The following is a 62,416-nucleotide window of genomic DNA, read 5'->3' as shown; positions in this document are numbered from 1 at the left end:
TTTGCGTGATTAGGAAGTAGTGCTCTGTATTAGTGCCTTTAGAGAACTGTGATACTTGGAATTTTATGACAGGTAGACAGTATTCTTTGAAAATCAGTTAGCAAGCTGGTATTTAATGCCTATTAGGTCCTGTGGAAGATACAAAAAGGCAGGAGCCTATTCTGAAAAAGCTTAAGTGGGGTTAGGAGAGAGGAGTGACCTGGCATTGTTAAATAATGTAACGTTTAATACAGTGAATCCTGGCTGAGTAGGACTAGGAGCCGGGAGATGAACTGGGGGAAGTGGTAGAAGGTGGGCCTTGAAAGAAAATAACTCGATTTAAATACATGGGTATAGAAAGTATCTGCCAGCACTTCTTTTCTGCAACAATTTATCAAGACCTAGAGGAAAAGTCAGTTTTGGATTTGACTCTCATAAACCTGTTTGCAAGAGGAAAGTAAGCATTATTGGTCCAGAGGAACATGCAGTTCATATGGTCCTTGCTTGTTGGGAGTGACCTGGAGGAAACAAGTCCCTACCTGCTGGCGAAGCCTGGAGGGCAGGCACATGTCTTTTATGGTTCTCCTGACAGGTGGTTGAGGGGCATCTCGGTACCCTCTGTTTTTTTGTTTTTGTTTTTGGCTACGGGACCTTAGTTCCCCGACAAGGGATTGAACCCAGGCCATGGCAGTGAAAGCGCAGCGTCCTGACCACTGGACCGCCGGGGAAGTCCCGGTACCCTCTGTTCTTTACCCTTCTTCCCAGTCTCTTCTCCTTACTCCCGCCTTCCCGATAAAAAATTGGCTGCCTCGTTTCACTCTAGTAACTAAGGTCTGTGTTTGGCCACCTCCAAGGTTATATCCTTCCTAATCTAGCAGTTGTCTCTGCCTCTGGAAAAGGCCAGAGAGCTAAAAAGAAAGTCTCTTAAGGCCATCTCAAGGCCAGGCCACAAACGCTGTTTGTTAGGCGCCTTCTGGATACCTTGTCCTCACTGGCTTTCCAATGCTAAGGATGATAGAAACGGCCCAAATTCTGTTGCTGACGGAGAGAAAAGAAAAGCAGGGCAGGCTAGGAGGACAAATACTTTTGTGAAGTATATCTCAAAGTAAGGCCAGCCCTTTGAGTATTTTCAAGCCTAAGAGTTAGCCGGGGGTGCGGGATGTGGGGTATGAGAAGCAGGTGGGCAGTGTGGGCAGTGAGCGAACAGCGGGCCCTCCCTGGCAGGAGCGGGAAGTGGAGAAGGGGACTGAGCATTTATTAGTGTCACTGTCCCCCTTCTGCACGTGACCCAGATGTTGGCCTCCCCCATCCCCGCGAGTGTTACCCCTGAGGCATCGGGAGCGGAGATTTGTGTAAGGAGCCTTGTGGAATCAGTCCTCAGCCCAGCTCCTGAGCGCACCCAGAACCCCCAGACCCCTCAGCCTCTGCCAGGCAGTACCTCCCCTTACCATCCTAGCTCTGCAGTCTTCTCACCGTGCAGAGCTGTCAGGCTTGAAGGTCTGGAGGGTTGAGAAGTGTTTAAAGTAACAACTGGGAATGGAGTGTCCCGCCCCCAGGGATTCCTCACTAGCCCTCTTTCCTGCAAAGCTCTCTCCCTAAATGCACCCCTTCTCTTAACCAGCACCCCAATAAGCCCTTTTCATTTTTTATGGATATTCTCCCTATAAGTCTCACCTATGGGTATCTTCTGTCTTTTTAGCCACCTCATTTTGTATTTTGCATGTATGGGAAAAAGTATGGAGGCTGACAGAGAAGAAGGCAGCTCATAAGGGTGTAACTTTGAAAGAAGGCTCGCCTCCATGGTTTGTGTTTAAACCTCAATTAACTGAATAATGGCTTCCATTCTGTTTTACTTTGTGTAGAATATGGACCATAGACTGTGCTGAGGCAAAATTTAAAAACACCTACAGCGTGCAACGCAAACTCAGGACGGTGATCATCATTTTCACTGCCTTGTGCCTGGGACATGGGTGGTGTTTAATACGTGTTTGTTGAATGCAAGAATGAATGAGGAAAAGGTGCATCTGAAAAAAACACAGAGAACCTGGGGAGTATTTGGGAAAGTCGAGTCCTCCAGTTGGGTGGGATCTTGAACATGCAGAGGGTAGTAAGTGGACAACCACATTGGGGTCATGCATTGACCCCAATATAATGTTATAGATGAAAATTGATGGCTGCCTTAAATTCAAATTTCAAGTCCTTAAATACAATTTTACAAAATCTATCATGCCATAAATTCCTTTCATTTTTCTGCTTCTCTTGAATATCAGTTTTTATCAGTGCATGAAAAAGTACACTTGGTCCTCATTTGCAGATTCCATATTTGCAAATTAGACTCCTCTCTAAAATTTATTTCTAACCCCTGTGTGTTCATTCCTGGACATGAACAGAGCAATGAAAAATTTACCTGACACGTGCCTTCCCAGCTGAGGTCAAAGTAGTCCATGACCTGCCTTCATGTTTCCGCTCTGCTCCCACTCTGAAAACGGGGCCTTTCGTGACCTATGCAGTGCCATGTTTTTCGCCTTTTGTTGGTGATTTCATTGTTTAAAATGGCCCCAAAGCGTAGTGATGACGTGATGTCCAGGGTTTCTAAGTGCTGGAAGGCTGTGCTGTGCCTTATGGAGGAGATATGTGTGTTAGATGAGCTTCCTTCAGGCGTGAGTGCTGTTGGCCATGAGTTTAATGTTAATGGATCAACCATTTATATTAAATATGTGGCTTTAAACACAAACACACGTAAAACAAGGTTATGTATTGGTTGGTTGACAAAAATATGACCAGAAGCTCAAAGGAACCTAACTTGTATTTCCCTTAGGAGCAGTGAACCAGTATTTGCTAATTCAGTGCTCCTGCTAACACTATAGGACATGACTACCACAAATAATGAGAATCTACTGTTTTATAATTGTTAATGTACAGTGTGTGTATTAATGTTACCTATGTCTCATAAGACATTTTGTAGAATATAATTTTTCTGTATTCTATTCATTTTTAATTCTTGTAGCCCTTTACTAGAGCATCTTTAAACATTTTATTGTAGTTCAGTTTCCCTATTTCTTGCAATTTCTTGCAAATATCGATGAGCCAGATATTACTGAGTGACACTCTGTGGTCTCACATGTGCCTGGATGCTGTGGCAGATCCAAAAGCACGATGGGGTCTCTGCTCTCAGGGATTTTCTCTTGCTTTATTTGGGATGTAAAACACAGACTAAAGTCAATACCTGAGACCATATGACTTAAGTACCAAACCACATGATATATAATCTAAAGTGAGTGCTTCCTAAGCTTTCTCTAGCTAAAAGCCTATTTTAGTAATCCAAATACGATGTGATAAAGGTGTGGATTAGAGGGACGGCAGTGAAAGTGAGGAATGTGTTACATTTTGAAGAATGACAGGACATAATTCAGACACTGAAGAAAAATGTTAATCAACAAGAATGCTGAGCTGTAATGTTTGAGAAAAAATGACACTACCCTGATGGCAACAGAAGTTAGGAGACAGCACTTGGGAAAGTCAGTGACTTCAGTTTTGGATATAAGGATTCTGAAGTAACTGAAAACATCTAAAAGGGATCCTAAAAGTAAAGAACTATGTAAAAGTAAAGGAAAGAAGACTAGATAGAAATTTGGAAACTATCTTAAATGTAGCATTTTTTGTAAACAGTCCTTAAGAATCAATAAAATGAGTAAGTATAAAAACAACAGAGGGACTTCCCTGGTGGCGTGGTGGTTAAGAATCTGCCTACCAATGCAGGGGCCACGGGTTCAAGCCCTGGTCCGGGAATATCCCACATGCCTCAGAGCAACTAAGCCTGTGTGCCACAAATACTGAGCCTGTGCTCTAGAGCCCGTGAGCCACAACTACTGAGCCCGCATGCTGCAACTACTGAAGTCTGCGCGCCTAGAGCTCGTGCTCCGCAACAAGAGAAACCACAGCAATAAGAAGACCACGCACCTCAACAAAGAGTGGCCCCCACTCGCCGCAACTAGAGAAAGCCTGCACGCAGCAAGACCCAACACAGCCAAAAATCAATCAATCAATAAAATTTAAAAAAAAAAACAAAAAACAACAACAGAGAAGATGACCGAGATGGCCTTGAAGAAGAGTCACCACCATTAGGAGTTAGAGAGACAGGTGCTAGTCCCAGTCATCAGGCAAAACCCAGAGAAAGAATTGAGGTAACCCATGTGGCATCAAAGTAAAGTAGAGGATTATTTCAAAGAGGGTCAATAATAGCAAATGCCCCAGAGAGGTTAGAAAAGAAGGAGGTAGAGAGAAAGGTCTTGGGATTTGGCAAGGAGAGAGCCATCAGTGACCTGAACAGATTCAGTGTGGTGCTGATGAGGTAAGGCTGCATTTTTAAGAGGTTATGGAGGGAGTGGGGAGTGGGGCAGAAGGGGGACAACACGTATTCACCCCACACACGGCTGAGCACACGGCAAAGCAGCGCGTCAGGCACTGGAGCCAAAGGTAACGCCAGACTGAGCCCGTCCCTGTCACTGAGGAGGAGTCTTAACAGAGGAAAGAAGAATGTAAATAAGTAACTGCAGGAACTTAGAGACTACCAGTGCCACAACAGAGGGTTGGTAAGAGAGAAATACCAAGTGATGGGTTACTGGGTGAATGTGGCAGGCCTGCAGCGAGATGTCAGAGCAGAGTACACACCCTTGGGCTTCTGGAATCCAGTGGACCAGGGGAGACAGGTGGCAGCCAAGGTGGAAGGACCCGTGTGTACAAAGAATTCTCACACAGCATTCTCAATTTAGTACAAAGAAATAAAGAAAGAAAAACAGGATAGTAGCCAGAGGGTCGGTTAGACAAAGGGAATTTTTGCCCCCAGATTTGGAAGATGGGCTCATTTGAAGCCCCATGACTAAGAGGACAGAGAAAGGTAAGAATAAAGGGAATGGTAAGCATGGACACAATTGTTTTAGCTTATCCATCAGTCCTTTCATACCATCATGTGAATACCTACACTGTGCTAGACCCAGAGAACATACAATTCCAGTAAAACATGATGTCTGCCCTTAGGGAATTTATAGTCTGGGGGGAGGCTGAGCTTAAGGAAGGCTGAAAAGGGTCTGTGGGTGTGATGAGAAGTGAGGCTAAATAATGAAGCGCTTAGTGGGCTCTTCTGAAGGACTTCCATTTTTCTACAACAGTCTCTCGAGAGCCGTTGAACTTTTACAGCAAGGAAGTGACGTGATCAAGTTTCCGCTTCAGCACTTTGGCAGCAGCGTGGAGAAGGGATTGGGGGCAAGGAGACAGCAATGGAGGTGAGAATCGATTACCTGGAATCAAAGCGGTAACAGCAGGACGCCGTGAGGACCTGCAGTGGGTTTAAAAGGGGTAGAGAGTGAGCACGGGGGAAGAGGCTGGGGTTATTCCCGGGACTCAGTCACTGGTGGGAACCAGACGAACGGGGATCATGGCCACCACCACCCTCAACCCTGGGGGGCTGAGGGGGGGATGAGAAAACGGGGCTGCTTCATCTGACAGCTGCCCAGACCCCTCCAGGCTCAAGACTAACAGAACTCATTTGGCAGTTTCACTGTAACATCGAAGAATCCTCTCTCAAAGCAGAGTGTATTTATGAGTCATAAAGGATTTCCATACTGGCAGACCAGGTAGTGCCAACCAATGGTCTCTCTGAAAACGACTAGAAAAAGGGTTCAAACTATTTAAAATAAAAATTTGCTTGAAGGCAGCGGGGAGCTAACAGGGCATGGGAAATTGGGGCCAAGATTTGGGGGAAGACATCCTGAGAAGAGTCTGGTGTTTGGGGTCCATTTCCCCAGGAGGTGGGAGGTGTCTGAAAGTCGTGGAAATGTGGCTGGAAGGCTGAGAACTAGAAAGCGATTCTGAGAGCCTCTCAGGGAGGGAAGCGGGGCCCGCCCAGGGAGGGAAGCCCTGGGAGCCCTCCTGCAGCAGGAAGAGGGAACCGGAGACCGGCTGGCCCCTGCAGTCACTGACGCCAGCCTTCAGACCATCTCGTCCCTTTAGCTGAATTAGGGCGAGTTGAGATTGTGAGCACCTCTGCTGCCTGCCAGAAGCAAAAGTAAATCTCGTCTGCAAGAAAATATCATCCAGAGCAAGGGTCAACAGACTTTTTCTCTGAAGGACAAGGTAGTAAATATTTCAGGCTGTGTCGGTCAGATGGTCTTTGACACAGCACAGTTCTGCCCTATTGCAAAAGCAGCCCTGGATAAGACAAATGAACCCAGCGTGGCTGGTCCATAAAACTTCATGTACAGACACTGAAATGTGAATTCCGTATAATATTCACACGTCACAAAATATTCTTTTGACTTAAAAAAACATTTAAGAAGGTAAAAGCCATGAAAATGGGCTCTGGGCTGCTGAATTTGGCTAATGTGCTGTAACTCGCTGAACCCTGATCTAGAGCTTCAAGTTTTTCCTACAATTTTTCATATAAACTAAACCAAAACCACAAATATAACTTTAAAACACCCTATAAAAATATATTCTAAAGGGCCATGGTGTAAAAAGTGGAAATCAGAAGGGCAACTCAAAAATATTTTGAACTTGAAAATAAAAATACCATGTTATCAAAACTTGTGGGAAACAGCTAAAGCTATGCTAAGAAGAAATCTATAGCCTTTGATGCATCTATTGGAAAAGAAGGGCTGAAAATCAGTGAACTATACATCCATTCCAAGAAGTTTAAAAAATAACAGCAAATTAAACCCAAAGAATAAAGCTGGAAGTAAATAACTAAAGTAACAATTAATGAAAAAAGACAATCAACAGTGCCAGGTGAACTGCATATCTAAGTGTGAAAGGCAAAACTTTTAGAAGATAACTGAGCAGCATTTTTCCATGTCCTCGGGTAAATGAAAATGTATAAAACCCAACATTTTAAAAAGTACTAATCATGCAAGAAGAGACTGACAAACTGGACTAAACTAAAATTAAGAATTTCTGTTCAGAGACACCATTTATAGTGAAAAGGCAAGCCAGACTGGGAGAAAATTTTTGTAACATGACTCCACTGGGATTGATCATATCCAGAACACATAACTGCTCCTATAACAAGAAAAAGACATCCAACCAACAGAAAAACAGGCCAAAAGCTTGAAAAGGTACCTTACAAAAGATATCCCAGTGGCCAATGTTCAATCTTATTAGCCAGAGTAATGCAGTTTAAAAAAAAAAAAAAAAAATCACAAGATGGTGACTTCCCCAGCAGTCCAGTGGTTGACTCTGCCTTCCAATGCAGGGGGTGCGGGTTTGATCCCTGGTCGGGGAACTAAGATCCCACATGCTGAGGGGTGCGGCCAAAAATTGGAAAAAAAAAGAAAAATCACGAGATACCATTACATACCCACCCAAATGGTTAAACCTTAAAAACGACTGACACTAAATATGAGTAAGGATATGGAGCAACAGGAACTAACACACTTCTGCCAGAGAGTAAACTGGTACATTCACTCTGGGAAACTCTGGCACTGTCTATCGAATATGTAGACTCTGTTCAGCAACTCCACTCCTAAGCATAGGCCCAACCAAAATGCACGCGCAGGTCAAGGCACATCTACAGAAATCTTCGTATTGGCATTATTTATAATAGTCAAAACCTGGAAACCACTTGAAATGTCCATCAGCCACAGACTCGATAAATGGATCGTGGTATAGTCATACATTAGAATACTACACAGAAATGAGCACCAACGAATTACAGCCACAGGCGACGACGTGGAAGAATCTCACAATCTTAAGTACATTCAGCAAAAGCATTGAGACACGAAAGAATATAATTCCATTCGTATGACATTCAACAACAGGCAAAACCGCACAATGGTGTTAAAAGTTAAGCCGGTGGTTAAAAGTTAAGCCGGTGGTTAACCTTCTGGCAGGCAGAGAGGATGGTAACAGGGAGGGATCCCCATGGGATCTCATGAGTTCGCCCCACAGGCCCACTGAATTCAGGTGGTGGAAATCACAGCCCAAGAGGTGCAGACAAATGACTCAAGAGAAGTGGTCAATAAATGGATTCCAGACAGCACTGGACAAGACACAGAGAGGCTTGCCAGCCTATTTATCTGCTCCATGAAGACTTGTTAGAAAAGTAAAAATGCTAAAGAAGCCCAAGTTTGAACTGGGAAAACTCATGAAGCTTCAAGGTGAAGGGAGCAATTCTGGACAAGCCTGGGGATGAGGGAGGTGAAAGAGCTGGTGGAGATGAACCACCAGTCCAAGAATCTGTTTAAAACTCAGACTGAATGGTGACAAATAAAAAATCTCATTTGTGAAAAAAAAAGTCGGGGGGGTGGGTGCAGATCTTGTGAGTTCTTGGCAATATTCTAACTCTTGATCTGGTTAGTGGTGACCCAGGGGTTTGCTCTGTGACAACATGAGTTGTACATTTGTTTTGTGCCCCTTTCTGTATTTCTGTAATACTTAAACAGCTATCAACAAAATCTATGGAATGTCATTTTCTTGTGGATATTCACCTAAAAGACCACATTCCTCTCACATTCCCCGAAATATAATTTAAAATGAAATCTTCTCAAATTAAACAGTAGAATTAGGTTTTTCTAGTTTGTATACCTAACTACATGGGAAGCAGATATATTTGCTTAATTTTGGATATTTTCTTCATGAAACATAAAGATTCTCCTAATGAAATAAAGAAACCAAAGCATACTCAAAACTTGGAGATCAGCTATAATCCCCAAATATATGAAATAAATGTAACATGATTTTTGGTGAAGACTATCTTTGTAATATACATACTCTAAGAATTTCAAACCTTAGTTTTTAATCATTTTTTTGGTGACTAGCCAAATTCTTTTACTATAATAATGGATACAAAATTAGGTTCATAGGAAAAAAACCCCGTGTCTCATTAAATTTTAGTAAAATAATGACATGTTACCTTGTAAATTTTACTTTGTAAAGCAGTAAAACCTTAAAAATATCTAGAACAAACAGTGGAATTTACCTGAACTTACAAACTGGATTCTGAAATAGAGACACAGAACATTAAGATTGTATTATGGTGGCTCCAGAAATATCTCTAAGTGGACTAAAAAACAGTCACCAGAATTTTAGAACCAAACAAAATTTTCTGCTATAATGTAATCTTATTTGCTATAAGCATCCTTTAACTTCCTAGTTGAGAGCTCAAATATACAGCAGAACTACTCAGTGATTTACTCCAAAGGTATTGTTATTTAACCCTCATCAACAAAATTCCGAAACTAATGTTTTAGCAGCAAGTTTTAAAAAGAGTATTTCTTATCATTCATAATACATATATTACATATGAAATGTTGATGTGAACTTTTTAAAAAACACTGCTTCAAGCTATAAAAGAGTGTCTGTTGTAGCATCATAACAATTTTACAGGACAAATTAGATGATGTGGTTTGAAGAGATGAGGATCAAGAATGTAATTTCTTTTTTTAAATTTATTTTATTTATTTTTGGCTGCGTTGGGTCTTCGTTGCTGTGCGTAGGCTTTCTCTAGTTGATGTAAGCAGGGGCTACTCTTCGTTGTGGTGCGCGGGCTTCTCATTGCGGTGGCTTCTCTCGTTGCGGAGCACGGGCTCTAGGCACGTAGGCTTCAGAAGTTGTGGCACGTGGGCTCAGTAGTTGTGGCACACGGGCTTAGTTGCTCCGCAGCAGGTGGGATATTCCTGGACCAGGGCTCGAACCCATGTCTCGTGCACTGGCAGGTGGATTCGTAACCACTGCACCACCAGGAAAGCCCAAGAATGTAATTTTTTTTTAAAATTAATTAATTAATTTATTTTTGGCTGTGTTGGGTCTTCGTTTCTGTGCAAGGGCTTTCTCCAGTTGTGGTGAGCGGGGGCCACTCTTCATCGCGGTGCGCTGGCCTCTCACTGTCGCGACCTCTCCCGTTGCGGAGCACAGGCTCCAGATGCGCAGGCTCAGTAGTTGTGGCTCACGGGCCTAGCCGCTCCGCGGCATGTGGGATCTTCCCGGACCGGGACACGAACCCGTGTTCCCTGCATTGGCAGGTGGATTCCTAACCACTGCGCCACCAGGGAAGCCCAAGAATGTAATTTTAAGCAAACACTTTGCCACATAAACGTCATACTTTCAAAGATATAAATATTAATATCCTCTTTCCAATTTCATTCTCGCTAATTCTTAGTCATGTAAGGCACATAAAAGTTATTATTCTAATTTTTAAAATGGGAATAAGAGAGTGCATTTGAGAGACAGACATAGGATCAAAACTCAGTTATGTTTCATTCTTTTCTTTCTTTCTTCACTGTGCCAAGCTAGTTCTTCATGCCTAAAACACATTACAGTGGACTGGAAAATTAAAAAAGGATGTTGATTTTTAAGTTTCTTACTATCTTTATTCATAGAAATAAAGTATTCATGAGCATTAAGCACATTTTCTAGGATGGTTTACAATCATTTATAGGTTTAGACTTTGGCATTTAAAATATTAAACATTTTATGAATTTAGTTATTAAAATAGAATAACTTAAACTTGTGTCCCCAGCTTTGTATTGGTCATAATCCTTTTCACACTGTGCAGTACTTGAATTTGAAGATGAGAAGTACACAATCATATCCATCCCAATGACCTCTTTTTAAAGTTATCTAGGACATTTTGGACATTTGGGTTAACAAGCTGAAAACCACTGCATTACACTACATTTATAAGCAAACAAGAAAAATTTTATTCGGAGTAGTATCTAAGAAAGCAGCTTTTTATGGAGATTGAAAAAAGGAAGTATGAGATAATTGCTATCCCTTAGGAAATAACTTTAATAGTTCAAAATCTTTCATAGAATCTTATTAAAAAGGATGTAACATCAGTTTAACATTTGACAGATATGAAAATAACTCTCAATAAGAACCTTGCCTAGTAATTGTAGACCTTGGATTAGTATAACTTCTAGTTGCACGTGTAAATCTTCAAAATATATATCTTAGGTACAAGTGAACCAAATGTAAAGTAGTGCTAGAGGATCCTTCACTTTTTTTATGTTCTTGAAAATGAAAATAGTATACTTACAATTCCTTCATATAAATACCCCTTAAATCATGACATCTTAAAAGTACCTTGACTTATATCAGAGAATATCACATTTTTCAACTCCTATCCCTCTATTTATACTTATCATATAAACAAATCATGACAACAGAATTGTAAATTCCACTTTGAAAAGATGAATATTGTTGCTCTTCCTGACTTTTTCTTCAAGTTGAACCCCTGTTATCAGAAATACTTAGATGAACCTCCCCTGTTAATGCAGTAAAAACTAAAGGCATTATATTAGTATCTAAAATCAAAATACAAAGAAAAAAAATTTTTTAATGATCAAAAATAAAATAAAAGTACAGCTTTACCTATAAAATTATAATTGTATCCTGACACATGGTAGCAAAGACCATACAAAATGTATTCAGAAACTAATGCTATTACATAAAAGGTTTCATACTTTTTTTTCTCTAACAGCTTAAAAATCAATTTAAAAAAATTGGCTAACTCACTATTGAGCAGATATTCAAATGCTGAATTTTAAATTCAACATTATCATATCGCTCCTTAAAGATAGGTTGTTATACAAACATTAAAAGTGCAATAAGTTAAAAAACAAAACAAAAACCTTGGTTTAGTATAGCTAAAATTTATATATAAAGCAGAGCACTAAGTAATGTAAAAATCTGTTCACCAGGGCTTCCCAGGTGGCGCAGTGGTTGAGAGTCTGCCTGCCAATGCAGGGAACACGGGTTCGAGCCCTGGTCTGGGAAGATCCCACATGCCGCGGAGCGGCTGGGCCCGTGAGCCACAATTACTGAGCCTGCGCGCCTGGAGCCTGTGCTCCACAACAAGAGAGGCCGTGATAGTGAGAGGCCCGCGCACCGCGATGAAGAGTGGCCCCCGCTTGCCACAACTAGAGAAAGCCCTCGCACAGAAACGAAGACCCAACACAGCCATAAATAAATAAAAAAATTAAAAAAAAAAAAAAATCTGTTCACCAGAACAGAATATCAGATAGCAGCGAATGAACACTGTAAGCTCAAAGAAAGCAGCAGAAAAATCTCACAGTCAGCTTGTGTTCACATAAATTTTTTAACCCTATTCTTCCCACGTTTCACATGCCCTATCGTAAACAAAATCTATCAATACAAACTAAGACCAAGAAATTCTGAACTGACGTTCAGTAAAATGCAGTTTGGCTTACTGCCAAAGGTATTAAGAAAAGTAAGTTCGGCGTGCATGCTACAGAGCTTGAGTTAACCCAGAAAAACAAAGAACAAATCTTACTGTGGTTACAGATCAAAAATTCACACTAAGAAAAAGAAAGATTTGGCATTTAATATAGAAACTTTCCAATACATTTTAAGGTATACAGAAAAGGCCAGTAATGAAAACAGTGACAATTAGGACAGCAGAAGCAACATGACCTAGATATACTTTGTTGTATAAGAGCCTATAGATTGACAGAAAAATATTCTAATTTTAAAAGTCAACTATATTACACCCTACTCGCCATTACTAATTCCATTTAAGATTATTAGGACTTTAAAAGTGGGACAGATAAAAATGATACTTCCAGGGTTCAACACAAATGCCCAAACCAAAACAAAGCAAGAAAGTTAGCTGACATTTAAAGTAGCCTCAACAAACGTGATTTTTTTCCCCTTTATCATTCATATTTTTAGTTTTCTTTTTCAGCCCTTAAAAACACTAGCTGGAATTTCTAAAGCTGTGAGACAATGCATTTCTTTCTTTTCTTCTCACTTAAAACAATAAACTCTAAGTATAACACAACTCATTAACAGCATCCCTTAAAACACTGTCCTGACACAACTCAGGATCTGCTTCTTGGCCCTTCAAACTGGTGGTGCTATTTTGCTGATTCAACAGATACTTGTTTTTGCTTATGATGATCTGGTCCTTGGACAAACTATTTACAATGCAGTAGCTCTAAAGAAACCTAATTTCTCAGAATCATTAACTACTTTCCCTAAATATATAAAAACATGAAAGAGGAGCTTCTAAGTTGAGCTTTCTAATACTCACAGTTTGAAATGGTTCAGAATGGTTGATAAAGTGTTTGAGATCTAACTCAGTTCCCTTATACAGAAGTAGTAGGTACCTCTGGTGAATCACAAGGATGGCCCCAGTTCAAGCTTCACTCAATCTGCTCATCAAATCTAAATCAGCTCCACCAATGAAAACAAATTTCAAGATTTGTTTCATAGTAACTGTCTTACAATTAAGTTATAAGTCACACTGCCCAAGTTCTGAAGCAAAGAGAAAACAAAGTCAGTCAGGAGCTATGCTCATGGTATAAAGCTTACAAGAAACGAAAACAACAACACATCAAACAAGAACTGTATAGCTAACATCTTGGGTCCAACGTTCAGCGATGCTATCACAACTGTTTTGTCAGTCTGACAGCTGAATCAATTTCTATGTTGAGAAAATACACCGGCATACTACCATTTCTCTGTAAAATACATACAAGTCTCATATAAACTCCTCCTCACAGGAAACACTGATTTTATATTAAATTGTCTTTTTCAAAACAATTTTGCATCGAATTACAATAAATTACAAGTCACTGTTGTACACCTTAAATTGCTTAAAGCAGTATTTAGATGTTTATACAGAGAATGATAGTAATATACAAGAGCACTTCAGTAAGAATTTGATGATCAATGTTTAAAGTAAAAAGAGTTTTTATAACCAAGCTGTACGGACATTAGGGGGCTTAGGTCTTAGCAACAGGCTACTGGATGTGTCAAAAGCTGATCGCTCACTCTTACAACTGAGACCACTGGTAGCACTGGATGTCCTGGAAGCTCCTCCTGAAAATATATAAAGAATAAGAAAGGATTTGAATTATTTAAACTAAATATATAAATCATCATCTAATAAACTTCCTCTCCTATCTTGAAGCCCAGAATAAAATTTTCTTCCCTATCTCACAGGTGTTTTTAATAGTCTAATTTGATTCTCAACCAGGAATGTACTTCTGAATTCCCCGTGGAACTTAAAAATAGAATAACAAACATGCCCAGACTCTATATTAGGGCATTTTGATTCAATAGATTTGGGGTGGGAATAAATGTTTTTAAAAGCTTCTCAAAGGATTCAAGTGGGAAAAAATCTCTATGTATAACCATTTATACATTTATTCAACAAATAATTTACTGCTTTCAAGGCATAACACTAAGTGTGAGTAACTGGAATAAGACCCTTTCTTAGTCATGAACTGTGCCAAGGAAATGATGCTTGAGGGATGAGTGAATGGAATTACTAGTCATTTGAGTGTCTAAGATTACAAGCGGTTCCAACTTTCTCTTAGGATTAGCTTCTACAGACTTTATAGTTTTGAACACATACATGAACCAACAGCATAGACTTCTATAGGGAAAAAGGTCTGGCCTTTCCATGCGTCACACACCCTAGCACTCAGTGGTCACTCCCACCTGCGTTCTCCGGGACACACTACCGGCCAGGCATGTAACGGATCGTATATTAAGCATTAAGAGGGATTAACCTGATGACTACAGATTGCTAATTCTTCTTTTAGTTACCAATGAGGAAGAAAAAGCACATATTAGGGCTGGAAGATACTACTAAAAATTCTTAACTGGCTAAAGAGAATGTTTGTTTCAGCAACTTTTAAAGAGCATATCTGTTCATTTCTTCCTTAAATAAACATATTGAAAGTAAAAGTCTCTCCTCCATGATCTAAGAGATAACTGATATTTTCAATTGTTTTATCTCCTGGTTTCCTTCCTATGTTGCCATTAAACACTGTAAATGAAACCTGAAATTAACGAAGTAACACAAATAAAACAAAGCATGCCAGTGAAAAACAACAGATTGCATTCCAGAAGTCAGCATTTTAAAACTCTATCATAAGAACCGAAGTTATATGTTTTTAAAAGGACAAAAGACACGAACAAGTACAAAATAATTTCGAGTATGCTTACGTAACGGGCTGTACTGGCCAAGAGTGGACCTCGCTCGCCTGGAGGTCGGGGATGAGCTGAGATGACCCATGTTGCGGTGATAATCCATCAGCTGTTCTGAGCGTTTCATACCAACTGTTGGTTTCACAGCTTCAAGCCTTTTCAATAAAGCCTTCATTGAAAGACAACCAATTTAAAAGCCAACGTTAGATAAATAGCAATAGTTTTTTAAAAAGGCGAATACTTTCTAGAACCTGAAATTCACAAAATAAAGTAGAAAAGACTTAAAGTCACTGTGAAAAAATATTTCAAATAATGTACTTTCAGGAAAATCTAAGGGTTTTCACCTATCCTATGGCTAACCAAAACCGCTATGATTTTAACAACCGACTGTAGGCACATCTCTCTCTCTTCTTTGTCGGGTTACAATCTTAGAAAAGGTGCTGTAAGTTGAAATACATGAAACCTGATTTTCTCATAGAAATGACATAACGGGAGCAATAATGCTAAGAGCCCAGTGTTCAACCGTAGAAATGACTGTGAACATCGCTAAGCTACTATAAGTTCTATCTATATATGCGCACAGAGCAGTGACTGCCAACCTGTTTACTTTCCAGTGGTGCCTCAGGGCTCCTAGGACGTTGAGGAAAGGCCAAGTGGGCCGCCCTCTCAGGTCTCCCACTCCTAACTTCTACCAGCCCAACTATGCTTTCTGTATTGTCTGTTTTATATATTGAAGATTCTGCATAAAATTGTTTGGAAAAAAAAAGTTTTTGCTCTTAAGAAGTTTGAAATCAACTATATAGAACATAAAGCTTTTTAAAGATTGTATAAACCAACTAGCCAAGGCAAGATAGTATCCAGTAGCGTGGTATGTGCATTAATAACGATTCTGTAACAGAGGCTAATGTGTAATGTCCCTAATTTTATTCATAATCCTTCCTTCACAAATCAGAAGGTGAAAGAGTTTCTTTTGTTTGATTTTCACAGGCTTCGGTGAGAAAGGAATGTTTCAGGAGACCAAATGGATTGGGGAACTGATCCATGGTTGTGTTTCATTATTTTCTTTATTGACTTAAACTTTCTCTGTAGCAAGCTGATCTTTATTTGAGAAGAGAATCCTGTCCTGCACTAAGATTCACATTATAAAGTTAGCCTCAGGAGTTCAGTCATAGGACAAGTTTTCTCTGGACAATCTTTTTTCCTTCTCCCTCAACTTAGTTTTTTCTTTGTATTGTGGTATAATCCACATAAGATTTACCATTCTAACCATTTTTAAGCCTACAGTTCACCACCACCAACCGTCTCCAGAACTTGTTCTCAACTGTTATCAGCCCCCTCCTGCCCTGCTATTCTGAGGCTCCATTATCAGTGTTCCTGTGCGATTCCAGAGGAGCCAAAATGTTCAGGGAAGAGCTGTCGAGGAAAGGAGAGCAAGGGCTGTAGGATGAAAGGAGCCTGCAGACGAACGGCAGAGGCGCGGGACACAGGAAGAAGCAGCTGGACCCACCCAGAGGACTCAGCCTGCCCGCTCACCTTCCTGCATGAAATGCCCTTCTTCAGTTCTGAGCCTTCAAAAGCTAGAAAAGAGTCAACTCCTCAGTGAAGTCTTACACAATTAGAGTAACGGTTCTCTTTGCTGAGTTCAGAGTCAGGATTTATCTGTGGTTCCACCTGACTATAAAGTCTACGGTCTTTCCATCATAACATGCTGCCCTTCTCTCTTTGAAGACCGAGAACCTGTACAATTTAGGTGCCAAGACCTACCAACTAATATATCTCCTCCACCTGCAGTTTATAACTGAGTGAGAAACTTGCTGGGTATCACATCATCAATGTGTTTTACTGGGTAGAGAACCATTCGCTGTTTTATCTGATTATCCTATTAACTACCCATTGAGCTGTGCACGGTGGAATGGACAGCACAGAAAACTTGGTATTTTCAGTTACCTACTAATTTTGTTTTTTTGCTGGTAGAAGTCTCAGTGTTTTTAGATAAACTGCTAATTCCCTAAATTTATTCATTTGGTTGTATGTATATTTTTCTTTTACAAACTTTAAGAGAATTGCAATGCTTATTTATCAGATATAAAACATATAAAGTAATGTGATCAATTTTGAAATAAGTTAACAATAAGGCAAAAAGTAAACCCATTCTGTAATGCTGATATGTCACTTATCAAGTTTACATGCAGAAACCTGGGGAAATAAGAGAGCAATGATTTGGTTCAGCTATCCAGATCACACGGAACCGTGCCAGGTATCTGTGTGCGACATGAACACAACAAGCTCAGCAAAAGCTAAAGGGATGATTTCAGATACAAACAGCTCTTACTTGTAGAAACAATATACTGATAAAAAGATGAAGGATTACAGTAGAAACCCTAAAGTCAAAAGTATATACATTTCAATCTAGTCATCAACTTACAACTCCTGAGTAAGACTTAAAAATGATAGCTCAAAATACTGTAACACTTGTAATTGAGTGATAAAAAAATGTAAGTTTTCTAGCCAGAAAGACCTGGATTTAAACCTTTGCTCTGCCATTGATTGTGTGACCTTGGTCAAACGACTTAATAGTGATATTAACAATGAAATAAAACTCAAAGAGTCAGTTTAGGGTACTAAGTGAGATAATGCATATAAAATGCTCAGAACAGTGCCTGGCATATAGTAAGGACTTATTAAATATTAATTGCTATCCTTAACACTGCTTTGATTATTTTCTAGTTGTTTGACACACTCTATTATTATCTTCATAGCTAAGTTATATATTAAATGACAGGGCAGTATTTTATATTTTTTCTTATATCCATTCCAGTTTCTTACATAGCTCATAGCAGACATTAAACAAATATCTGTTTAATGGATTGAAAAATGTAAGAATGGTTACTTATATTCCCATTTATGGTTTACAAAATCTTAGAACTGCTACTCAAATCAGATTCTAATAATGAATCCAAACAGTTTGTTCAAATATCTCTGTTCTATGTAGGAAGTATCACTCTTTTTCGAAAGAAAATTAACCCAGCCTGAATCCTGTCTTCTGAGGTAGAAAGGTTAAAACGAATGAATGGACAAACAGTGAGTTAATGATTTCTGCAGCTGTCGGCAGAGGAGAGTTGCTTTATTGTTTCTAAAGTGAAAAAGCAAAGACCCCGAAGGACATTAATGAGTAACAAGTGTCCTACAGTCTGGGACAATCAGGACTGTTCTACATATTTGTCTATAGCTGGAGTCGTATTCAGTTATCATTAGCTTGCTTTCTTCTGTGGAAGGAGATAATAGACGATAAGCAGAGGAGGAAGACCAGAGTGAGTGAACTGTAAATTATTTCAAGACCTTGGAACAAAGGTACTGACTAATCCACAGATGACACTCATACTTGGTATGAGATTTGCTATAAACCTTCATCTTTGTGACAACATATCACTCTCTCTCTAATAGTTTTCACATCTATCTAAAATTACCTCCCTAAACCAGCAGACAAAGAACAGAAGAGGGAGGAAGGATTTTATTGCTCATTTAATGTTTCTAAGACTGGTTTGAATTTTATAAATGTACATTGGGTTGGCCAAAAAGTTTGTTCGGGTTTTTCTGTACGATGTTACCAAAGCCCGAACAAACTTTTTGGCCAACCCCACACACGCATTATTTTTACTTTAAAAATATTTTAACACAGTAACTCCTGAGTGGAAAGATTATGGTTTACTTTATTCAATTACTCCTCTCCCCACCCCCTTTTCACAGCTCAGGAAACTGACATACATACATTTAAGAGCATGAAATAGCCTCATTACTTTTAGAGTAAGGTGAAACTATAAACTAAGTATCCTCACTGACCCCTTCTCCTTCTGCTAAGGTTATTCTTGCACTCTTTCATAAAAAAAGAATTCATATTATGTCCAAATGAATATAGAGAGACATAATTTAACAAGAATATTTCAAAATTCATGAATTAAAAAATTTGTTCCCTTTTGAAATAATGAAGTTCTAATATAATTGAGTCTATATGTAGCAAGCACGCCCTCTACTGGATAGAGGGCTCTCCTTTTCTACCTCTTCTGCACAGCACTACTTTGCCTCAAGTCTAACAGCTCTGGAATACTAAGGAACTAATTTGAGAGTACTGGAACAGAACTGCTTTAGTCATCATGCCTGTTAGCCACCTGAACTGGCCTCTATCATTGGAGTTGGAGCAAATGAAGGATTATAAATCATGAAAATTATAAAGTAATGGACCCTGCTTGTGCAGTACACCTGACACAAAAATGCTGTGTGAGCACGTCTGTACCCATGCACGTGTGTTTTGACTATGAACAGTTTAGCAAACAGGTTAAAAAGTATATCATCTCACACTGAGGAACTATTAGAGCCAATGTGGCTCTAAATAGGGATTTGGTAGGTGGCTGCTTGTATAATAAATATACAAAAAGTGATGGGCAACAAATTTGACCTCTCTGAGAATGTATTTATTATTTAAAATAAATGATATATAAATTATTTTAGCTTTCGAGGATAAAATGAAGTGAAATAGATTTAGCTCTCCAGAAGAGAGATGTATCTCGCCCTTGGACACCATTTCCTATACTACTATAGTGATTTCACAGATATAGTCAAATAAATAACGGAGCTTTCAGTATTTTCATTTAATATTCCCTTAAAATATAGTTTCCTGGATAAAAAAGCACACATTGTACCTTCCAGGCTCATAGCTCATCATGTATTTCAGGCCATACATATCTATTCCTACTTTTATATAATTAAGTTAGAAAATTTCGCTGTATTGGGTTTCCTGAAAGTTGGGCTAACAAATCAGTACAAATGCATTTTCTCTGATGACTAAAAAAATCTCAGTTACTTACCAAATTTTCTCTTTCAATCCTTTGTTGTTCCCTCTGTCTGTTGAGAGCACTATGATATAACTTAGGGGGAGGACCAGTCGATCTTCTTGGAATCGTACTTTTGCTTCCTGGTTTTTCAGCCTGTCTCGACAGTTCCTTCAAAAGCCTCTGATTTTCCCGATCAATCTGTCTCACCTCCTCTCTTGTGAAAGAGTAGTTTTTCCTGGGTGCTACTGAAGGCTGATCAAAGTGATGTTTTTGTGGTCCCTTTTTATCTAATTGCAGAAAAGCTACAGAAGTGAGCAAAAAAAGGGAAAATGGCTAAACAAAGTAGCACAGAAATATGATGGTATACGCTTTAGCTCCTATAAATGGAAACTACATTAATTCATGAAAAGGGATGTATGAAATAATGCCAATGACATCCAGACTACAGTTGGGTAGAAAAAAATTCAGAGGCAGCTTAGAGTTTTATGCTCGTTGGTTTCTTTGGGAATAAAATGCTAACATAAAACCATGAAAATATTTTAATGAGAAATGTACATGGCACTGATTGTATGCTGCCAGTATAATTTATGGAAAATGCCTTTGTCACATTCGTTTTATGTTCTCCTAAGGCAGTTTAAAAGTTAGAAACCTCTGGTGGAGTGCACTGACACAATACTTAGTTGAGATGGTTTTTGTTGGTTGGAGGGTATACTTCAAAAAATAAAATGTCCTCAGCAATGCAAACAACGGCCAGAAAATGGCAAAAGCAAACACAGAATATTCTGAAACCTTCAACTTAACCTGAAAATATTTTACTACACAAGATTTATGATCTTAATATTGGCATTAAAACTTGTATTATAAAAGTCAAACTTTTATTCCTGACTAAGCAAAAGCCAAATAAATACATTATATAAAAGGAGTTTTTAACAAAGAAAAATATTTTGCATACTGTGATTATCAAATGAAGCTTTTATCAACATGCTAAATTCTTATATTTTCATTATTATAACAATTTTCAGTAAGTCACAATTATTACTAAACATTTGTCAGAAGTTTCTAAAAATATTAAGCTGGCTCAGTGTTTTGGCTTAAGTCTGTGCTAAAAATGAATACATTATATCAGATTAACAGAATGGTACATTTGTTTTAACAATATTTTTTTAGAGTAACCATTATTTATTTTTATTAGAGCGTACCTTTATGTAAGCTCTTTTACTTCCTTAGTATTTTATGCTGTTAAAAGCACAGTGCAAAGGCAAAGAGGCATTTTAAACTCCATTTAAAAATGTGACTGGTGCAAAAAAGTTAAATCCTTTGAGCAAATTCACAAAAACTAAATCTACCTCCCAACGCTTAAACTGAACACTATCAAAGATTACAGAAACTTTAAAAAAAATGATTAACAGTGGCTTCCTGACAGGAAAAATTAGGAAATCAGTGGTTGATAATTTGTTGAAAACCATACCACACTAATGACAAAACCTGAATAGGAACCCATTTAGAAAGATATACATGGGGTTCAAGATGGCGGAGTAGAAGGATGTGCCCTCACTCCCTCTTGCGAGAGCACTGGAATCACAACTGACTGCTGAACAATCATCAACAGGAAGACACTGGAACTCAACAAAAAAGATACCCCACATCCAAAGACAAACGAGAAGCTGCAATGAGATGGTAGGAGGGCCCCAATCACAATCAAATCAAATCAAATCAAATCCCATAACCACTGGGTGGGTGACTCACAAACTGCAGAACAATTATACCACAGAAGTCCACCCACTGGAGTGAAGGTTCTGAGCCCCATGTCAGGCTTCCCAACCCAACCCGTAGGTCCGGCAACAGGAGGAGGAATTCCCAGAGAATCAGACTGTGAAGGCTAGCGGGATTTGATTGCAGGACTTCAACAGGACTGGGGGAAACAGAGACTCCACTCGTGGAGGGCACACACAATGTAGTGTGCACATCAGGACCCAGGGAGAAGGAGCAGTGACCCCACTAGAGACTGAGCCAGACCTACCTGCTAGTGTTGGAGGGTCTCCTGCAGAGGCAGGGGTGGCTGTGGCTCACCGTGGGGACAAGGACACTGGCAGCAGAAGTTCTGGGAAGTACTCCTTGGTGTGAGCCCTCCCAGAGTCTGCCATTAGCCCCACCAAAGAGCCCATAGGCCCCAGGGCTGGGTCGCCTCAGGCCAAACAACCAACAGGGAGGGAACCCAGCCCCACCCATCAGCAGACAAGCAGATTAAAGTTTTATTGAGCTCTGCCCACCAGAGCAACACCCAGCTCTACCCACCACCAGTCCCTCCCATCAGGAAACTTGCGCAATCCTCTTAGATAGCCTCACCCACCAGAGGGCAGACAGCAGGAGCAAGAAGAACTACAATCCTGCAGCCTGTGGAACGAAAACTACTTCACAGAAAGATAGACAAAGTGAAAAGGCAGAGGACTATGCACCAGATGAAGGAACAAGAGAAAATCCCAGAAAATCAACTGAATGAAGTTGCGACAGGCAACTTTCCAGAAAAAGGATTCAGAATGATGATAGTGAAGATGATCCAGGACCTCAGAAAAAGAATGGAAACAAAGATCGAGAAGATGCAAGAAATGTTTAACAAAGACCTAGAAGAATTAAAGAACAAACACCTAGAAGAATTAAAGAACAAACAGAGATGAACAATACAATAACTGAAATGAAAAATACACTAAAAGGAATCAATAGCAGAATAACTGAGGCAGAAGAACGGATAAGTGACCTGGAAGACAGAATGGTGGAAATCACTGCTGCAGAACAGAATAGAGAAAAAAGAATGAAAAGAAATGAAGACAGCCTAAGAGACCTCTGGGACAACATTAAACGCAACAACATTCTCACTAGAGGGCTCCCAGAAGGAGAAGAGAGAGAGAAAGGACCTGAGAAAATAGGTGAAGAGATTATAGTTGAAAATTTCCCTAACATGGGAAAGGAAATAGCCACCCAAGTCCGGGAAGCGCAGAGAGTCCCAGGCAGGATAAACCCAAGGAGAAACATGCCGAGACACACAGTAAGCAAACTGACAAAAGTTAAAGACAAAGCAAAATTATTAAAAGCAACAAGGGAAAAATGACAAATAACATACAAGGGAACTCCCATAAGGTTAACAGCTGATTTCTCAGCAGAAACTCTACAAGCCAGAAGGGAGTGGCACGATATATTTAAAGAGGTGAAAGGGAAGAACCTACAACCAACAATACTCTACCCGGCAAGGATCTCATTCAGATTTGATGGAGAAATCAAAAGCTTTACAAACAAGCAAAAGCTAAGAGGACTCAGCACCACCAAACCAGCTCTACAACAAATGCTAAAGGAACTTCTCTAAGCGGGAAACACAAGAGGAGAAAAGGACCTACAAAAACAAACACAAAACAATTCAGAAAATGGTCACAGGAACATACATATCAATAATTAATTACCTTAAATGTGAATGGATTAAATGCTCCAACCAAAAGACACAGGCTCGCTGAATGGATACAAAAACAAGACCAGTATATATGCTGGCTACAAGAGACCCACTTCAGACCTAGGGACACATACAGACTGAAAGTAAGGGGATGGAAAAAGATATTCCATACAAGTGGAAATCAAAAGAAAGCTGGAGTAGCAATACTCATATCAGATAAAATAGACTTTAAAATAAAGAATGTTACAAGAGACAAGGAAGGACACTACATAATCATCAAGGGATCAATCCAAGAATATATAAAAATTATAAATATATATGCACCCAACACAGGGGCACCTCAATAAATAAGGCAAATGCTAACAACTATAAAAGAGGAAATTGACAGTAATGCAATAATAGTGGGGGACTTTAACACCTCACTTATACCAATGGACAGATCATCCAGACAGAAAATTAATAAGGAAACAAAAGCTTTAAATGACACAATACACCAGATAGATTTAATTGATATTTATAGGACATTCCATCCGAAAACAGCAGATTACACTTTCTTCTCAAGTGCACAAGGAACATTCTCCAGGATAGATCACATCTTGGGTCATAAATCAAGCCTCAGGAAATTTAAGAAAACTAAAATCATAGCAAGCATCTTTTCCAACCACAACGCTATAAGATTAGAAATCAATTACAGGGAAAAAAATGTAAAAAACACAAACACGTGGAGGCTAAACATTACTAAATAACCAAGAGATCACTGAAGAAATCAAAGAGGAAATCAAAAAATACCTAGAGACAAATGACAACAAAAGCACAACCATCCAAAAGCTACGGGATGCAGCAAAAGCAGTTCTAAGAGGGAAGTTAATAGCAATACAAGCCTACCTCAAGAAACAAGAAAAATCTCAAATAAACCATCTAACCTTACACCTAAAGGAACTATAGAAAGAAGAACAAACAAAACCCAAAGATAGTAGAGGGAAAGAAATCATAAAGATCAGAGCAGAAATAAATGAAACAGAAACACAGAAAACAATAGGAAAGGTCAATAAAACCAGAAGCTGGTTCTTTGAGAAGATTAAAAAAAATGGATAAACCTTTAGCCAGACTCATCAAGAAAAGATTCAAGGGAGAGGACTCAAATCAATAAAATCAGGGCTTCCCTGGTGGCGCAGTGGTTAAGAATCCACCTGCCAATGCATGGGACACGGGTTCGATCCCTGGTCCGGGAAGATCCCACATGCCGCAGAGCAACTAAGCCCATGCGCTGCAACTACTGAACCTGCGCTCTAGAGCCCACAAGCCACAACTACTGCAGCCCGTGTGCCTAGAGTCCGTGCTCGGCAAAGAGAGGAGCCACCGCAGTGAGAAGCTTGCACACCGCAACGAAGAGTAGCCCCTGCTCACCGCAACTAGAGAAAGCCCATGCGCAGCAACGGAGACCCAATGCAGCCTGTCCCTGGCCTCCAGCCCCTGGGAGCAGCTGGGAGGGGGTCCCTGGATCTTCCCTACCCCTCCCATATCTTTCTGTTCATTGTCACTCCAGCTGGCTGTATTGCTTTTTAATATTGCACCAAAGGTTTTTTAAATAAAATTAAAAAAGAAAAAGAGAGAAGAAAAACAAAACAAAAAAAGCTTTACAGACAAGCAAAAGCTAAGAGAATTCAGCTTTTTTTGTTTTTTGTTTTTAGATTTATTCACACTTTATTTTAACATAAATTCTTTGATCTGGGAGTCAGACATAATTTTTCATTTCAGCAGGAGTTTCACATGATTACAGTCACAAAATTGGCACACTATATTAAAAAACTAAATCAGAGCTAGACAAAGCATGCAGCTTTATGCCAATTTAAATCTCATCATGCACCACCCCTCATACATGATCTTGGAAGAACTGGCTGCGAGCTTACTAAAATATTAACCAGAGAATGTCTGAGGTCACAGTTGACTGTTTACAAAATAAAACCTATTTTTCTAGTGCTACTCGTTTTGTTATAGAAAAACGTTACAAATAAAAATTAGTGCTATTCAAGGTGTTCATTTCAAAGTCACATATGATACACAGGTCCAAGCCATTTTTTCCTCTCATATAAAGATATCACAATACACAATGTGGAGACTGAATTACTGAAATACAAAGCATCATAAGAGACTACTACAAGCAACTCTATGCCAATAAAATGGACAACCTGGAAGAAATGGACAAATTCTTAGAAAGGTATAACCTTCCAAGACTGTACCAGGAAGAAACAGAAAATATGAACAGACCAATCACAAGCAATTAAATTGAAACTGTGATTAAAAATCTTCCAATAAACAAAAGTCCAGGACCAGATGGCTTTACAGGTGAATTCTATCAAACATTTAGAGAAGAGCTAACACCCATCCTTCTCAAACTCTTCCAAGAAACTGCAGAAGAAGGAACACTCCCAAACTCATTCTACGAGGCCACCATCACCCTGATACCAAAACCAGATAAAGATACTACAAAAAAAAGAAAATTACAGACCAATATCACTGATGAATATAGATGCACAAATCCTCAACAAAATACTAGCAAACAGAATCCAACAACACATTAAAAGGATCATACACCATGATCAAGTGGGATTTATCCCAGGGATGCAAGGATTCTTCAATATATGCAAACCAATCAATGTGATATACCATATTAATGAGTTGAAGAATAAAAACCATATGATCATCTCAATAGATGCAGAAAAAGCTTTTGACAAAATTCAACACCCATTTATGATAAAAACTCTCCAAAAAGTGGGCACAGAGGGAACCTACCTCAACATAATAAAGGCCATATACGACAAACCCACAGCAAACATCATTCTCAATGGTGAAAATCTGAAAGCATTTCCTCTAAGATCAGGAACGAGACAAGGATGTCCACTCTCACCACTATTATTCAACATAGGTTTGGAAGTCCTAGCCATGGCAATCAGAGAAGAAAAAGAAATAAAAGGAATCCAAACTGGAAAAGAAGAAGTAAAACTGTCACTGTTTGCAGATGACATGATACTATACATAGAGAATCCTAAGGATGCCACCAAAAAACTACTAGAGCTAATCAATGAATTTGGTAAAGTTGCAGGATACAAAATTAATGCACAGAAATCTCTTGCATTCCTACACACTAACAATGAAAAATCAGAAAGAGAAAGTAAGGAAACACTCCCATTCACCATTGCAACAAAAAGAATAAAATACCTAGGAATAAACCTACCTAAGGAGGTAAAAGACCTGTACTCAGAAAACTGTAAGTCACTGATGAAAGAAATCAAAGTTGACACACACAGATGGAGAGATATACCATGTTCTTGGATTGGAAGAATCAATATTGTGAAAATGACTATACTACCCAAAGCAATCTACAGATTTAATGCAATCCCCATCAAATTACCAATGGCATTTTTTTTTTACAGAACTAGAAAAAAAAATCTTAAAATTTGTATGGAGACACAAAAGACCTCGAATAGCCAAAGCAATCTTGAGGGAAAAAAAATGGAGCTGGAGGAATCAGACTCCCTGACTTCAGACTATACTACAAAGCTACAGTAATCGAGACAATATGGTACTGGCACAAAAACAGAAATATAGATCAATGGAACAGGATAGAAAGCCCAGAGATAAACCCACGCACCTATGGTCAACTAGGAGGCAAGGATATACAAGGGAGAAAAGACAGTCTCTTCAATAAGCGGTGCTGGGAAAACTGGACAGCTACATGTAAAAGAATGAAATTAGAACACTCCCTAATACCATACTCAAAAATAAACTCAAAATGGATTAAAGACCTAAATGTAAGACCGGACACTAAAAAGATGAAAAGACAACCCTCAGAATGGGAGAAAATATTTGCAAACAAATCAACAGACAAAGGATTAATCTCCAAAATATATAAACAGCTCATGAAGCTCAATATTAGAAAAACAAACAACCCAATCAAAAAATGGGCAGAAGACCTAAATAGACATTTCTCCAAAGAAGACATACAGATGGCCAAGAGGCCCATGAAAAGATGCTCAACATCATTAATTATTAGATAAATGCAAATCAAAACTACAACGAGGTATCACCTCACATCGGTTAAAATGGGCATCATCAGAAAATCTACAAACAACAAATGCTGGAGAGGGTGTGGAGAAAAGGGAACACTCTTGCACTATTGGTGGGAATGTAAATTGATACAGCCACTATGGAGAACCGTATGGAGGTTCCTTAAAAAACTAAAAATAGAATTACCATATGACCCAGCAATCCCACTACTGGGTATACACCCAGAGAAAACCATACTTCAAAAAGACACATGCACCCCAATGTCCATTGCAGCACTATTTACAATAGCCAGGTCATGGTAGCAACCTAAATGCCCTTTGACAGATGAATGGAGAAAGAAGATGTGGTACACATATACAATGGAATATTACTCAGCCATAAAAAGGAACGAAATTGGGTCATTTGTAGAGACGTGGATGGACCTAGAGACTGTCATACAGAGTGAAGTAAGTCAGAAAGAGAAAAACAAATATCATATATTAATGCATATATGTGGAATCTAGAAAAATGGTACAGATGAACCGGTCTTCAAGGCAGAAATAGAGACACAGATGTAGAGAACAAATGTATGGACGCCAAGGGGGGAAAGTGGGGGGCGTGGGGGGGGGGAAATGAACTGGGAGATTGGGATTGACATGTATACACTAATATGTATAAATTAGATAACTAATGAGGACCTGCTGTATAAAAAATAAATAAAATAAAAAGATATATTTGTACTATATATAATTGAAGTATCTTCTTCCAAGAAATATCCATTTTTTAGAATTTAATAAGGTTTCTAGATTAATTTAGCCATTTATGAGAGCCTTTAAAATTAAATTCTAGAGGGAATTAAAAGTAAGCTATTTTCCTAATGTCATTTAAAAAAAGGTTTTAAAAGTAAAAGAAGGCAATAGCTAAAAAATAAAGGAAGAATTTCAGTCTAATTCATTTAAAAAGATAGCATTCTAACTCTCCTTGATGGAAAAGTATATGTTGGATGTTATTTACTGACACCAGGCATCACTAGCACATTTTTCTAAAGTGGCTGCTATGTGCTTTAGTACAAAGCAACCTCCAATATATAATCCATTGACTTTCCAATTAAGATCTAAAAAAAGTTAACTTGAATAAACTTTCAGGGATACAAACATATTTATATAAATTGTACATATTTAAAGTCACACATTTAAGAAATATTGCTTTTTCCTAATTTTCTTTAATGAAACAATTTTGCTCAAACTCTTTACAGTATTTCAATATGTCCATCATAGCTAGAGACACTTCTTGACTCATCTAACACCATTTACTGGAAGTACCAGCTTAACTTGCACCTAAGCTAACTGAGATACAGACAGCATTTAAAAATTTTATGTGTAATGCTATTAATGGAAAATTTATCCCAAGCCATATTAAGTCCTTATTCACATAATATTAGTTCTTAAAAAAAAATCCATCCTGTAGGCATATTCATGATCCCTATTTAAAAAAACCAGTGATATTTGCTTTTTAAAATGATTTTTAAAGGTTTAAAAAAAAATCCAACTCTTATAATTGAGAGGTGACAATTCAAGGAATAATAACTAAATTTACTAAACTTTTGTCTTCTTTATGAACATCTTGTCAGATGAGAACTTCTGTGACATTCTTCCGGTCTCCTTCCTTTGCACCTCGGCAGGCCTGTGATGGCGTGGACCATCACAATACAGCCCAAGGCTCGGCACAAATGGAGACAGACACAGGCCACCCCCCCTTATTGGCTGGCCCAGGGGCCCAAGCACAGGGATTCCAGCATCCTGGAAGTATCAATGGTTTATTTTACCACAATAATAAGACAGGATAGAAAGAGATGAACTAGAAAAAGGAATTGGGGGGCTTCCCTAGTGGCACAGTGGTTAAGAATCCTCCTGCCAATGGAGGGGACAAGGGTCCGAGCCCTGGTCCGGGAAGATCCCACATGCCATGGAGCAACTAAGCCCGTGTGCCACAACTACTGAGCCCGTGCTCTAGAGCCTGCGAGCCACAACTACTGAAGCCTGCGGCCACAACTACTGAAGCCCACACGCCTAGAACCCATGCTCCACAACAAGAGAAGCCACCGCAATGAGAAGCCCGCGCATCGCAACAAAGACCCAACAGAGCCAAAAATAAATAAATAAATACATAAATAAATAAATTAATTTTAAAAAATGGAATTGGTCACTTTTCAAGCAAAATTTAAAGAGAATATAAGAGTCAGGACTTCTGGGGTTCAAAAGTATAACTACTACTTCAGCCTCCTAGTCTCTCCCAGCAGAAGGTTTTCAAAGTACTCGAGCTATAACCGAGGAACCACGCCCGAGGAGCCACAGCTGCACCTGGACTCGACTTAAACCCTGAATCTCCAGGTGGGAGGGATCTTTGGAAAGGGGGAACATATTTTTGCACTGGGGAGGAATGTAAATCAATGTATGGCCAGAGGCTGGACTGAAGAGGTTTTGAAACGTGTCCATGTTATTTGGCACTCCTCCCATTAAGAAGGAGAGTCTATGCCCTGGGAAGGTTTATAACCATTTAAACCAATAGAAAATGGAAGAAATGATGCTATGTGACTTCCGAGGCTAGGTCATAAAAGGTGATGAGGTTTGTGCCTTGTTTCCTGGAACACTGTCCTTGGAGCCCTGAGCCAGCTGCGCTGAGGCCGTGGTATGTGAAGAAGCCAGGCCACAGGGAGAGGCCACACGTGGGTCCTCTGCTCAGCAGTCCTGGTCTTCAAGTCACCCCAAGCCCAGATATCTGACGTGTGAGTAAACCAGCACTCAGATGATTCCAGACCCCCAGCTGTCAAGTCACTCCTGCCTTTGAGTCTCTCCATACCCTAAATGTTGGGGTAATTTGTTATGTAGCAACAGAAACCGATATTTCATCACTTAAAAAAATTTTTTTTTTTTGATAGACAAACAAAATACCCACGGCCAAGAGCAGTCTACAAGCAGGTAGTTTATTTATTTATTTATTTTTTTGGTCTAACTGATTTGGTCTAACCAACTTCTTCCACAGTGATTATGGCTTTGTCAATTTGATCATCTAGTTCTGTTTTGCTTTTATTATACATTTTAAATCAATGGCTATTAAATCTTTTTAGTATATTTGGTCAGTTTATTAATGTAAAACACTCTTGTCCCTTTCAGTAATTTTCACATCCTGAATTCTATTTTGTGTGCGACTAAGATTGATATTTCTATTTTCTCCTTGTTACCTGTTTGGCATATCTTTTTCAAGCCTTTACTTTCATTCCTCCTATGCTATTTTAAATATCTTTGCAGGTTGGATTTGATTAAAAAATTTTAACCCCCTCTGATATTATCTTCTGATAAAACCATTTACTTATATTGTTTGATCTCTTTTCTCACAATTTTATTTCTTTAAAAAATGCTTTTTTTGTTATTTCTTCTTTTTTCCCCATTTTTCCCCCTTTTGGAAGACTGACGATGATAAATTTTTTTTTCTCTAATAGACTACAAATGCTATATTCTAATTCCATTCTTCTAGAAGTTCTTAAACTTCTTGGTCTCAGGACCCTTTCATTACATCTAAAGATTATTGGGGACCCCAAAGAATGTTTATGTGGGTTACAGTTATCAATATTTATCATGTTAGAAATTAAAAGGAAAAAAATTTAAAGATATTTATTAATTCGTCTGAAAATAACAATAAACCAGTTATATGTGAACATCACATTTTTATAAAAAAGAAGTTTAGTGACAAGAGTAGCAGAGTTGAACATTTCTGCAAATATTTTAATGCCTGCCTTAATAGAAGACAGCTGGATTCTCATATCTGCTTCTGCACTCACTCTGTTGTGCTGTCATTGTCATGTAGCCCCTGGAAAACTCCACACGTGACAGGAAAAAGTGAAAAGCAAATAATGCCTTCGCTTTACGAGTGAAAATAGTTCTGTCCTTGCAGATCCTCTCTAAAATCGTTGAGCTTGCTCCTTTAACACTGTTTCAGGCATTAGGTTCTTCACGTGAGTCTGGTGCCTCTGTTGATTTGAGCTTTTCTCAAACCTTCGGTAGTATCTGGTGGTGGGCCGAGGGTATCTGAGATTTCCTGCCTGCCTATCTGAACCCTGTCTGCTGCAGCCTGCCAGCAAAGGCAAACAACGTGCTGCCAAGGGATGTGCCAGCAGCCACTAGTCCCAGCGTGGGCATCCTCTTTCTTACCGAGGGTAACAGGGTCTGCATCTTCCCCTTGAATACCATACTGCTTCATTTCCTCCTATGTTGCTATCAGTTTAGCAATAGGTCTGACAGGTTTCTCTGCTCATCAAGGCTTCCTTATCCCGTTTCTTTCTCTTATATTAGTTTTTCTCCCCAGGATACACCCTCTAATAATGTATCTAATTATTTCCTACAGAATCTAGGTGGTAAAATCTGAAGTGGTGCATTTCTAAACCCTCTCTGTTTCGCCCTCTGGATTCTTCCTAAACTGACCTCATTTTACCGTTACAAAGGATGAAAGGTACTTTAAAATCTAGTCATGTCAACTTCACTGCTCTCCAAACAGGAGCCATTCATGCCATAAGCCAATGCCTAACTTTGGTTTCCTCCACTACTCCACTTTTTAATGCCCTCTCTGCCTATTCAGGGATAAACAGCCCAAGGCCAAAGAACTAATTCCAATCATACCCTTTCAACATTTGTACAGCAAAGGAAGGCTGGGGATGGGAGTGGGAAGTCCCCCCAAAGTAAGATGTCTAATAATTCTAGTCTCCACTGACTTTCCCTTCTCACATTCTCACAGAACCCCAGAACCCTGAATTTAGAATGGACCTTAGCAACCTATATCAACTACCCTCATCTTACAAATGAAGAAATTGGGGCACAGAAAAGTTACTGCTTGTCTATGGTCATGTGGATGACACCCAGAAGCCTAAAAGTTTCTTTTTTTTAAGTCTTTATTGAATTTGTTATAATATTGTTTCTATTTTATTTATTTTTTAAATTAATTAATTTATTTTTGGCTGCGTTGGGTCTTTGTTGCTGTGCACGGGCTTTCTCTAGTTGCAGCGAGCGGGGGCTACTCTTCGTTGCAGCGCGCGGGCTTCTCATTGCGGGGGCTTCTCTAGTTGCAGAGCACGGGCTCTAGGCGCGCAGGCTTCAGTAGTTGTGGCATGTGGGCTCAGCAGTTGTGGCTCGTGGGCTCTAGAGCGCAGGTTCACTAGTTGTGGCGCACGGGCTTAGTTGCTCCGCGGCATGTGGGATCTTCCCAGACCAGGGCTCGAACCCGTGCCCCCGGAATTGGCAGGTGGATTCTTAAACAATGCACCACCAGGGAAGTCCCTATGTTTTGGTGTTTTTGGCCCCGAGGCATGTGGGATCTTAGCTCCCTGACCAGGGATCAAACCCACACCCCCTGCATTGGAAGGAGAAGTCTTAACCACTGGACCACCAGGGAAGCCCCAGCCTAAAAGGTTCTGATTCTGCTTTCAGAATTTTCTTCACCCCTCTATGTGAGTATTCAAGTTCAACACTGTTTCATTATTCCATGGCCTATAATTGGGACACTTGATTTTATGGTCTTTTATTATTAACTTTCCTTTCACAGGTTTAATATTTTTTAGTTTGAACTCACAAACTTATTAACAAAACATTTTTAAACCAATAAATAATGTTAACACTGTTAGCTAATAGAGGCATCCCTATCTAAAGTCTCGCCCAGTATTTACTGTAATAGCTTGCAAAATTTTTACCTCAGAATTCACTATCTGAACGAATGAAGTGCTCTACTGTAGCTGTACTTGAGCTAGTGAGAATGTTTAAACTGAGAGGATGCAGAGCATGCTGTGTTCCTACTCAGCTGGTCTCTGATGGGATCGCAGGTCCTGCTCATACTTTTTAAAATGTGTTACGCATTATCACTATCATCTTCCTCTCATTAAGTGAATTTAACTTCTCAGGAAGTGGAAAAGGCTGTGAAGAAATTAGGTGAGCCAAGAGGCCTAAAAGGCCCACAGAGTGGGATAAATGTTGGAAGTAATAAGGCTTATTGAGATATGAGTGCAGAGGGGCATAGCTTGGCCATGCACACATCGCATCTCACATGTCCGTGGAAACTGGACATGTGAAAACTTAATGAAAGAAATGAAGAAAACTTAATGAAAATATTCTTGGATCTGAACAGCTTCACTGGGTAAACCGAGAATGAATAATAATTTGAAAAATCTAAAGAAATACCTTATGCAATAGACTGATCTCCATAATTAGCATTTAAAATACTTTACTACTATAAAGAATCTTTGGTGGGTTATTACTGACTCCAATAACAGATGTATCAACGGGCAGAACGCTGCTTTGTTCCTGTGCCTGTAAAAGCCCTGAACACCGCCTACTGGCAGGTCACTGCGATCAGGGCTCCCTACGGTGTAACAGTATGAATAAAGCTTTCCTTCTACGTTTTAGCTCAGTTTCCGGGTTAAAACAGTGTTTCAGTGCTTCAATTATATTTGGGAAACGGATAAGGGATTTGGGGTGGATTATCATTTTTCCAACTTAAAAATATATAGGCTTTCTGTATCTAAAAAGTTTCAGAAATGGATTAGATAAGAGTTGTGAGGGAGACCCCTTAATTATTTTCAATGGAACCAGGTAGTTTTTTTTAATGTCTTGACACTCAGACTAGGGTCCCTGAATCAGCAGCATTGGTATCACCATTGGGCTGGCTAGAAATGTAGCTCCTTGGATTCTACTCTAGATTAACTGAACCTGAATCTACATTTTAACAGGATCCCCAAGTGATTTGTATGTATATTGAAGTTTGAGAAGCTCTGGCCTAGTGGATAAAGCTGGCTGCCCAATTAGCATATATTCCTACTGTTGGGGTTCTGGGCAGGTCACCCCCAAATATGCCAAAGTGCCATATTGATGATTTTGAATTAAAGTTACTTAAGAAAAAGCTGGTGAAAGAAGGACACTTTGACCCTCCTGTCTCCCTGAAAACAAGAACTGAATCTCTCAATATGAAAGGTGCCCTCCCTCTACCAGGAGGGAGAGAGCCAACCTTATCACCAGTGATAGGGAACTGGGGACCAAGAAGGCTGTATAAACAAGCCTGTTCTTCTTTGCTGATTTACTACTCCAAGCCCAAACCCTGTTAAGATTCTTCACTAATTAAAAACCCAAACCTAAGGTTCTTTGTCCTGTCAATTCCTCACAAAATTTATTGTTTCTTTGTCTACAAAGTATGAGAGCTGCCTGCCTTGGTTACTTCTTAGCTCTTATTTCTCTGAGACCTCCGTAAGTATGATTTAAATTTGTTTTTTTCTCCTGGTAATGTTTTGCCTCAATTTAATTTTTAGGCCAGCCAAAAGAACTCAAGAAGGAGAGGGGGGAAATTTTCTCCTCCTTGACACTACTTTCCTCCTTCTTACTTATTAACACATCCTGATTTTTTTGTTGTTGTTTTTTTTTTACGACATCTAGCTCCTCCCCATGAAGCTATGTCCTTAAGAGGAAGTTGACCTCCCTCTCTGGACTCCCAACCCTGACTCCAGAGTGAGTTTACTGGCCTGGAATAATGCCATTCGCCTTGCCAATCACTGTTTCAGGAATGGGAGTGTAACTCAGTTCTGAGCAATGAGGCGTAAGTGGAAGTCAGTTCAAGGTTCCTCCACTCTAAGAGAGCCAGAGGTAGAGGCAGCTTCCGTTTCTCTGGACAGTCATGTCTGCATGTGGATACTAAAAGTTGCTGCAGACATCTCCTGGTAGCCTAAGGATGAAGCCAACACCAGGGCTGGGGGAATACAGTGACAGAACCTGGGTCCCTGAGGACATTTTTAAGCCACTGAGTCAGTCAACCCTCAAGCTGGTCTATCTCTGGACTTCCTGTCATGTGAGAAACACTTTCATTAGGAATTTCTGTTTCTTACATCCAAAATCACCCTAAATAATACAAAGAGATAATCATTGATGGTACTGAACAAAAAGCTCAGATATCACAGACTATTTTCCATTAGATGGTTTTTTTAAAACCCGACAATTCCAAAAGGGTCAAATGTTTTCTTCCTAAAGCAAGATTTTTATTGGCTGTGTCCTCTCTCATTCCTAGAATGGAGTGATGCTTATAATTTGTGGAATCAAATAGTACTTATAAAAATTAAAAAATGGAACAGTGGGCCCTTAAAATGAACCTACAAGTCATATTATACATTTTCATTTATCTTCTGTAACATTTATTTTCAATATACTTACTTTTCTAATCTAAGAAAATTTTGTAAGATACTTTATAATGCCAAATGTTTGGCTGCTACTTTTAAACACATATAAATCACAGTAGAAATTATTAAGAACAATGTAGCAATAGACATTTGACACAGAAGAAAAAGCAAATATATTAAGATGCATATTATTAATACAAAATATTAGGAACAGTCCGCATTATCACATCAGATAGATTTTTATGGTTTAATTTCAACTACCTTCCAATTTTTTGCATTACAGATATGATTTTAAGAAACCTGTCACTTCAAGAAAAACTGATAGTATCTGTTGGCAATCATAAAATCTGAGCATTTTAGCAAAAATTAGAATTTTTGATAAACCTGAGTTTGATAGCTTCCCAAGAGCTTTCTAGTGAGATTGGTAGTGATATTAACAACTGTGATTTCTGTATGGTATATTATGAAATATGTCAACATTTATATGCTCAGTGAACCAACATTTTCCAAATAACCTATACATCATGTTACAAAACCATGCAAGGGCAAACAATACATTCAAAATGTAAGACCGAGCAATAAATTCTAATGTAATGGACTACAAATTAATATCAGTTTCAAACTGCACATTGCAACTAACATTTAAGAAACTACTACTGGGCTTCCTTGGTGGCGCAGTGGTTGAGAGTCTGCCTGCCAATGCAGGGGACACGGGTTCAAGCCCTGGTCTGGGAAGATCCCACATGCTGCAGAGCAACTAGGCCCGTGAGCCACAACTACTGAGCCTGCGCGTCTGGAGCCTGTGCTCCGCAACAAGAGAGGCCGCAATAGTGAGAGGCTCGCGCACCGCGATGAAGAGTGGCCCCCGCTCACCACAACTAGAGAAAGCCCTCACACAGAAACGAAGACCCAACACAACCAAACATAAATAAATAAATAATTTAAAACTTAAAAAAAAAAAAAACTACTATTTGTGGAATCTTGGTGTGGTATCAAAAAAAAATCTAAAATTAACGGAAAAGGCTATTAAAACACTCCATTTCCAGTTATATATCCTTGTAAAGCCAGATTTTCTTCATACACTTCAACCAAAACAATATATCACAATAGCTGTATGCAGAGGCTGACATGAGAATACAGCTATTGCCAGGCATTAGAAACTAGCAAAAATCACTAACTTTTTTGGAACTATAGTTACGTTGTATAGAACATGTTACTTATATTAATACATAATGGGGCTTCCCTGGTGGCACAGTGGTTAGGAATCCGCCTGCCAATGCAGGGGACACGGGTTCGTGACCCGGTCCGGGAAGATCCCACATGCCGCGGAGCGACCAGGCCCGTGAGCCACAACTGCTGAGCCTGCGCGTCTGAAGCCTGTGCTCTGCAACGGGAGAGGCCGCGACAGTGAGAGGCCCGCGCACCGCGATGAAGAGTGGGGCCCCCGCTCGCCGCAACTGGAGAAAGCCCTTGCACAGAAACGAAGACCCAACACAACCAAAAATAAATAATAAAATACAAATAAATAAATTTTAAAAAAGATACATAATGGGTTTACTATTACTATTCTTAAATGAACTAATAAATATTTTTTAAACTTCTGATTTAATTTCTAATATGGTAAATATTTATATAGCTATAACCCACTAAACAAAAGCTCCCTGGGGTCCTCAATAATTTCTAAAAGAGTGCTTTTAGTCTTAAGGCCAAAAAGTTTGAGAACTGTTATGCTAGAGCACTGGGACTGGTGCTGGAGATCCGGAAGAGATGAAGACAAAGGCAGCCCTCAACCTGACGAATTATCAACCCGATTCGTCATACACCTGATCTTACAGACTGCAAAGTGGCCATTACAATTTTTTTTTAAGTGAAAACTGTTACACTAAATGGCTTGATAAAAAATTAGAGATATTCCCTAGAGAAGAATACTAATCAAATATATTAAAGATTATAATGCAGACAGAGGCACAGACTTATTCTGTGTATTTCAGATGGCAAACCTAAAGCTAATGGGTAACTGTTACAAAATCAAATTTCAGTGAAACATGACAAACACTTCCTGACCGTCAGAGCTGTGAACAACAGAAGAGTCCTCCCAGTCCGTCAGTTAATAAATACTGTCTATTATGTGCCAGTACTTGCTAGATTTGGGGATTCCATCAAGGAATAAGATGCTGCCCTCATGTTGCTTACACTAATTCCAGAGTCTCATGGAAGGAAATATGTTTTTGTGAGAGAGAGGCAGGGATGGGGTACGCAGCTTCTACACAGAATGTTCAGAAAGAGTATCCCTGAGAAGGTGACATAGAAGCTGAGACCCTAGAAACAGACTGAAGTAGCCTCTACAAAGAGAAAGGCCAATGGCAAGTGCAAAATGCCTCATGAATGCAAAGTATTCTGAGAACAGTAAGGAAGGAGTGTGACTGGACCAAGAGGTAAGGAGAGAGACAGAGGAAAGGAGATGTAGGCAAGTATCCACATGATGGGCAGCAATGAATCATTCATCACCCTTAACTGCATATTCGACCAAGTGCATCAGAATCTCATGGCAGAGCCTAGGCATCGGTATTTAACAGTTTGTTTTGATAATTTAACAGTTCTCCAGGTGATGCTAATGTACTGCCTCGGGTGAAAATCACTGATATAAAGTCTGTTAGCCTATGATAAGGAATTTGGATTTAACCTAAGAGTAAGCCCACTGAATAGTTAAGAAGGAAACTAGTAGGATTGATTTACTTTTAAAAGATCACTCTTGGTTGTTAGGGGAAGAAGGAGAGGGGCAAGAATAGAAAACTCAATCCTGAAAGTTTTAAGAGACTGAATGAGCATTTATCAGGAAAGATATATTGAGTAGAGGGTTAACCACTAGATGGTAATAGCCAATGCCAAGAATCTGATTTTTCAGACACACTAAACATCAATAGGTACAATCAGAGCAAAGAAAACATATAAAAGAGGGAATATTCACAAGTGTAAACTGCTCCAAAATACACTTTATCAATCTATGAGACTCATTTGACTAAATAGGGGATTTATTTATGCCCTTACATTGCCACCATATGTAAATTATGTAGCTGAAGATTTATTCTTTCAAATAACATTTCAAACAAACGAAGACAGTGAGTCCTATTTACAACTTAAAAATTTTATCTCCAACTGCCCCAAAACCTAACCAGCAAGCTCAATATTTTTACAGTTTTATATTAACTAGTCAAAGATAAAGTTCAAAGTTGCTTTTATTTCACCTGGAATATATTGTTCCCTTCAAACTAAATAATGGGTAATAATAAATTGAGACAGAAATACAGCAATCAGGATTATCCTAATTCTAAAATACTTCTATCTTAAAGCAACTAAAACTTGAATTATGCTATTTCATCAACTTGGTAATTATTTTCAAGTAATGCTCTTTCACCTTTAATTTAAAATCTGAATAGTCTCCTACAGTTTACTCTGAGTTCTCTAATTTGGCAGCATTCTTGCCACTTTCCCCGAAACAGGTCAGGTTATTTTAACCTTAGTGCTGCTGCCTTTCTCAAAGAAGAAAGTGAAATATATCTTAACGCCCGTGTCTCTACCAAACGTGGGAAAACAACTGGCTCCCCTTCTCTTGTTTACTTTATCCATCTGGTCTCTCCAGGCATTTTGAGTTTGTAAGGCACTAAACAGAATCAGTATGAAGTAGTTTCTAGTCCTAGCTGAGTAGCTTTGCAGTAATATAAACAATGATATTCCAGATATTTTAAAATGGAATATTTGGTAAAGTTATGATAATATCAATGATCCCAAACAATAAAACGTACCTACTAGAAAAAATCAAGGCAACTTCATATCATTTAATATTTAAGCTCAATGTAATATTAAGTTTAAGTTCAATACACAGTTTTTAAAATTACCTTTTAAAAGATGATTCAGGTCCATTGTGTCATGTAAGACGTTTTGCTTGTATCTGTGGTCTAAATTGGAATCCAACACTGCCGACATTGAGGCAAGACTGGGCTCATGTTTTTCTTTCCCTGTTTTGGCTGATTTCAAAGATTTTGAATTATTTTTAAAATCCTCAACATTTTCATATACTTCTTGACTCACATTCTCTTGCCTTTTAACTTTCATTTTTTGATCATTTGACGCACCCAGTTCAAAAGACTGAACAGGGCTGATGTCCGGAGTCGATAAAGGAGTGACATCTGTCACAGTATCTTCAGATTCCTCAGTGTAGTCACCGACTTTTGGTTTAGTACTTGAAGTTTGTGCTCCTGTTGATTTTTCTCCCAGTTTATATTTCTGTTTTGGTGGCAAGTGGGTTACACCAGACAGACGCTTCTTTAATGATGGAGATGAATCAGATAAACAGACATCAGACCCGGTATTTGAACAGTCTGTATCGGAACTTGAAGACGAGGAGGACAGAGAAGAAGAGGAGGAAGAGGAATTACTTCTGGAATACTTTTTACTTATGCTTTTCTTGAAGTTATTAGATGGTTTAGCTGACTTTGATCTGACATGATGGTTTTTCTCATCATCACTGCTTTCCTCTCCATCTGTAGAGTAATCACGTTCACCTTTTAGAATTTTGGGAATGCTACTTGGGATGGGCAAGTGTATTTTATGTTCTACTGTAGCATTACACAATTTTGATCTTGAAGAAGTGGTCAAGGACAAAGAATTCCTAGCTTGTACATTTTCTATGGGGTGTTCTTCTGGAGGAATTTTCTCATTTCTTTCAATTCCCTTCTCAGTAAGATCATTTTTCCTTCTTTGTACTCCAAATTTCAAGTTTACATTTTCCATATCTTTATCTATTCTCTCTTCATCGTCATAATTTTGCTTGTCAAAAACTGAGTTGCTTTCACATTTCTTTGCTTCTTCAAAGTCACTGTCAAAGAAAGAATGGTCCACTTCACCTTCTGATATATCTCCAAACCGATCCATGACGGCAAACATATATCTGAAAAGAGGGAAAGTGTAACCATCAGATGAAAGAGTAACTTCCAAATACTTTTCATTTTGCAAATTTTCCAAAACTGAGAAGTTTGGGTAATAGATAAAGAGAAACATGAAAAAAACACCACCAAAAAACCAATAATTCGGACTTCCCTGGTGGCACAGTGGTTAAGAATCCACCTGGCAATGCAGGGGACACGGGTTCAATCCCTGGTCCGGGAAGATCCCACATGCCGCGGAGCAACTAAGCCCGTGCGCCACAACTACTGAGCCTGCGCTCTAGAGCCCGTGAGCCACAACTACTGAAGCCAGCACGCCTAGAGCCCGTGCGCCGCAACAAGAGAAGCCACCGCATTGAGAAGCCTGCGCACCACAATGAAGAGCAGCCCCCGCTCGCTGCAACTAGAGAAAGCCCGTGTGCAGCAATGAAGACCCAACGCAGCCAAAAATAAATAAATTTATTTTTTTAAAAAAACCAATAACTCAGTGAAATGATAATGGGGCTACAGGGATAATATCAAGTAGCACCAATGATCTGAACAGTAAGTAAGTCTAATAGTTTGGTTCACAAGAAAATAATAAGAGATCAGGCATATCACAAACATGGATACCTAGACTGAACTCCAAGGAAAACCTGAATTCTATAAATTAAGTACAGTTAGAGTTTAGAATAAGAAAGGATGGTGTTAGAACCTCTTCAGATCAGCCTAGCCAGCCCAAACACACATCATTCTGGTAGAAATAGTTCAATGGGGATTGACAAACTTCCCTATTTCAGTACTTGTCTTTGTCCTATTCTGTTCCTTCACTGCCCTTACTGGGGGAGCAGCAGGAGATAACTCCTATTAAAAGTAAAAGCTCCCTCTGTCCCTTCTTAAAGAGGAACAAAAACTCTAAGACACACGTATACACAGTACAGGGAGCTTGGAGGAAAAACTTGTGAATATTTAATCACATACTGTTACACAACCACAATAAAAAGGGGAAAGTGTGCATGTCTCATTGTGCTAAAGGGGGTCCAGCGTAGGAGAGATTTAGTATCTACTGAGATAGTAGACAGGCTGTCTAAAATGGAAAAATTAAGGCATATTATTTAGACACATGGAGTTAAATATTAGAAATGGATTAAAAAGTTCAAAGCCATTGCTGCTAACGTGGTGCAGGGACCACTATTTTGGTTATAAATCTTAAACTATTAGTTGACCTGTAAATTTATATGTGTACTACTAAGGTAAAAAATTAAAATTGATTTTAAAGTATTTTAATACTTCATGCAATTGGGATTAAACTGGAAACGTCAGTATAAAGTCATATTTTTCTTTCTCTCTTATTACAGGGGTCTACGCAGCAGTGTCACAGAATCTGTCACTAATAATCTAGAATTCAGAGTTTGACCTCTCTAATACTATTCTCCACTAAAACCACCCCTCAAAACCAAGATCCTTTGGAAGGCAGCTGATTCCATTTCTGGAGGTAAAAACAAACAATAAGCCTAGAGTAGTGGTAATAAAACAAAGGATTCAGTTTAAAGGGGCTTCCACTGTCCAAGCTGGACAATTCTGCACTGAAGAACAAAAAACACAAAATACACTTAAAAATAAAAAAGTAATTCTGTGGAAAGCCATTAGTTGATAATGATATTCAAAAGAGGCAAATAACGAGCTATGTCAAGGGAAAGGTATATACAAAATTCCAATAATAATAATATGTAGCCAACAATCCAATTATGGGTTCACTATATTCAAATCATGATTAATTCCGTTACACCACATCAAGCAATAAAAGACTATGTAATCTGTATCGTAAATCAGCCATGATACTCTGCAGCCTTTGTTTAAGTGACCCTGCAATCTATAAAAACAAGTAGGTAGAGACATGATTTAAAAAGCAACCAAACATACTATTAACACTAATGTGACAGATTAATATGATAGGTTAAGGTTTCTGCCGTTAAAGTTTTGAAATACTTAAGAGATTCTGATATATTAAACTTGCAAAAATTTAACTGTAATCAACTTTTAAACACTTAAGGGAATCTGATTAAATCAGTAAGTTTAGACTTAGGTTTATAAAAAACATCTAAGTACTTAGGTTTCCTTTGTGAGATCTATAAGTGTGTCTTGTTAGCTGTTTGAGGTACTTAAGAAAATCAAATATAGTAAAACTGTAATCGTGCCATTAATTAAGCAGGTTTGCAAATGATATACAGTATTCAGGAAAATTTAAGCTAAATGAAGATAAATTAAGAGAGGATTAAGTACAAGTGAGTTTTAAAATTCTAACACATTATTATATTTAAACTGAAATAATATGTAAGTAGATTTTAAAGATTTCAGAAAAATTAGACTGTAAAACTTATTCCTAATAAATATTAAATACAAGAAATATTATTTCCTGTAGCACGGATTAATGGCCTCTTTATGTTTTAAAATTCAAATCCACAGAAGGAAGCCTCCTCCCCAAAGGTTTTACGTATGTTAAAAAAAAGAAAAATTCAAACAAGTAAATTTTAAAGATCTAATTGGCTTTATTGAACAATTCATGAATCAGGCAGTATCCCACCCAGAGAGTAGAGGGGAGCTCCAAAGGGCTACAGAAAGGGAAAAGTTTTTAAAGGCAGGACAAGGAACTCATATATAAAAAAGACTATTTCAGGCTTAGGTAACCTACCCATGGGGGACAAAAGGGGTCTGTGTGGCAGTTTACCTCATCTCCCTTTGGGGGATGGACAGGGCCCTGTGACAGATTACCTCACTGGTGCTGACCAGAACATTTCTGACTGACTGGTTAAGACTACATTTCTGGGGGAGGTTGCAGCTTCAAGTAGGTTAGGTATGAAGCCCTGGTTTGGCGGGGTGGCCCAGCAGACGTGACTCCATCTGGAGCCTGTAGTTTTCTTTTTAACAACTCCCCCGTTTTGATCAGACTCAGCTTAAATGAGAGATGTGATTAAAATCTAAGGCATTAGCACCACTCTCAGCTACTGCTCTGAAGTTCTCAGAGTTTGTTGTTCCTTTGTGTGGCATCCAGAGGTTATGATGTTTTTGCTTAACCCGTGTGATATTCACAGGTCACAGCTTCAGGCTCAATCTTTAAGTCAGTCATTTTCTTCTTTACTTTTCTGACGTTCAGTCTTAGGGAGATCAATTCCTTGATGGTTAGTGGCTGTGACTGTGCGTTACAGCATTTCTTTTAATACTGAAAAAAACTTGAATATAGGAATATTATGAATCCATTAAAATAATTATTTAAATCAGGGGTCAGCAAACTACTGTGCCTGGGCTAAATGCGGCCGCCCACCATTTGTTTCGTAAGTAATGTTTTATTGGGACACAGCCCCACTCACAGGTTTAGGAACTGTCTCTGACAGCTTTCCCACTACACCTGCAGAGTTAGTAGCTGCAACCGATACCATAGGGCCCACAAAGCCTAAAATATTTACCAACTGACCCCTTTAATGAAAAATTTTGTGGACCCCTGATTTAGGTGCTATTATCGGCATGAAAAATGCATAATACAAAATTGTTATCCATCTTGGGTTAATAATACAATTTAGACATTTAAACAAAAACTAGGGGAAAAAAGAACAAAAATGAAGAGTTGAAAAATCAACAATCCCGCTGCATTTTTAATATTTCCATTACTGTTATTGTAATAGTGTTCATGCAATAAGCTAAGCAAGTAAGTGATAACAGGGAGTCTGCACAGTGAAAAAGAACAAACTGAGTCAGACACTCAGGCTCAAAACTTGGTTCTGCCGCTTCCCAGTTGTGTGTTCCTGGGCACAAGTACAAGATATTCATCACAGCCCTGTCGGTAACAGCCCTGACTTAGAAAAAACTCAATGTCTAGTAAGAGGAAAATGGATAAGCAAAATGTTGTATATGATATATTATATATCAGTCAAAAAGGATAAGCTGAGATCTACAAAAATTATATTTACCAAGAGAAAAGAATTAAATGAATGACAATACAATTATGAAAAACAACACACACACACAAAACAAAACTAAATTCTCAAAGGCACAAACATATAAATAAAATTCTACAGCATGCGCTGGGAGGACGTACATTAAACATCTAAGAGTATGAGCCTATGAGCGGAGGGAGGAATGAGGCTGGGCAAGTGGACAAAGGAGAAAAGTTAAGAACCTGGGCGGAGGCCTGTGATTACAGGTCATCACAGACCTAAAGAGTACGACTGATCGTTATCAATCCAATTCTGCCCACCTGAGTTCAAAAAGAAAAACAACAAATCAAATCACCTACTGAATGATGGACAGCTCTTATTAACATTGTCATTAAATTCTCCCCAAAGTCACCCTTTTTTGTAAGATAATTCACCCTTTAATCCAAAATGTCAAGAATAAAAGAATAAAAGAGCTGTGGTTACTGTTTTTCCCATGGTTAAGACTGCCTTTAGGACTCAAGAAATTTTTTTTACAAGTTTCTTAAAATTTTAAAAGCGAATGGTTTCATAGCATAGCCCAGAGCACAAATTTTCCTAGCCAGTTTAAAAAACAAATCTTTTAAAAAGCTAATCATCCAAATCATTCCAACTTCCATCCCTCTGCAAAACTTGTTTACATTTCTATAGAAATAAAATTACTAACATAACTAAGTCTCACTTGTACTAGTGCTGTTATTCTACTACTACTAATAGCCAGAAGTATTGAGTACTTACATGTTAGCATTGTTCTAAGTGCATTACAAGTATTAACTCATTGAATCTCTACAATAACTTTAAGAGGTTTCGTCACTCCCAATTGGCAGAGAGGAAGCTGAAGCAGACCAAGAACTTGCCCGAAGCCATACAGCTAAGAAGTGGCACAGCCAATATTCTAAAGCAGGCTGTCTTGAGGATCAGGCTACTAACCACTGTTCTACTCTGCTTCAAAGTATGGTCCTTCCAAAAGGCTAGGAACTGAGACTTCCTTTTTTGAACTTTAAAACACATTGTTGTGATATCTATTATTTATTTGATGGTAAACAGTGGGCAAGATAAGAAGACCCTCCCGTCACAGGGATTTTTAAGGGAAATGGGACTTGTTTAGCAATCGAGCTTTAGAAACAGTTCTTTGCAAAAAAGGGTGGTCTATACAGTTAACATTAGATACATATGCCAGTGTTTGCCACACATTTTACTAGATATATTTGCTGTGTAGCAGTTTTCCTCTAATAAATTAATCTGGAACAAATTCCGTTGGCATTGCAAATTAAATAAACCAGTCACCTTAGGTAAATTTAGAAGTGTTAACCTAGATAATAGGTTTGAATTAACTTGTGACTCTCTATCCCAAGCTGAGCTTGGGACCCAACCCCCTTTTCAAAGAGAGTAATGAATTCCAAAGGTATTTCTGGCAAGGAGAGTGACATTTCTGGAAGTCACTAAACCTGGGGTAGCAACATACAGTGTAGGACAACTTGCATTACATTCTGCTTGGTCAAACCACTGGGTTGGCCAAACAGTTCATTCAGGTTTTTCCGCAACATCTTTTTGAATGAAGCACTTAGCCCTGGGTGCTATGGTGAAGAGTCTAGAACTGAAGTTATGATTAATTGGTTTACAGACCAAGGGCTCATAGGAATAAAAGAAATGACTAAGAGAAAGGGTGTGTTCAGACTTGAGAGCTATTATTTGTAGCTCCAGAGGTAGAACTTGCATCAACAGATGGAGTGCATACGAAAGCTGTTTTGAGTTTAACATTAGAATTGCTCAAAAATGGAATGGGCTGCCTTCTAAAATTAGGAGCCGTAAATCACTACATAATGTTGGAGCAAAGACTGGATGGCCATTTGCTAGGATGCTGCAGACGGAATTATAAATTTGGAGGATATGACCTTTCCCAACCCTAACATGAACTAGGTCTAAATCCCAAAGTCTAACCGTAAGCCAAATGATTACAGATCCTTCTTTGAAATCCCTGTTTTTCAAAGCTGTTTCCTGCCTTTCCTGTCTTACCAGACTGGGAACTCCTGGTATCTTGCTCATCTTTATATCCTAGTGCCTAAAATAGGACCTGACAAATACTACACATTCAAAGAATGTTTATCTGATGAAGGAGTTTGGAGTTAGGAGATTTAAGGCTGAGCCCTAGTTCTGCTCTTTGCTAGCCAGTTACGTAAGCAGAAAAATCACCTCTTTCACCTGAGCTAGTTTCCTACAGCTGTCCCTCATCCCCCCCCCACACACCGGAATCAACTATCCCCTTACCTGCATTTACAAGGCTCCTGTAGTCCCCAGTACGTGTAAGCATCTGTCTCTCTAAGTGGTCACAGTTCGTGAGAGGGGTGCATAGCCCATTGCCTGGGAGACTTTTCACGTTTAAGTTTAGGCTCATAACATCCAACAGACCGGTTATTGTAAGGACTTAAACATTCAGGTGATTTAATTAACGGAAAAATTATCCAACTGTCCCACTAAGCAATCCTTTTGATAACATTCACTTCAAAGTTAGTGAGATTCAAATCAAATGACAGTTCATCAGGCTGCAATAACCCTGCTCGTGCTCAATGAGGACAAGTACTTGCCAAAGGTGCCCGGGAATCGCTTGGACACTCACAATTTGTACAGCCCCTGCAGAACCAGCAATAGAAATACTGATGCTTTCACGTTACATCAGGAAAAAACACAAAGAGGAATCTGGCATTTTTAACTGCCATTTTGATACTGTGACATTACATTTCTGTAGTCTGACATATGATTTGGTCCAAAGAAGGTAACCGATTGGGTACACGAAAATCTCGGGCCAAAGTAAACACCTGTATTCCAGGAACTCAGGTTCCTTACACGACCCCTCCTGACCCCGCTAGGTAGCGGATAATAACTGACATCCCCCTCCAGCCTCAGGGGTCAGGTGCAAGTCCCCGGAGGTGGGCGGCGGTGACCTGAGCCGGGATCCCGGTCGCAACCACGTCTCAAATTCACGGCCGACCCCGACCACTAAGCCACCCGCAAACGCGCCCCAGGGCAGGCCGGGCCGTCCCACCGCGGCCGGCTGGGGCTGCGGGTCCCGTGGTCCCGCCGGCCCGGACGCCTCCGCGGTGGTTACATCCGCCGTCCGAGGGTCTGCCCGGGCCGCAGAGGAGGCGGGGCGCAGGGCTGGGGACCCGGCCGGCCCGCCTTCCTAACCTCCCGCGCCGGCTTCCGCATACCAACCCTGCGTGCTCGCCGAGGCCTGGGCTCCGGAGAGGAAAACGGATCCCGAACGGGGGGCGGAGGCTCTGCGAGGGGAGGAAGGGTCGCCCGCGCGCCGCTCACCTAGGCACCGCGACCACCGCAGCCGCCCAGCGCCGCCCGCGGCATTCCGGCCTCGCGCACGCGCGCGCGCTCCCGCAGCCCCTCCACGCGGCCCCGGCGGCGGCTCGAGCTTCCGGAGGCGGAGAGAGCGGAACGGGAAAAGAGGTCGTAGGGGCACGCGGCGGGTCCCTTGGGAACCGGGCGGAGCCAGAGGGCCGGCGCGGCGCCGCTCCTCGCGGCGGGCGTCACAGAGCGCGGCGGGCCGGCCCCACTCCGGCCGGCGTGGGGCGCGAGGCTTGCCCGACGACCCTCCTCTCGAATGGCAAGGGACGCGGGAAGAGAGTGATCTCCGCGCCCTCGGCTGCCCGGTGCCCCGCCAGGGTGTTAACTGCTGCTGCCTCTCGGCTGTTAACCGCAGTGCGGGTGGACCTAGTTGTTGCAGTGGCTGATGTCATGGGGAAAGCTGCTTTAATTATCTTGTACCCGAACAGCAGCAATGATAATAAATACGGAGGCGGCTGTGTCTGTGATTATTTCTATCAGCAAAGTTAAGTTCAAAGAATTAGTTAGCTTTATGGGCCAGGGGCTGGTAACACATTAGAAAGTCCTCTGACTACTGGTAAATGAGATGGGTAGTTAAAACAATCTAAGAAAAATGATTTCTGTCCAATGTATTGAATGCAGCAATTTTTCGTTTTTGAACTCGCAGGCACATAGTAGGTGCGGTAGAACAGTGGTGCCCCATAGATGCCCACCTCCTATTCCCAAACCTGTGAATATGATGCTTTACATGGCAAAAGGGACTTTGTGATTAAGGATCTTTAGATGAGCAAATCAACCTAGGTTATCCCAGGTGAGCTCAATGTAATCATAAGGGTCCTTATACGAGGGGAGGCAAGAAATTCGGGGTCAGTAATAAAAGACATGGCACTAGAAGCAAGAGGTTGTAATACACAGCATGGTGACTATAGTTAATACCCTGTTGTATATTTGATAGTAGCTGAAAGAATAGATCTTAAAAGTTTTCATCCTAAGGAAAAGAAATTTGTATACATGTGAGGTAATCAATGTTAACTAGACTTGCAGTGATCATTTCGTAATATGTACATAAATCATTTTGTTGTACACCTTAATGTTATATGTCAATTATACCTCAATAAAACTGGGTTAAAAAAATTTTTTTTTAAAAGAAGCAGCAAGAGGTCGGAGTGATGTAAGGGGCAGTGAGCCAAGAATTGAAGGCACATCTGGAAGCTGACAAAGGGCAGAAAGGGGATTCTCCACTTGAAGCCTCCAGAAGAAATGCAGCCCAGCCCATACCTTGATTTTAGATTTTGACCTCCAGAAAGGTAAGAGAATAAATTTGTGTTGTTTTAAACTGCTAAGTTTGTAGTGATTTGTTACAGCAGCAACAGGAAATTTATACAATAGGTACCCAATATTTTTTACATGAAAGTGTAGGGAAAGGAACTCCTGGTTACCCATATCCTAGGGAGTCTCATTAAGAAATTGGCTCTATTTTTGTTCTTCATTATGCATTTCGTACTTATTGGTCGTAACTACCAACAAGCACAGAATCATTTCTCTGTCGTTTTAGGAGGCTAAAAGGAAGGATTTCACTTAATTTTGCTTGAAAAAACTATGCTGACACCATTTTCCAGGGATGGTTGTCTACCCTGTGGTCAGAAATTTATTATACAAAGGAGTTGAATAGCCATTTCTCCAAAGAAGATGGCCAATAAGCACGTGGAAAGGTGTTCAATATCATTAATCATTAGGGAAATGCAAATTAAAACCATGAGATACCACCTCGCACACATTGGGATGGCTATTAAAACAAAACAAAACAAACAGAAAATAACAAGGGTTGGCAAAGATGGGGGGGAGATAGGAACCCTTGTGCATTGCTCCTGGGAGTGTAAAATGGTGTTGCCGCTGTGGAAAACTATGGCAGTTCCTCAAAAAATTGAACACAGAATTACCATCTGACCTAGCAATTTCACTTCCGGATGTATACCCAGAAGAAGTGAAAGCGGAGTCTCAAACAGATATTTATACACCCATGTTCAGAGCAGCATTATTCACAATAATGCTTCCAAAAGATGGAAGCAACCCAAATGTCCATCAACAGATGACTGGATAAACAAAATGTGGTATATACAAGTAATGAAATATTCAGCCATAAAAAGTAACGAAATTCTGACACATGCTACAGCATGGATGAACCTTGAAAACATTATACTAAATGAAAGAAGCTAGACAGGAAAGGACAAATATTATATGATTCCACTCATGAGGTACCTAAAATAGGCAAGTCATAGCAACAGAAATTAGGATAGAAATTCCCAAGGGGAGAAGGGAATGGGGAGTTATTGTTTAATGGGTACAGAGTTTCAGTATGCAATGACAAAAATATTCTGGAGATGGATAGTGGTGTTGTTGTGCAACAATGTGAAAGCATTAATGCCACTGAATTATATTAAAAATAACTAAAATTGTAAATTTTATGTATATTTTACCATGATAAAAAAATATTATTATATCTCAAGCTTTAATTTTGGCTCTTTTCTGTGCTATGAATTTGTAAGTTTTGCCCTTTCCCTGATTTTCTTTTTCTGCAAGAGCATCTATGTTGAATGACTGAACCAATGAACTATATTGTAAATAAGCTCCTTCAGCACAGAGATTTTATTTGCTTTGTTCCTCTTCATAGTTCATATGAGGTCATCAACTAATAGGTACAAAAAGGTCTTTCCCCAGATTCACTGAATCTGGACTCTTTTGTCAGAAAAGATGTAAATATTATCCCTCCTGTCCTTTTTAAAAATTGTTCCTCACTTATTTGTAAACCTCCCGAAACAATATAGGCTTGACTGTTTCTATAGAGAGCTATTAAAAGACTCTTCCATTTTATCTGGCAGTTTTTTCACTATGCTAAACTTCCTTTAGGTTATGAGCAAATGTACATCCATTGGAAGACTTTTTTGTTTTTTAAATTTAGGAATCAAGTTTTGAAGGATGAAATATTTACTGCGTTAAAGTTTATAAACCAACTTAAAAATTGTGTCGTGTAGTCCCATATCTTTTGAGTATCTAAAAGGTTAGTTCAATATACCTAAATGCTATAATAAATAGAAGAAATTCAGAAAGCAAAATGACTTAGATTCCCAGTAAAGGTAACATTTGAAATTTCCTTAACTCCCACAAAGCAGAAATAGTAGCTCTCCTCTTGTCACCCTAGAACTCGGTAATACCTTTCTTATAATATGTATTACATTGCTTTATGCCTCCCTTCCCCACCCCCTTTGTCCTCCCCCCGATCCCAATTAGACTGTGAGCTCTTCAAGGACAGAGACCGTATTTTATACTACTTTCTAGCAAAGCCCCTGGCTAATATTTTTGGACTGAGTGAGAGAATGACTAGAAGTCACGTACTGCCTTTCAGAAGTTTACAATCTATTTAAAAGCTAAGTATGGAATTCCCTGGCAGTCCAATGCAGGGGGTGCGGTTTGGATCCCTGGTCAGGGAACTAAGATCCCACATGCCTTGTGGTGTGTCCAGGAAAAAAGCCAAATGAATGCCATTATTATTGTATTGGTTTTGTAAGGACATTTTCATGTAATGTAGAAAGCAGTTTTTTTTGTCCTTTGACATTACTTTTAACTATTGTATTTGAAGTATAGCATAATGAAGGAGAATCCTATAATTTAGGTCCTACCACCAACTAGCTATGTGATTTTGGGCAAGTCATGTAACTTCTTTGAGCCTCAGTTCCCTCATCTGCAAAATGGGATTTTATTATTTAACTCTATATTCCTTTATAGAGTTGTAGTGAGAAACATATGTTTTTAAAAGGATTTCTGAAAGTTCAAGTTCCTGTTCAAATATGAAATATTTTTATTACTGTTATTTTGTCTGTTCAATTATTCTAGATATATTTTCCTAGAAGGATAACACTTATTCATTGAAAAATATTTAAATTAAGGGCCTACTCTGTGCCAACCCCTGTTTTGAACTGTGATTAATTCTCTAATACTAATTTTTACTTCCCCAAAATATGTTCTCTTTCCTATAGCAAATAAATGACAAATCAGAGACACTGACTTCTTTTAGGTAGTGTATAAAAGCTTTATATAGGGCTTCCCTGGTGGCGCAGTGGTTAAGAATCCGCCTGCCAATGCAGGGGACACGGGTTCGAGCCCTGGTCTGGGAAGATCCCACATGCCGCGGAGCAACTAAGCCCGTGTGCCGCAACTACTGAGCCTGCGCTCTAGAGCCCACGAGCCACAACTACTGAAGCCTGTGTGCCACAACTACTGAAGCCCGCGCGCCTAGAGCCTGTGCTCTGCAACAAGAGAAGCCACCACAATGAGAAGCCTGCGCCCCGCAACAAAGAGTAGCCCCCGCTCACTGCAACTAGAGAAAGCCCGCGGGCAGCAGCAAAGACCCAATGCAGTCAAAAATTAAATAAATGAATAAATAAATTAAAAAAAAAAAAAAAAAAAGCTTTATATAATCTTAAATGCATAGCGTTAATCTTAAAATATTCAAGATCCTTTCCTAATTTATGCAAGTATATGTAATAATTGTGTGCTGCCTACTTTATATTTTACTCTGCTCATGACAAATATGAAACAGCATATAAGTCAGTTCAGAGTTTTTCAGCATGCATATATTTTGGAGAAATTAGATAAAAAGTAAACAATTTATTTTCTTTCTCTATAATCTGCTGTCCAATAATACTGGATATCAAAATCTAAATGAGCTTAGAATTTTCTTTTATGCTTTGTGTTTCATAACTTGAAAATATTAGGGTAAAATAAAGCTAACGGCTACATCACCAAACTTCCAGCTGACAAACATAGTTGTACACTGCCTCCTATGTCCCTATCCTTATCCAGGCTCAGTTTTCTCTATCTCATAGGTCGATGGAAGCAGATTATGAACAAGAACAGGAACAAGAAATGTGAACTTTAACATGTTTGAGGGATAAGTCCTTAGATGCTCCTGATTTTGGTGACCAGCCGGATGATCCACCAAAAACTGACTAGTATGTTCTGTCAAAGTAAATTGTGGTGGGTTGTTAAAGTAATGGAACCAATGAATTACACCTCCCAATGTTTAAATCCACGCCTAGGCCCCCTCTCCTATTTAACTCCTGGTTGGGCCATATGATTTGCTTTGGCCAATGGGATGTTAGCAAATGTAACACAAGTGAAAGCTTAAAAAGAACTTGTAGTATATATCACATCTCTGAGATTGTCATGTGAAGAAGCCCAAGCTACCTCTTGGAGGATAAGAACACAGGGAGCAGAGACAAGCCATCTCAATGGAGGCTCCGTAGCCCAAGCAGCCCCAGCTTATGCACCAGGAGATCACAGCGTTGTTAGTGACCCAGGCAAGAAGAACAGAACTGCCCAATGACCCCAGCCCGATTGCTGACCTACAAAATCATAAGCAAATAAAATGGTTGTTATTTGGTGGTGGTTTGTTATACAACAGCAGATAATTGACATACTCTGTTTCCCTAAATTTCAGGTCAAAACTTAAGTAAATTGAAATTATCCTTTTTTTTGTGTGATCTACCCTCGTCAATTCTTTATCTTGATACCAGCTAATTTAGTTTACAATACTTTCCTTTGTAATTCTCTCTCTTTGAAGATTAATACAAAGACACTTCTGCCTGAAAGTTTCCCAATATGAATATTTTTACTTACTAATAAGGAGCCCCACTCAGCATAATTTATATATCTGTATTCTAAAATTTTGTTCAGTTTCATCTTCCTCTTCAAAATGCTGCAGTATGTTTCCTTTAAGCTTTAACAGTCTACTATTTTTTTTTATAAATTTATTTATTTTAGTTATTTTATTTTATTTTTTTGGCTGCATTGCGTCTTCGTTGCTGCTCGCCGTCTTTCTCTAGTTGCGGTGAGCGGGGGCCACTCCTTGTTGCGGTGCGTGGGCTTCTCATTGCGGTGGCGTCTCTTGTTGCAGAGCACGGGCTCCAGGCGCGCGGGCTCAGTAGTTGTGGCTCGCGGGCCCTAGAGCGCAGGCTCAGTAGTTGTGGCACATGGGCTTAGTTCCTCTGTGGCATGTGGGATCTTCCCGGACCAGGGCTCGAACCTGTGTCCCCTGCATTGTCAGGCAGATTCTTAACCACTGCACCACCAGGGAAGCACTACTATTTGTTTTTAAAGTATTTTATAATTTTTTCACTTTTACTTTTTGAAGTTTGGCCATACTTACATCTGTATTTTCTGTAAACCACACTCTGCTTGAAAGTTACAGGAAAGAGAGGTTAACGGACCTGTTAGGGTCTTGCAGTGAATCACTAGGAGAAACTATAATGATACCTAGGTCTTTTGATTCATGTTAATACCTATTGACAGTTTTACCCAAAATGGTCAAAGGCAAATACTGTGGTTTTCTCTCTAATCCTGTGGTTACCTTCAAGGAGAGCCAGGGGGTTTAAGGAGAAATGTACTAAATAGTGAAGGGGAAGATGCATCACATATTTTGACAGAGATTGGGTGTTGTCTACCTATTTACACTAATATTTTAAATGTCAATTTTTCACTTAATTTGTCCTTATAATATCCCAGTGAGTTCAGACAGACACCATTCCCATCTTACATAATAATGAAGATAGCCTGTGGAGCATTTAATTATAACCCGTCAGAATATGCTGGCCATAAGGAATATAAATAAGGCATCTCTACTTAATTTGGTCTTTAACTTAGGCCTGGTAGGACTCAACACCGACTTCTGGGAGGGAACACCTGATTCTAATTTAATACCTGACTTCTCCCTCAATACCTCCTGATCCCAGGCACTCCCTTGTATATTGTACCACCTCTCAGTGTTCCTCAGACCTTGCACAGGGTAGAAACCCAACTACTACTTGTTAAGTAAATGTTTGAATTGTCAATGCTGACTTAGCAATACGACATATGCTTTAAGGAAGTTTTCTGACCACGAGTGTACATTTCTCCAGATCTGCATTCCTGGCAACAATATACAGGTGTGTTGGAAAGATCATGGTCTTAAGAGTTACAGACCGGGGCTCTCAATAAAAGATAGTTTCCCCTTTACTGATTGTGATTTTACTGACTTTAGTGATTATTATAAATCACTTTGCACTTGTCAGGGGGCTGGCTAAGATACAAGCCATACTCACAAAGCAACAAAACTAAACACTTTTAAAAGCACGGAATACAGGTACTAAGCTCATGGATTTAAACCCTGTTTTTTTCCTCTGGAATATGGGATGACAAAACGAGATAGAGTTTTTACGAAGCACCATGGCATAGTGCTTAAATGCACAAGCTCTAGAGCCAGACCACATCGGGGTGGATAACCAAATCCTAGCTCTGATGTTTATTAGCTTTGTAACGTTGAGCAAGTTATTTTACCTTCTGTGCCTCAGTTTCCTCATGGGTAGATGGAGATAACATTCTAGGGGTTGTTGTGAAGATTAAATGAAGCATGTCTAGTGTTTAGAACAGTATCTGACACAGTAAATGCTCAGTTATTATTGTCAACTATGGTAAACCCATATTTTGGAAAACTTTATATATAAAGTATGTAAAGCCCTCAGCCCACTGTCCCAGGCATGTAAATGATCAAAAAATATGGATATGAGTGTTGGTAATAACAGGCTACCATGCTTTATTTGAAATAATTTGGAATTGTAGGTACACTTTGAGGAGCCCCAGCGGGATGAACATTAACTATTTTAGAGGCAAAAGGGCTCCTTCAAAATCAGTTACACTGCTTTATTTAAAAATAAAAAAGAGAAGACAAGGAGGACAGGAAGGTAGTAACTTCTTTTGATGTCCTCACCTGTAATTACCTAGGCATGGCAAAGTCACATCTGGCCTAAGGCACTCATTATCTCCTTTGACTTACAAGGAATAAGAATAGAGTGGTCCATGAATACTAATATTAAAAACAATAAACTTAAAAAATGACAAATATGAACATATTTGTTTTTATATAGGTACATAAAATAATTCATTTCTACGCTGTTTTGTTAGAGCTTAATATTAGGGATAATTTTTTTTAGACCTCCTACTTCATCTCCCACTTGAAATCCATGCCATTCCAGGGAAATTTATTACAGTGATGTGAATACATGGGTGGGCTGTGTATGTCTATGGACACTGGTATTTCTTCTTTTGATTAATAACCTCTTCGATAATACTTTGTTTTAAAAGAATAAATATCCACTAAATAGTTAACTTTGTATGAATGTTATATTTTTTTCCTCTGTTGAAACGACAGATATTCCTTATAGAAAAACCCAGTATAGTCACAGTATTTGAAAATATATTTTAATGCTTACTTTTCCTAACTATGTTTCCTGGGAAGCAGGATATAACTCAATTTATTGGGAAACAATAGCGCTTTTAAACTGTTGAAATTCTTCATGACTGCTGCATGGAGAGAGTTCTGGGCTTTTGCTTTTTAATGTTTCCCGTATCCTTCACGACTTCTCTCATCCACTTACCTCCCTTTCCCTTTCTTCCCCTTTCTATTGTTGATTTGCCCTCTCTATCACCCCCTTTTAAATTATCATTAAAGTCTTTAGAATTCCTTTATTCATTAAAGATACATCTGCTGCTTTGCTGGCGTTCCTAATTTCTAGTATTTCGCATGTTGGCATCTCAGTAAGCATTATCTGTACATTAACGCTGGGACCATGCTAGGAGAAGAAAATATGTACTCTCAAAATTATTTGGACTACTTTCACTTGCGTGGGTAGTAGCATTTGTACTGAATCGTCGGCGACAAAAATACAGGGACTTGGAGCCAGTGACTATGGCAGGTGTGCACACCCTCTGGCACCAGGCAGACTTTTTTGGGCCTTTCCGTAAGTAGGAATTGCAGGCTTCATCTACTGCTCCACATTTGTCTGATTCCGTTCCTGAGGCGGCTGCGTGGGAAAGGGAAGGTTGTTCGGAGAACTGTGTTAAAAGTGAGGATCAGGAACGGTTGCCTATTTAAATAGCAGGTGCAAACGGCGCAGAAATTTTGCGGGCTGTAAGCATGCTAGGAGGTTACTTATCAGTGATGAGCGGGGACAGGATTAAGGGATCACCTGAGCTCGAGAATTACCAATGCTTCTGACACCTGCAGCAAAAATTTCCATCAACAGACGGTATCCTGGGGGAGGGGCGGGGAGGAGCCCAGGAAAGAGCAGTTTTCGCCAGGATTGGCGGCGCCCCTTCCCCGCCGGGCAGCGGCGGGTCGGACCCCGCCCCCGCACCGCGGGTGGGCGGCCGGGCGGGGCGGGGCCGGGCACCTCCCAGCCATCGCTCAGCCGGACGCTGTGACTCTCCGCCCCCTTCTGATACGCACTCCACGGCCGCCCCCACCCCCGTCCCCGCCCCCACCCGGCCGGCTCGAGTCCCAGCCCGGTCCGACTACCTGGGCACGCCCGGCCGGGCAGCTGAGGGCGCGGCGCCGCGTGGCGGCGCTGAGGGGTCGCCGAGAGGAGCTCGGCGGCGTCTGTTGGAGCCTTTCCCTCGGTGGGCCGCCGGCGAGGGCATGAGCGCGGACTCCCTCTGCCTCCAGAGCGGCGGGAGCGGCGAGGGGAGGAGGCGCCGCTTGGAGGCCACCGTCCAGGGCAGCGCCGGGGGAGAGCAGGGCGGGAGATGTGCCTGTCCTTAGCGGCCCAGGAAGCAGCATGCACCCCGATGCCACCGACAGCAGCGGCGCCGGCCTCACGGGCGCCCCAGGCGAGCGGCGGCCGGATTCCCGGGAGGACGCAGCAGCCCCCGGGGGCCCTGGCGGCGGGAGCTGGCGGGCGCTGGTGGCCGTGGCCGCCCTCGCCGCCGTGTCCCTCTGCTTCCTGGGGCCCGGCTGCTGGGAAGCGGGAAGCGCGGGGCCGGGCACCGTCCTGCTCAGGCTCAGCCTGTACCTGGGCTGCGCTGCGGCCGCCTTCCTGCTGGGGACCTTGTTCTCCCTGGTCTGCCGGAGCCCGCGAGCTCCGCCGCCCGACTTCGCCGCCGCCTGGAGACGGCTGGCCGCGGCCACCCGCCACCCGCCGGAGGTGAGTACGGGTCTCCCCGCCGCCGCCGCGCGCGCCCGCCCGCGGCCTCGCCCGGCCCGCCCGCTTCCGGCGCCCGCCGCCAGCTCCGGGAGGGCCGGGGGTCGCGGCGGGCCCGTCTTCTCGGCCCGGCTCGGCGGACGCCCGAGGGAAACGGGGCTTGGAGTGGGCCGGCCCGGCGGGGAGAGGCTCGCGTCCCCTCGGCCCCCGCGCGGGGCGGGCTCCGGGCTCCGTGGGTTTGCCGAGAGCACGTTAGTAGGCGATGTAGTTGCTCGACACCATCCTCATTTCCAGCCTCGGTAGTTGAATAATCCTTCCAGACCTTCGCTGTGGCTCTGCAGCTGGCGAGTGGGAGCGAGGGGAGCGCGGCGGTCGCTGTACGCAGGCGCTGCGCCCTGGGCTGGTCATTACCTTGGGTTCCGATAACCGTTCCCTGTCGGGGTGACTTTATGCCCTTTTACAGACGAGGAAGCTTGGCGCAGAGGGGCTGACTTGGCTTAGGTCACCCACCCGGTACCTCATGCCCAAGCCTGGGTACACTTTTTACCACGCTGTCCTGTCTTCCACCATGTTAAGTATCGCAGTTTCAGTGATTTAGGAAGGGGATGCCCGAAATCACTGTACTTTGCATCAAAAGGAAGGCTATCATCAGTGAGGTGTGGCGATATAGTAAAGAACGGTGGTTATATAGGGAATATAGGGAAGGACAGTATTTTAAATAAGCTCTTCGCTTCCTTAGTGCCAAACCACTGCTTCCCCTACCTCCCAGCATCCGTCTCACCGCCCTTTAAAAGAAACTTGCTTCTGTCGTAGCTTGACTCTTCCTGCTTGACTGAATGATACTATCATTAAACTTAAATTGACCAAGCACTCTGGGGTAAGGGAAATGGCAGTGGCTCAGCTTCCTAAGAATATTTGTTGGAAGCGTCATTACCCCCTGGGTTTTGTGTTTGCTTATGATATGACCTGCTTACTTTTTTGTGAAAATCATCACACTCTTCACCAAAAGTACCGTTTCCTCAGTGTGTCAGTTCCGAATGCAGAGCTGAGATAATGGCTGAAGGGTTGTAGGTAAAAGAGTGGGGCATCCTCACTGTGTAAGCTGAGCAGCAATTCAATATAGTAAGGAACAGGAACTTCTGTTTTCATAAGTGGTCTCAAATTACGTAGTTGTGTTTATTTCTCTTAAAAACCTTCACTCAGCTGTCCATTTTTTCATATCTAATTTAGCAAGACTTGGTGAGTAGGTGTATTTTTCCTCTTGCTTTTTCTCTACAATGATAAAAAAAGATAAAGATCCCAAGATTTTACTAGTTGATTTATCGATCTGTGAATGACGTTAGAATTCTTTAGAGTATTGTAAGACGTTGTAATTCATTCAGTACGTATTTATTATTTTATGCCAGCCAGGTATTATTTTGGAAGCTGGGGTTGAATCAACAAGGCAAAAGCCCTGCTTTCTGGAGACTATATACTTATGGGGGAATCAGGCAATAAATAAATGGAGTTACTTTTGGATAGTGGTAAATGCTTATGAAAGCAAAAGTAACTAAGAGTTAAGTGATTAACAGTGCCTGGTATGTGAGGGCAGGAAGTTTAGATGGTGGGGTCAGGATCAAAGCTGTAGGATTGCAACTCACTCTGAGGGCTTGGAAGCCTCATGTTGTGGGTTACCTCTCCTTTTCCTGGAAAATACATCCCCTCAAACCGCCTAGCTCACTTGTACCTCTGGTAAAACTTGGGTTATCATCGGAAAGATGCTTTAGTAGAGGAAGCAGAGAAAATACTACATTAAAGGTGACAGAAAATGAAGCAGCATGTGTAATCTCTCATGTATACTACCCGAAGATTTCAGGCAGTAGAAGAGGTGAAGTATGATTTAAGGAAAGTAGATTATTGGTCATTCTTTTTGAATTCAGATTCCTACAATGTTAAATAAGAAAATAAGTACACTAGGATGTTTACTTTCTAGGTTGTGTTACTTAGAATTGAAATGCATGTTATTCACATAAAATTATATATATATATATTTACAGTACCAGTGCAGTTTACGCAAGCCTTTTGTTGTGCTGTATTTCCAATAATTTATGCTTAAGGTTTTAAAAAAATGTTCTTTATGAATGAAAGCATAAGCATGTGGTGTAGTATAAACTGTCCGTTCTGTGGTGGTGGTAGGAGCTGGACCACACTGGTCATCTAACAGGTGGAGGGGAGGCTATTTTGGAGTGAACCAAATGGTGCCTCTTATGATACAGTGACTACTTCACTACAGAAGTTTTGATTCAGCATTAAGAAAAGAATCCTCATTTGTTCTTACCTATTTTGGGTTCTTCTAGTGTCAGCTAGATGTGTCAGACATGGGAATCTATGCTATCTGTCCATCTTTCCTTCCTTCTCTTTCCTTTTTTTTTTCCTTCTTGGCTTCCTTCTATAGAGGAAAAAAATGCATACACTGTTAAAAGTAGGCAACCAGAGAAGCCTACACTAAAAGGGAAAAGGTGTTTTCATGTCTAGGAGTGTTCAAATGCTCCCGCATGCTTCGCAAGGTAGTTATTGGCTGTCAACTCTATGCAGTTAGGACCCGTGACTGACATCTTTTGTGAGTGTTTGCTGATGATAACGAAGAAAATTATGTCAGTTTGCGGTCACTAACTCTGTGCTTTCCCCCTTCAGTTAATCTAAGATTTACTGGGCGTCTCTTATGTGAAAGGATTTTGATTTTACTTGGCTGGGAATCACTATTGATTAAAGTGGTAAAACTAAATTTTCATCTCGGGTGGAAATAACATCCAGTGGTATATTCAGGTGGCAAAAAAACTTTGTGTAAGGTCAGCAAGGTTGATGGTGAAGTCTTGACAGTTGCTACCTGGGCAGCCCCACTTCAGAAGCACTTGGGCTTTGTTGTAGGCCAGCCGACTGGAGCTCTGATGCTGTGGGGCTGGCTTGCTCCTGGGCAGCAGCTGCTAGCCCGCCTCTGCTGAGGAGGCTGCCAGAGTGTGGTGCTCCTAGTCCAAGGTCGTAGTTTGGTCTTGTGCCAGGCCAGTTAACTCAGGCGGACCAAGAGCCTTAGATTCACTCGCCACAGTTACTTGACCCTAGCACATGATCTAACCAGGGCAGCAGCAAGAAGAATGTGGGAATAGTGAATCAGTAGTTCAGAAAACTTATTTTCATTCCTGGACCAGCAGGATCTAAGTGCATCTTCATAGAATGGAAAAAAGGGAAATAATTTCTTACATTTTGGCGATAGGAATAAGAGGGAATAACTTCTTTAAATGTCAGTCATGGGCTTCCCTGGTGGCGCAGTGGTTAAGAATCCGCCTGCCAATGCAGGAGACACGGGTTCGAGCCCTGGTCCGGGAAGATCCCACATGCCACAGAGCAACTAAGCCCGAGAGCCACAACTACTGAAGCCTGCACTCCTAGAGCCCGTGCTCCGCAACAAGAGAAACCACCACAATGAGAAGCCCGCGCACCGCAACGGAGAGTAAACCCTGCTCGCCACAACTAGAGAAAGCCCGTGTGCAGCAACGAAGACCCAACACAGCCAAAAATAAATAAATAAAACAAATAAATTTTTAAAAGTTAATCATTCACATAATTATGGATTTTTCTCTTTTACATTGTATTTTATTAGATACCTCTTGATTTACATCCCATTAAGTTAAAAAATAAGCAGTTAACTAATGAGGATTGGAGGGCTGATGCAAGAAAGTCCACAAGTCAGGCGATTAGTAGCATATGGGAAACTGAGGTCCATTGCTATGTGAAGAAAACATGAAAGACTTTTCCAAGTTTAGACAGATAGCAAAGTTCAAGAAGTTCATCAAATCTTGTACGCATTTACTGAATATCTGCTGCATATCTGCTTTTCTGATCTCGTGAGATCATTTTTGGCCTACTTAGTTGCTGAGTGTCAGTGCCAGGCACATAGTAAGTTCTCTGTAGATGGATTTTTGTCCTGAATGAATGGATTACTGTTTGAGATGAGAACAGACTTGAGAATCCAACTGACATTTTTAGATTTGAAGTTTCAACCACAGTTCCCTAGAGAAGGGATCATAGTCTTGCAGTAGGTGTCACTAAGAGCTTCGATAATTGCTTTCTGTTAAGTGCGTGGCAGTGTTCTTAGTGTTGGGGAGGAATCAAAGGTGAACAAGATGCTCCCTGTCAAGGTCCTCTCGCGCTGAGTAGATTAGACTGATAGGGAAGACTGGAGGGGAGAGCAGATGTTTATAGAGACAGTAAAAACATTCACACAGCAACCCATGGTGCCACTTGGCTTGGGTAGGACTTCTGGAATCTCTAAATGAGTTCTTTTACCAATACAAAAGTTCTTTTGAGTAAAACAGACTTGATTTAGTTACTCGAGGGAAAAAGGAAAAGAAACAAGACTTAGGGAGACTATACACAGCCTCTTTGTGACTTTCCTTTATTATGCTAATATGATAAACTAATCCTCAATAATTTGATAGTGGATAGTGGCATAATACACTTACTGTCTTCAGAATATTTGATTGTATTTTGACCAGGGGATTTAAGTCATGGTGGGTACTGGGAAAAATGTTTTTGAGGAAGATGGCTTTTGAGACCCTCTTAAATCTGCCTAACTCTGTACTGTAAGGTTTGTTTGCCTTAAATTCATTCTAATCATAATGTTTAAATTTAACTTTTTATGCAGGTTATACAATCACATGGCTTTAATAAAAAAACATATAAAAGGATATGCAGTGG

General features: G+C 40.3%; 2 protein-coding genes across 9 annotated transcripts in view; one reads left to right on the top strand and one right to left on the bottom strand.

The window, feature by feature from the left end:
• Positions 1 to 12,301: 12,301 nt before the first annotated feature.
• Positions 12,302 to 48,781, bottom strand: CFAP97 (cilia and flagella associated protein 97). Of its 3 annotated transcripts, none has more exons than XM_082444817.1 (5): positions 47,652 to 48,781; positions 39,343 to 40,394; positions 19,794 to 20,047; positions 14,950 to 15,100; positions 12,302 to 13,815 (listed from the first exon to the last, which is right to left on the bottom strand). In XM_082444817.1, the coding sequence occupies exons 2-5, from the start codon at positions 40,388 to 40,390 to the stop codon at positions 13,688 to 13,690; spliced, it is 1,581 nt and encodes a 526-aa protein (XP_082300943.1). In that variant the 5' UTR covers positions 40,391 to 40,394; positions 47,652 to 48,781; the 3' UTR covers positions 12,302 to 13,687. The 3 variants fall into 3 exon arrangements, with proteins under 3 accessions (XP_082300943.1, XP_082300942.1, XP_082300941.1); XM_082444816.1 differs by having other exon boundaries at positions 19,794 to 20,062; positions 47,550 to 48,778; XM_082444815.1 differs by having other exon boundaries at positions 19,794 to 20,062; positions 47,652 to 48,777.
• Positions 48,782 to 53,767: 4,986 nt separating this feature from the next.
• SNX25 (sorting nexin 25) overlaps positions 53,768 to 62,416 on the top strand; it is a 116,623-nt gene continuing 107,974 nt past the window's right edge. For 2 of the 6 annotated variants that reach the window (XM_082444799.1, XM_082444796.1), the window contains exon 1: positions 53,774 to 57,685. In XM_082444799.1, coding sequence (XP_082300925.1) covers positions 57,320 to 57,685 — 366 coding nt within the window. In that variant the 5' untranslated portion in view covers positions 53,774 to 57,319. Of the gene's footprint in view, positions 57,686 to 62,416 lie in introns of all 6 variants that reach the window. The other 4 variants (XM_082444800.1, XM_082444801.1, XM_082444798.1 and 1 more) reach the window with 4 other exon arrangements.

This window comes from Balaenoptera physalus (genome assembly GCF_965194825.1).
Source record: "Balaenoptera physalus genome assembly, chromosome: 21".
NCBI classification, from domain to species: Eukaryota; Metazoa; Chordata; class Mammalia; order Artiodactyla; family Balaenopteridae; genus Balaenoptera; species Balaenoptera physalus.
This window is presented reverse-complemented; position numbering and strand designations above follow the sequence as displayed.

What these genes read in the sequence shown, in the direction of transcription:
- CFAP97 (XM_082444816.1), bottom strand. Translation starts at nt 40,390, where the DNA reads ATGTTTGCCGTCATGGATCGGTTTGGAGATATATCAGAAGGTGAAGTG. An exon ending in GGATTGAAAGAGAAAATTTG is followed by an intron (nt 15,101 to 19,793) that starts GTAAGTAACTGA and finishes CTTTCAATGAAG; the next exon opens with GCTTTATTGAAAAGGCTTGA. An exon ending in TGGCCAGTACAGCCCGTTAC is followed by an intron (nt 13,816 to 14,949) that starts GTAAGCATACTC and finishes ATATATTTTCAG; the next exon opens with GAGGAGCTTCCAGGACATCC.